The 72089-nt window shown below is 37.7% G+C and overlaps 1 non-coding gene and 1 pseudogene across 1 annotated transcript; one reads left to right on the top strand and one right to left on the bottom strand.

The window, feature by feature from the left end:
- Positions 1-47002: 47002 nt before the first annotated feature.
- Positions 47003-48585, bottom strand: LOC143567583 (cytochrome P450 86A1 pseudogene; annotated as a pseudogene).
- A 900-nt stretch (positions 48586-49485) lies between these two features.
- Positions 49486-49585, top strand: LOC143567590 (U6 spliceosomal RNA). The gene has a single exon (XR_013141440.1). It is a non-coding gene; the product is annotated as a U6 spliceosomal RNA (small nuclear RNA).
- Positions 49586-72089: the final 22504 nt, after the last annotated feature.

Genomic DNA, 72089 nt, shown 5'->3' with positions numbered 1-72089 from the left:
TTTAATCATTCATACATATTCATATGTTGTGTATATATATATACACACACACATATACCATACACATGCGTCTTTCATATACATACCTCCCTTGTCAATGCATGCAATATCCGAAGATCGTTCACGTACTGACGAGCTTTCATTCACATACATAACATGATATCTATCACATAAATCATACATGGCATACACTTACCAATAAAGGTAAGTGTATCAACTATCACATCGAGTATGCACACAGCCCTGAAAACATAACAATGAAATGAGGCTAGAAACTCACCTGAACTCGGTTACGTTCACCGTTAATGGTAATCCCTTTCTTTAGTTGTGCACGGCTAACTGCATAACAATTACGCGTATTAATTACTATCACCATCCATATCGTATTTCTAGTTTAATTATAACCCTCAACGAACGGGGTCCGGGGGCAGCGCCCCTGGCAGCGGGGTTCTAGGGGCGGCAGCCCCTAGCGGGGTCCAAGGGGCAGAGCCCCTGTTGGGGTTAAGCTGAAGTATTTTCTATTAACTATCTAAACACATTTTCCATTAGGATTTTAAATTATTTTCTAATTCGTTATAGTGATTTTCCTCTAATTCGTTATGTAATCTTCCTTGATTCGTTATCCTGATTCGCCCCTTATCATCATCTGATTCGTCATTCCAATTCGTAATTCGAACATGATTTAATTCGTTATCTTAATCGTAATGAATTGGCGAGTAACAAATCACCTGATTCGTTATCTGGTTCACTATCCTAGTTTGTTAGCCTAATTCATTATCTTGACATAACGAACTGGATGAGCTAATTCGTTATCTTGTCTTAACGAATGGTTGAACTAATTCGTTATCCGGGCATAACGAATTGATGAACTAATTCATAACATAATGAATTGCATCAGTCTTATCCAGACTTTGACCCAGGGTTAAAGTCAAAATTGTCAAGAACATGAAATAGTCAACATTCACCAGATCTGCAATTAAACCTTCAATCCTTAATGAAACAACACAATTTAGGTATCAATGAACTCAGAATCACCTCGCCTACAAACCCCAACCATCCATTCATTCAAATATCCGTGTTTATATGGTGCGATTTATGCATCTATATCACGGGTTCTTTTAGATTAACAATTAACCTATCAAATGTTAAGCAATTTCAGTAGGATTTGTTGTTTTGGATTCGTTTTTAAAATACTGAAATAGAACTATGCTTTCTAGATGTAATCTGGATCTAAACGAACAAGTTCTCGATATAAACGTACCTTAAACGAGTCGATCTACAGACACGATCTAGTATTGATGTAGGTTTGGCTCGTGACGACATTCCAGCACCAACAAGCTTGGGTTTTCACCTTCGGATCTAGTCTCGGGGTATATGATAGTGTTTGTGTGGTTTTTATGGTGTAGGCTATGGTGTAAAGATGGATAAAATTGGAAAGGTTTAGGGTTTAAGGGGTATTTATACTCCCTTAAGCCCATGGACCTAAGGGTCATTCCATCCCTTATTCCATCTTTTAAATATCCAAGTCCACCTTCTATAGCCTATTTATCTAAACCGATAAATGAAACACTATTAAATAAACGAAACTAGTTTTATTAATCTTATTAGAATCAGGATGTACAATTTTGAGAAAAACCCTTACAAATGGAGTTATGATGAGGGGTATAAAAGCAAATTTGGAAAGAAATACTCTAGAAAAAGGAGTAGATTTGATGGCCGGGATTACAGTGAAGATGAGATTGAGAAGAAATGGGAAAAAAGGTCTGATGAACCTGAATACACTGTTGAAAGCCCAAAGGAACATGAAAGCCCTGTGATGGCTATACCTTTACAGGTTATTATGCTAGAAATTGAACCTGATTTAAATGAACCAAGATTTGAGGCATTGGATGAATCAACGGAAGAAGATGATGATATTGAAGATGATGACAATGTTGATGATGAAAATGCTAATAATAATGCTGCTAATGATGAAACTGTTGACTCTCCATATATTGAAATGACTGATGAACAAAGGGTGAATATACAGAAAATGCTGGACAATGCAAGGAGAAACCATCCTTTAGTTGAGATCTTGATAAATCATGGGTACAAATTTCAGACTTTGGCTCCTATGATTGATGAGGAGTTGCAAAGTATGGTTGATAGAGAGGCTACTGAAATCAAAAGAAGAATTAAAAGAAGAACCGTGAGTCTATCAAATACAGGACTTACTTAAGAATTCACAGTTTATCTAATAAATATTTGAGTAGAATGAAATTGATGAGTTGGAACATCATTATAAGACAAATGTCGAAAGAGTTGAAAGAGAAGAAAAGGAGAGAATGAGAAGGGAAGCAAACCAGAAGGAAAAGATTGATGAATTAATGAAGAGGTTTGGAGGAAAATGCAAATATTTGACTGATAGAGGCATGGTAATGGAGAGGTCAGATGGACTTTCAAAAGCTCAAGTTGAGTCCTATTTCAGAAAATTGTCAATGAAAGATGATTCTAACAAAACTGCAAAGAGGCCAAGAGTTGTTACTTTGGCTGAAAAGGAGAAAGCTCAGAAGAAAAGGAAGTGGGAGGATGAACAACTCAAATTACTTGAAAGATTAATGAAGGCAAGAGAGAGCTTGAATGTGATTCAAGGAATAAATAGAAGTGAAAGGTTAGCCCAATGTCAGTCTGAACATAATAAGATTAATCAAGAAAAGGCTAAATCTTCAAAGGCTGCCAAAGTCCCTAGTTTTGTGGAAGTAAAGCCTGAGCCAGTTGAATATAGGGATCCATGGGATGATGAGAACAGAATCAGAACCCTAAAAGGGTTAATGATGAGCAAGGGAATGGAAGAGAATGTGTTTGATCTCCTGGGGAAAGCTCAATTGAAACAATTATTCTATGAACAGAATGATGAATGGGAGAAACTAGAAACAGAACGAAAATCCTAGGAATTTTGAGGTTGGACCAGGAGGAGTTTGATTTGTTCCTGCCGGTCAACTTGGAGATGAAAGAGTGTTGTGAATGATTGATAGATTGGCAAGAGAATGAGGTGAGAACTTCTGGATTTGATGGTTATGCCAGTAGAAATGATAATTTCTATGTTTATGAAGAAATTTGGGGAATTGGGTGCCACTAAACCCAAAAAGGCAATTCCTTCTAGGCCCCTAGCCTCAAGGGCACAAATTGCTACAACAAGAGCCACACATCAACGACAAAATAGGCCACCATTTGATGTGGACCTACCTCAAAGGCTCTTTTATGACTCCGTGTCTGAAACTCTGAAGGTGATAATGAAGAGTGGAGATTTGAAAGAAATCATCTTCAAGGATGATTTTGCTGAATTTAAGAGGGAACAGTTGGAAGAGATAGAAAGTCTAGATCTGTATGACTATCATGACAGGAATAGACTTGCAGGAAGACAAAAGAATGAACTATCTAAACATCTCAATGAGGAGGCAAGGACAGGGTTCCCTATTTTGAACAAGAAGAGGAAGTGGAATCTGTCTCAACATGAGAAAGCCAGAAAAGAAAAAAAGCTGAAGAACATCAGATATGTTGAGATTGATTACATTTCAAAAGTGAGGAATAAAGATCCTCTCGCTAATATGATGGTCTGTATAAGTATGAGAAGGAGGATGACAAGGCCTAATCTGGAAGTCCAGAGAAATGGTAGGATTGCTCGCATTGATTATAAAGAACAATATGATTCCCACATTCTCAGAAATTTGGATGGACTTGCCTTGGGGATTATCAGAACAGATGAGGACTTAACATTCCTGCATGATGATGATTTAAGAGACATTATGGAGTGGACTTTGCCTGAAAACCACCCTCATCATCAGTTATTGTTTATGTTTAAAGAAAGAGAAGGAAGTGCAAAGTTGGCAAGAATACAAGCAGCCTCAAGCTCGAGAAGATAAGATTATTATTCTAGCTTAGGTTTGATTTGTAATGTCCACTGGATAAAATTTCAACTTTGTAATATTTTGATTATGTAATTTAATTTGACTTTGAGATTTGATGTGTATATTTTACTAAGTGTATGTAACCATAAGAGTGTTTTGGTACAACTGAGGTTGTTCCAATCTAGGTGGATATTGTTGGGATGCGAAAAGTGCTAGGTGAAGATTGGAAACTTCTCAACCTCTCAAGAAACTTCTAAGTATGGAAACCGAGCAATATCAGACCTCCCATAAAGGTTTTACTTTGCCTAGTAAGGTATTTTGCCTTCCAGGCAAGGTTATATTCTTGAAGTTTTCTTAAGTGTCAATCCGAGCAGGGTTCACTTTGTCTAGAAAGGTTGTTCTTCTAGTCAATCAAGGTTTGTTTTCCTAGCAAGCTCTTGGCTAAACCAAGCTAATGAAACAAAGTATTTTGGAAGATCTAGCAAGGTTATTCATTAATAAACATTGGTCCCAGCAAGCTTGAAGAGAGTTGATAAGGAAATATCTTAAGGGCTTTTTCTAGCAAGGTTCAACTCCGAGCAAGCTATAGTGCTACCAGCACAAGTCTACAGTGTTACCAGCACGCTTGGGTTGTTCAGTAAGTTAGTTTTTAACAAAGAGTTGAAGGGATCTCTGAAGGAAAAGTTTGCTCGTAGGACCATATCGAGCAAAGTTTGCTATGGTCAAGAAGATTGAAGTCTGCTAGGTGAATATTTTCTAAGGAAAATATTCTAAGTAAAGTCTACCCGGATAACTGTTCCCCAGCACACTTTGGTTACCAGGTCTGCTCGAAGAAAACAAAAGCTGCAAAGCTTACCCGAAGACCTTTTTTACACTTAGAATCTTTTGTAATATGTTTTTCTGATTATGTATCATTAATAAGGGTTTCCAGAAGGAATGACAACTGTCAGGGTAGGCCTATAAATAGAATAATTTAGGGCACGCCTAAAAAGGAGTGACGGGAGATACGATTAAGATGGCCTGATAATATTCCTGATTTTGAGTGTGACAACTGTTCTTAATTACGTACTGACAAAAATATTCCCGTTCTGGAACCCTGATTGATTCCCGTTTGTATTAAATCTTTATATAAATGGAAATCTTTTGAGTTACAGTCTGTGTTTGTTACATTAGTATTTATCAAGCAACATATATTGTGTTAGTTATTCCGCCATTAATTCAATATTGTTCTTACCCGAAATAGAAAGTCGTTAACCTTCTTGTCAACACTTAACGGTGTGGGTTGCGATAGTGGTATAGTGATCGAGGTACAACGGGACCGACACCAACTGATGGAACCGAGCCCTGATGCGGAAGCGTATGTCATGAACGAACATGTATAAACGAGCTCGGTTTCGGGTTCGAATCACAACTATTATTCACTCTTGAATGATAATAATGGACGGATGTGGAGAGTTCAATTTGATTAACAATCAATAATAGGATGAACAATTGTAATCAAAGCACAAAAGATAGATGTAGTAGCATGATTTCATTAACCGAATGATTCTCATTAAGAACCCTCATACATACATACATACATACATACATACATACATAGATACATACATACATACATACATACATACATACATACATACATACATACATACTCATAAAGGAACGGCCACCGGGGGAGAGCTCTTCCCCGGGGGTAAACTCTCAATACAATGAAAATCTCACAATGCACACATGCCATAAATAAATGACCTAAATCATCTATTTATACTAGTCTTGTGTCTTGGTCTTTACTCCACCACCACTTGGATAAGACCAAAGGAATAAAATATAATATAATATTCCACCCGAAAAATTCTTCAATTACTCGTTATTATATCTTGTTGTCTTTCTTTAATATCTTATTATAAACGAGTAACTATTCGATGCGTCAGTCTAAAATATAATACCCAACAATAATTAAGGGGAATGATAACTGGTATGAAGTGGTAGAAGAACCGATAAACTAGAGACATGGTGAATTTTTAAACCGGAACAGGGGCAGAAACGGTATTGGGAGAAACATAGTTAACAGAATTGATAGGTATCAGGGAATTCAGTTAAAGAGAGGAGGTTTGGTTAATCCAGTGGGGCGAAGGAGAAATAATGTAGCCCCGTAGCAGGGTGTTAATAGTCGGTTCAGACCAGTTATATCAGATGGAGCATCCCCGATTGTCCCACAGGTACGAGTGCCTAGACACCAGACATTTAACTCCCAGCCGTCTTATATTAACATCGTGCCACATTTTCATGGGATGGCTTCTGAGAACCCGTATTAACACTTGTCCAATTTTTCAGCTATTTGCAGGTCAATTGTCGATGGATGAGGTTCGGTTACGGTTATTCCCGATCTCATTTAAAGACAAAGCAAAATACTGGTTTAACTCGTTACCGATGTATAGTATCAGAAGCAGCTGCAGAAAGAATAAGAAAACACTCAACTACCCAATCAGTAAAATCAGCATTGAGTGAATCTGAACGGATAGCAAAGTTAGAACGAGAATTGTCATTGTTGAAGAAACATAAGGGTAAAAAGGAGGTTGGTAAAGTCGGGGTAGAGTTTCCAGTTTGTGAAGATTGTGGGGAACTTGGGCACACAACAGATGATTGCCCTGAGTATGAAGACGAGGAGGATCCAGAAGGGGTTAATTATGCTTATGGGGATTCCAAAAGTCAGGGGTTCAATTCAAACACATACCACCCTGGCTTGAAAAATCACCCAAATTTTAGATACGGAAATGCATCGGGTCAGTCAAACCCAAACTTTCAAGTTTCCAGCCAATCCCGATAACAAAGTAATTACCGCCAGGGCAGTTATTAGCAGGGTTCGTATAATCTGAACAACAAACGGGGTTATAACAGAGATGGTTACCGGGGTAACAGTTCATAAGGTGGCCAGAATCAGGACCAACAGAAAGTGTAATCGGGTATTTCAGACGAGTAGGTACACTCGAAGTTGGATTCTTTTCTGAAGATAGTGATAGATAATCAGAAAGACACTCAAAAACAGTATGAGATAAATCTTAAGAAGCGATGGAAAATCAAATCTGTCAGTTAGCCTCCGGCATGGTTAAGTTGCAGAAAAGTGCCGATCAGTTACCAAGCGATACCATAGTCAACCCACAACACTTCAGTTCGAGCTCGAAGATGCACATCCATGCGGTAAGTATTTTACCTACTTTTGAAATTCCTTGTCTTAAAGTTAATTCACCACCAAAATTTGTTGAGGGAGTGGTGGAAGATGTTAGTTATGAGAGTGATTGTGTTGGTCAAAATGAAACAATTTTCTAAAACAATTCAAAATTAAAAACAAATGAAACAACTTTTTGAGAAAATTGTTCATGTGATAAATGTCTAATGAGTAAACCACCCCAAGTAAACTCCAAGACCCAGGAGTGCCACTTAAATCAGTGAATTAAACACTGATTTGGCACTTCTAGATATTGGAGCATGTGTTAGTATCATGCCCGGTAGTTAATATAATCAGTATGACTTTGGCCCGTTAGAAAGGGTAAACACCATCGTGGTGTTGGCGGATCAAACTCATACACTCCCTCGGGGCATGCTGACTAATGTAATGGTTCAGGTGGGGAAATTTTGCTACCCAATTGAATTTCTTGTACTTGATTATGCGAAATGTGTGAATAATACTAAACCAGAAGTCATATTGGATAGGCCATTCCTTTCCACAACACAACCGATAACTGATTGTACTAAGGGGGTTTTGGGAATGAAGTGTGGAGACTGTGATAAACAGTTTTTCATTGTTTAAGAATGCTGCTAACCCTCTTTTTGACTAGTGTGTATCCTTGGACAAGGATTGTTAGTGCACGGTTTGGTGACTGGTGATTTGCGGTTAAAGTATTCGATAGCTACGGAAAAGGGGGTGTCTGTTAGTGCACGAAATTTTTGTCCGTAGCATTCGAATAAGTTATACATAGTGTAGATTGTTTATTTATTGTAATGGCCCATTCGCTATGGTTTGTATAGCGAATGAGATCCATTCGTTAGTGATCTAGGCTAGTTCGTTAATGTATCAGTTCACTCGTTATGGAAGCATAACGAATGAGAGCTAGTTCGTTAAGTTAACACCATTTGTCATGGAATGTTGACGAATGGAGTCTAATTCGTTATGGAGGCATAACGAATTATGCTTAACTTAACGAATGGAGCATGTGGCCTATAAATAGGTGGTTCCATGCTCATAATTAAGTGAGTTCACACACATGAGAGATGTGAGGTTCTCCACAAGTTATTATGTAATTTATTCATTATTTATCAATAAACCATATTTAACGTATTCATGTTCGTATCATATAATCGATGTATCATAGCGGCTAGATCCATGGCGGGTTCCTACAATTGGTATCAGAGCAGGTGCTGTTCTCGATACTTCGATTAATGTATGAATCTGAGTTTTTTCGTGTTCTTCGGGTTTTGGTCAGATCTGGAGTAATTTAGTGTGTTATTGGTGGATATGTTGGTGAAATCGTGTTTATTGATGAAGAGGGAACTTCCTGTGTAATTTGGTGTTAAGTTATGGTGTATTGAGTTATTCACCATGGAAGAGCATGTTAACTTTTGATTCGGTTTATGATGATTTAGTGAGTGTTAAGTTAATTGGATGATGGATTTGTGTTTATTATTGAAATCCGCATGTTTCTGTGGATTTTGGTGGTTAATTATGGTGTATTGAAGATTTTGCCATGAAAGAGCATGGTTTCGGTTTGATTATTTGGTGATGAATAAGTAATTGTTAAATTAATTGGGTGTTATATTCGTGATCAGTGTGAAAAAACGAGTGTTCGGTAGATTTTCATTTATTTATAGACATAAGTTAACTGGGGCGATTAAATTTATCTTTATTTTGTTTTATGCTCCTCAAAATTTTGAGTTTTTGAAGCAAAAAGAGAAAATGATAGTACATTGATTATCTTGACTCCAAGTCCAGCAAGAAGTAAGCTTAAAAGACTGTGTGCTTAATTGCATTGGTGCATTGGTAGGTCTTAAAACAACCAAGTAGAGTAAGGTATGTGATATAAACATAAAGAAACGCCAAATTGAAAGGGGTGTTAGTCTCTAGCAAAAGTCTCGGTAAGGATGGCAGAAATGTAATAACCAGTCATACTCAAGCCTTATAGTTGTTGATCTCCAAAAATATAATAAAGCAAATAACAAGCGTTAGGATTCTGGATACTGTGAGTCTTTATATGGCATAATCATCTGGGTATTCATAAGCATGAATATTTCACTCGCTTTCTAGAGCAAACCTATAGTCATTAAACTTGATCACTGTTGTACTTTGTACAAACTTCCAAATTACTGACTTGATCAAAAACCGTTGTTAGTCATACATTTGTTCCTCCCTTGCGCGCGTCTTAATACCATTAAGAAACGGACCCCAGGGGATACAATGTATGTAAGCCGACAGATGGACTCGTGCATACTCATTCACAGTAAAAGAAACTTAATGCATTGCTCAAAATTTTTCAATTGGTATCAAAAATTTTGATCAACACTATAATGGTTTAAGTCAAGTTGGGGTGATCTGGAAAAAATCAAATTAAGCTTGAACCGAGGTTAGAGGCTGATAGTTTCTGATATTCTGTGCTATAATTGAACCAATTAATCATATCACAAAAACACTTGAAAATTTGTTATTTGATTTAAGTGGACAACAATACCAATGACCGACTTAACACCAGACATAATATCGCTGAAATATAAAACTGAGATGGAAGGGCAATTTGGTCAATATGATTCTCTACTCAAACTCAACAAAAACACAAAAATATGTATTGCTTTTGTTAAAATAATAGAAAAACACAAAAAAAAATTGTTCAATTTTTAAACTGTTCGGACATTTCTTTGTACATACATTCTTTAAAATTGTTTACAAAAATAACAAAAATATTTTACTCTTTCTTTACATATTATTTAAAATAATTTAATTTAAGTTTCATAAACGTGAAACGTTTTTTAAGGTATTCATTTATCGGGATAAAGAGTTCTCGGTAATTCTTTTAAGTTAAACCTATTCATTATATAATTCATTTATTTATTTAATTTAAAATTAAATAAAGTGTTTAATTTGTTAAAAGTATACTTCGTTAATTATGGATAACGAACTAGGTGATTCTTTAGCGAACTGGTTTCTAGTTCGCTCACCTAATTCGCTTCCGCGCTCTGTAACGTATCATCCCTTCTTCGTTATACATATTTAACGAATCAAGACACAAGTCATGTCTTGTTCGCTATTCTAAGGTAACGAACTGAACTAGCGAATTGTCTAATTCGTTATTCATAATTCAAACGAATTGCATAATTCGTTCATTGTGTACCTCGGGTAGCGTGTCAGCCTATATAAGACAGAAAAAGACGAACAGTCCTTCACTGTTCATCTTTTTCTTCACTGTAAAGACACCCTATTCAAAATTTTATCTGAAATTCAATCTTCAATTTTCGACATTTCAAGATTACTATTGTGTGTCTAAGGTATAGATAATCACAACGATGTGATTTTCGTCAAAAATGATTGTGTATTATTAGAGTAATAATGGATTTTTTAGATTTAAGGGTTTTCCGAGTTTATAAACCCGATTTATTTATGGTATCTTATGTTAAACTTGCTTATTTATGATTCATTGTGATCGGAATGCGATTCCGATACCCTGGGTAGACTTTAATCAACGATTGATTATTGTTTGCCGGGTCGTTTGAATGATTATTGTTTAAGGGTTTTAGTCTCTGTTAATGTATTGATTGTTCTGGTCTTAGGATACGGTGTTAAGTCTCAATCTTAATACCGTGAGCTTCGTATAGCTTCGTTCGACAATAAGCATGAGCTAATTGTAGCTGGATTTGTGTTGTTGACCTTCCGTTTTCTTGTTAATTTTGACCTTGACTTTGAGAGTCAAAGATCAAGTCTAATTTACTGACCATTCGTGATCTTTAGCGAATTGGGACTGTTTCGTGTCCAATTCGTTAAGGAATGACACGAACTAGATCAGCGAATAACTTCATTAACGAATCTGATGTGGGTTCATCAATTTATAACTAACTAGAACCTAGTTCGTTCTTTTGAATGGTAATTCGTTTGGTCTACTTCGTTAATTTATTTACCTGATAGCGAATTGTTTGATTCGTTACTGGATGGTAACGAATCAGAATAATTTTCACACGAATGACATTGATGTCTATTTAATTATATTTTAAAAAAATAAATAAAGTATATCGACCGTCTAAACGCGTAAAATACACTAATTACTCTTATCATATGAAATTAATTACACCATCTATAAATAAATAGATATATAGTTATGCTAAATACATATTACATCTTCACATTTCTTATAATCATTCATATTAATACAGTTCAAATGGCTGATCAAGTAAATCCAGATCCACCGATTGCTGATCAAGGGCAACAAGAGCAACAAGAGGAAATCATTTTATTATCATCTGACAAAAAGCACAACATCTGTGCTTATGTTGACTCAGACGTTGCTGATATAGCTACATTTGGAGATATGTTGGCCTTTCTAAGACGATCAGTGATACATTACGCCATCACTGCTCGACCTACGGTGTATCTGAGTATTTTCAGGCAGTTTTGGGATACTGCTGCATATGTGGAGGAAGAGAAGCATATTCGAGCCACAGATAATGAAAATCCTATTACAATTGATGTTGAAGTAATTCGTCGTGTGCTTCGATTTGCTGATACTGATGAAAACCCAAGAGAATTTGATAGGCAATTGGTCAGGGGTTTGTTTACCCATGTACATTATGGTGGAGACGTTAATAAATCTATTTTGAACAAGAATGGATTATGCCCACCATACAAATATCTTCTTCATGTTCTTATTCACTGTATGAGTGGTCGTCGTGGTGGCTTTGATGAATGTCGACTCAGTTTGCAATCATCCTTTGTGTCTTTAATCCTCAACAAGCCATTCAACTACTCTGAACTTGTATTCGATAATTTGGCAGAACAAGTTCAGCAGATGGACCAGAAGAAGAAATTTCTAATGTATCCTCGGTTTTTGCAGCTGATTATTCAAGACTTGATACCTAATTTAGCAATTGATCAAACCTTGGTGAATGATAAGCTTTATATGGAACACATGACGGCCGACACAGTACATAGAATGTCTATCTATCGAAAGGCAAGGCCAGCGGATAAACGAATGATTGGTCATATCGTTGATCCTAATTATGTATGTCCTTTTGAGGATCACTGGATTCATGATGATTCAGATTCCGAGCGTGAGGAAGGAGAAGGTGGGAACGATGGTGATGATGGAAATGATGGTGGTGATGGGAATGTTGGTGAAGGGGGTAATGAAGGTGGAAATAGTGGTACTGGTGATGCCACTCTTAAAGAACAACAAGATGCAGTTGATGCTGCATTAGCTGCCACCATTGCTGCTCAATTAGAAAGAAAGAGAAAAGGGAAGGCAGTGGCAACTGGTGAAGCATCAAAGAAGAGACGTGTTTCTGCTGGAACTGGTGTCATCATTGGTGTGCCATCACCTCGTCAACCAACGCCTCCACGCCCGGTAGTGCCAATTACAACTAGCACTCCGGCAATGACCTTGACGACAACGATGGTATCACATGAGCAGTTGGGTATGATACCTCAGTCAGCATTAACTGAAATACCTTTGCCAACTGATATTGTGGCTACAACTCCTCCAACAATACCTCTGAGGCCTCCTCCTCCTAGTGATCTCTCATTCATGAGAATTACAAGGCCTCAAGGTCCAATCAAACCAATTCATCCATCCTTATATGCTTTTCCACCACATCGTCAAACATAAATGCTTTTAAATCTTCTCTATTTGTATGAGAACCAGATGAATGCTGATCGGTTAAATCAAGAATGTCTAATGGAGAATCAGAAGAAACTTGTCAGCTATGTTTCTTTCTGTCAAAAAGAAACAAAGGCCCTACGTGAGATTGTTGAGTCTCAGGGGTGAAGATTAAAGAGTAAGAGGATCTGATTCTTCAATTGACTTGCAAAGATGATGCTTTGAAGAAGATCAAGAATAATGAGGAAGATCCTGATGATGATGAGTTTGGTGCTGGTGGTGAGACTAAACAAGCTCAAGACCCTGCGTCTGGTGCGGGTACGAGTTCTGTTGACGATTCGGAGAAACAGATTGTTGTGTATCGTGATTATTCGGCTGCTAAACCAGTTGAGATGATTGAAGCCGACACGGTAATATTTATGGGTGGAACGGGGGTGATTAGAAGCATGGTGAACAAGGATGAGATAAAGGTGGGTGAGTTTGTCGACAGGACTCTGACACGAGAGCAGATTTCCATACTGCTTGGGTTGAATGACGAACAGTTGACCGTGTTAGAAACAGAACCTGATGTCGAAGTGGTGAATGAGGAAGGTATTGAGGTTGATCTGTCTAGTCAAATGAATACAAATTTTATTTACCAAGATGAGGATGTTGAGATGGAAGACGTCACTGCTGAGGAGTATCCTGACTTGTATCAACACATGAACGTTGATCAAGGTGCTCTGGTATTTAATGAACAGATTTTTAAAGCAGCTGAGGATGATTTGGAGAAGATGTCTAAAGGAAAGAAAGTTGTAGATACTCGTTTTGACTCAATTGTGAACCCAACTGATGTTGATATAGCTAAATGGTTCAGTCATAAAGCTGCGGGTAAGATTATCAAGGCATATCGATTTGTTGATCAAAAACGGAAAGACACAGCAGCTGCATGGGTCAAAGAGAATCAAGTAACTACCTTCAAGACTGTACCCGAGGTTCATGGTGACATCGTCTCATGGCTATAAGATTCCGAGCTTAAGGTATGTATAGTTAAATGGGAGAAGGGAGTTCAGTACTACGAGAGGATAATGTATGTTCTTACACTACCGCGTTGGGATGTTCGTACCCTCGCGAGGCGTCCATTTATCAATCGTGGTGGCATCTGGACAGCTGAGTGGTTTCATCAACACTTGCTGTTTGAAGTTAATCATGGGTTCAAGTTCTTCAAGCCCCAGGTCCCGAGACGTAAACGCATTGATGAGATTGATCCAAAGACTGGGTGGAAGAAACTTGTGCTTAAAGGTAAACCGCCGAAGACGATGAAGAGAGTGCCGGTGAAGATGATGCCCCAACAAATGCATCTCTCTTTCAACCGATGGTACTATAACAATCGTACGGGCGAGGCCGTCATTGTTCTTTGTCGAGGACTGGAGACTGAACTGATCAAGATAATCGACCCGATGTGGTTGGTTAATTTATCTGAAACAGACAATGATGTGCTACATAGGAAGCAGATTCTGATCGAGCGTCGTGAAGATTACAGCCTGGCTATGCAATTCCAACACGTAGTGCATGTCTGTCATGAAAATGGAATTCATAGTTGCAGAGACTGGCGGTCCAAGCGCTTCAAGTAACTTAAAGACAAAGAGCTCAAGACGAGGGGGTGTTTGTTTGTGCACGGTTTTGCATCTTGAGTCTTTGTAATTATCGTTAACATATTTGTGGTTTAATTAATGTAATAATTTATTTTTATTTCTGGTAATTTGTTAATGTATAAGGATAGTTCGCTAAGGATGTTTAGCGAACTAGACTTTAAGTTAAATCGCCTCTGATTCGTTAGGGGATGTTAACGAATCATAGGGTGTGTCGCCTATTTAATGTATGTAACGAAGTAGGTTCTGGTTCGCTAGGGGATGTTAGCGAACCAGACCTGTTTTCTATATATAGAGAACACTTTTCATTTGTTATTTAAGTTTTGAGAGTTTAATTAACGAATTGCTGTCCAAATCCTCTCTCGATCTTCAATCTTAATATTATACAACTACTATTATAAACATACTGATTATATATATACATATATAACACTGAATCGAAGTTAATTATGAGCTAGATCTATTTGTTAAGGTATTAATCGATTACGCACAGATCTGAGATCTGTTATTGTTATTAGATTGATACGATTTCGGGATCCAATAAGGATCACATAAAAGAGAAATGTTTTGTGATTGATATTCTATTTCAGAAGAAGGGATTTGAGAAATAACAGAGTGTGAAAGTGGCAGGGAAATGTAGCCAACTAAAGAGGAAGAAGGTGAGACATCCACCCAACCAAAACGACCGAGAGTGGAGATTGAGGATGTTCGAGCCAAATCCTGGTCAATCGGAAAACATGCATCAATCGATTGAAGAAAAGTGTGCTTATAATGAGAAGGTTGCATGGGAGTGAGCTAGCCGCCAACCTTGAATTTCATAAAATTTTCAAAACGGTGGTAATTGTACATTTTGTATATTTTTAGTTTGCGTTTTGTTTTAATTTGTATATTACTAATTGTATTTCAAGCGTACCATCATAGCAAAACCTAAGTGTGGGGATATCGCATGGGAAAAGTTGAGATTTTGATGTGTTCGGTAAAGTTTATGTCAGAAAACTAGCTTTTAGTTAAGCTACCCAGAGTGCTTTGGTGTTCTTTTTGATGTGGTTAATCTAGGTATGTGCATATTTTGTTGTATTTTGATCTTTGTGGGTGTAATTCACTATAAACCCTCACGAGAACTCACTTGCCCACCCGTGTTACCGGGGGTTTAAAGGGCTTGTTGCATAGGCTAAATGCAATCGTGATTTCTACGAAAGTGAGTTAGGTCTTTTTTTTACGTTTTTAACTTGTTTATCAAAATCTATTATGAAACTAAATAATCTATTATGAAACGAAAGTGAGTTAACTCTTAAAATACTTATGTCTTAAACTTGTGAGAAGCTTGCTTCTACATGTCACGAGATTTTAAATATTTGGTTAGTCGGTTGTAGTATTTGGAGGAGTCGGTTGTAGTCAAGTTATTTCAGTATCATAATTTATTTTGTTATTTCTAGTTTGAGTGTTAAAAGTGTAAGTGTAGATTTTTAGTGTCAGAACCATCACATTTGAGCCCCGTTTTTTTATTTTAAACAGTAAATTTCAAGCCTATCCTCCAAATGTTCTTTAAACAGTTTATTTTTTTAACATTGAGGACAATGTCAACCTCAAGTGTGGGGATGAAGGGACAAATTGAAAATTTTTAGCCCGATAGTACATCGAAGAGTGTTCAGAAACCAAATTTGTCAGCTGTTAATTATTGTCATTAAAGCCAAGTTATAGGTTTTTGGTCATGGTTGGTTTTCAGCTTCTCGGTAGTTTTTCTAACATTTTTTTTTCAAAAAGAGAAGATAAAAATGGGCCGTTTAGGCGGGGATAACAAGTCAAGGGGATGAATATACATGTTTCATATCGGCAGCCCATATTTCCATACATAGTGTGAGCTAGCCCCTATACTTAATACACATATTATATAATAGATATAAAACATATCTTATCATTTATCGAGGGTAACCGGTATGTTTCACAGAATTAGAACTTGCTTGTCATATGCTTAGCGAGATCTTAATATCACTACCTGTATGGAGATTGGGACTTTACAAAGCCCGTACATATTTTTTTCCTACTAAATAAAATTCCTTACCCGACATTATCCCCGTAGGAGCCCACTTAGACCTTCTTCTTTTTTTTTTATTTCCTAAACCCACATTACACACCATTTCAGCCTTAGCCTTTACTTTATTTTATTTTTAACATGTGTGATGAAATCCAGTTCGATATCGAGTTGTATATAGTCAGAAGAGTTGTAAATATTTGATTGTCAGAGTTGTATCTATTTGTTTCACTGTATTGGGTATTGATGTTTTAAAAAAATCAGCAATAAAAAAAAGAAATTATCAGTTGAAGTTTGGACATTGTAAATAGCAATTCGTTTATTTTTAATTGTTTATCTGTGTATTTGTAAAACTGGGTTTTCATCCACCTTAGTCACTAAATATGCCTGATCCGCACCCAAACCTAAGCCTCAGCAAAGCCCTAGTTCGAGTTTTTTTACAATCGTTGGTTAATGGGTGGAGATAAAACTGACATGCAAGCATATTAAGTTGTGACTCATATTTGGTATTTGAGGGCATAGAGATACTAGCACATCTTTTGCTAGTACATATATGTAAACTGAGAGGAGTATTGATAGTGTGAGGGGTATGAACATGTATGCCTTAACCGGAAACAATGTACACTCGTCTGGGAGGCTCTGTTGTTTTTATAGCATCATTATTTATATTTGTGGGTTGTCAATATGGGAAACTGGGTATGGCTTTAAACATTACTAGTATTAATAAAAATAATTGGCATACCTATTATAGAGGTTGATGTTTACTTTAGAGTTTTGCTTGAGGGCAAGCAAAAGATAACTGTGGGGATGTGATGGTCTGTCGGTTTGTATATATTTTAGTACGTTTATTTACTAGTTTTAGTCGTTTATTGTGTGACCTTCGATACTTCATACGTGTCACACCCCGACTTAGGACCTAGGCGTGTGACCACAAGTTGGTACCTGTTTTATAAATATATCAGAGTTGCGGGTTTGTTTTAGCGGAAGTCTTTAGTAAAATATTATTATATTGAAAACTTATTAAAAACTTGGGTTTAATTACCCGTTTGATATTTCAAATACATTTCTTGGAAAACATAACTCTTTTATAATATTTCCAAATAAAATATCTGAGCCACCAGATAGCATCTAATGACTATAACTCCAATTTTCTATTCATTCTTGCTTGTATGTTCAAACCTTTCTTGTTTCTCTGTAACATGGGTGGGAAAATACGTCAGCACAAAGCTGGTGAATAACGTTGACTCTAAAATATCTTTTCAATACCTTTGTGAAACCAACAATAATACATTTGTGACTACTCATTAGGCACCCAACTATATTGGGATTAAATTACCCTAAGTACCATGTACAATTAATTGTATACACAATATCATTTCTCTGAACAGTCCCGTAGACCTTCAGAGGCATGTTGATGATATGCATGGCCTCGGGGAAATGCCGAGTCACCATGTATGTTTGGATCCAGACACATGTATACTCTTAATTAGAGTGTCCGTTTCTTATTATTGTACACAAAGTTGTAAGGATTCGTAAATCCTATGTAAACATTCTGACTCAATATAAAAGGTTTAGGGCGTATTCACCTTGTCTGTTTATAATCAATTTCTGATATTGATTCCTGTTTTCTGATTTCTGCTTCTTGTTTTGTTACCTCGGACCTATAGTACGAGAATAACATTTTGTATAAATAACTAGATCAACGATCTAGCTTTAGATCTTTAGTCTATTTCGTATAGCTTTTAACCTTGATAAAATCATTTGTTTATATAAAACATTAGGACCTTTAGTCCCTTTCTTTATTTACCATTTATATGCTACGTTTCTTCTTTAGAAAGAAACGTCTATTCTGAGTTTCTTGTTCAAGAAGAAACATTAATTTCATAATTATAATCTCTTGTATTATATTTCTTAGTCATAAAGAAATACCATTTTTGACTATAACCTTCGCTTAAGAAACGTTATATAATACTTAGGTTGTGTTTGTTTTTTCTTATAAGGTCTGTAAGGAGCCCATGTCTGCGGGCGCGCAGACATAAGCACTTGAAGACTGTTTGTTTAAAAAAAAATCTGAAAACTGCTTTTATGGTCTTAAAAAATAAGCTTTTTTCACCATCTTCATACTTCTTCACACTTCTTAACATCATATCAAGTACCAACACTCAATGTCCAACACCACCACCACCCGATGTCCAACACCACCACCACTGTAGGTTCCCTGGACGGATCACACGAGATATCTCGATATACACAGGTGCGGAATCCCTGTGTAGATCGTTACGGACGTAGAACATAAGCTCACGAACACACGAACACGATACTAACAAACACACGTTATATTAATAACTCGAACCGTGATACTTACAGACTCTCGACCTCACGTCACTCGACTCACTGAATTACACGTAAAATAACCAACCAATCAACTGTAACCGTAACCTATATAAATACACGACAACTTCGCCTCAGGCGAAGTTGTCCATAACTTCGCTCGTTCAACAAGTTCGCCTAGGCGAACTTGTCAACAACTTCGCTTGATTAACAAGTTCGCCTAAGCGAACTTGTCAACAACTTCACTTTAACAAACAAATACACAAACAATATTACAGACTCGATTACAGACATTAGACATATGAACTACTGACATCTATGCACCAACAGACTCCCCCTTGGCAGTAGCTTCATATCTTGATCATTCAGCTCTTGTCTCGTAATCCTGTATCTTCAAGCGTGCACTCCTTATCTAACACATACCGTGACTACTCGCTGATATTTCCTTGCTTCATCCTTCCAAGCAGGAATATAGAATATCTTCTTTCCATTCAACACTGGCAAATCAGCTTTCGATAAGTTAACAAGATGCATCGGGTCATACACCCTCAGCACTTCTTGTTCATCTTCGTCTTCCATCACGGCTTCAGCAGTCTGGCAATCAACGTACCACCATTTTAGATTCTTCAACACATCTTGAGGCATATTCTTCATTGGAACCTCCTTGATGCATCGGATCGGTTTGTACTTCATCACCATCCATGGCTTGCCATCTGCTCTTATTCCCCTTTCTGTATCCTCCACGAGCTTTCCCTTCTGTGGCTTTAATAATTCAAACTTCTTCTCTTTTACGCTTTCCTTCTACACGATCTTCTCAATCATTCTTGCCATGTTGTCGTCACTTCTATTTATCAGGCCCAACCTGGCCAAATCCTTCACCTCACATTCCGGCAACGTATTGAGAGATCTCAACATTCTTTTGAAGTATTGAATACCATCATAACGCTTCACCACAAACAACTTCATCTGTTCATCATAAATCCAACAGATAATTCCCTTCTTCGACTCAGCATAGCCTTTGATGTTATAACTCTTTTTGAACATGGCCGGAACAGCAGGCTTCTTGGTCTTAATAAACCAATGAGCACAGCCTTCCTTCCACCTAGGCTGCTCCTCCCACTCAGTCGCATCCATCTCAGCACCCATGTCGGCTTTCTCAACATCAGGGATCTCGTGTTCAACGTCTTCTTCTACTATCTCCCCCTCTTCTATACCATCTTCAATCACAATCTGCTCACCGATCTTCTCAATCATATCACTCGGCAGCACATCTTCATCAAACAACACATCATAGGTGAACATGTCATCGTCAAGTTCCTTCAGCGCATCAATCACGTCATCCTCCACCAACACCACATCATCACCACCAGCTGCGTCGGTAGACTCCCCCTCAGCTGTGGAAGTACCAAGAGCTTCAGAAGTTCTTGGCAGCTCACCACCTGCATCTTTCGATGCATTGGGATCATCGTCTCGGTCATTTCTTCTTTTAGTCCTGAGCTCGTCGCCCTTACAGCTCATCTCCCCCTGAGATGCCAAGAACTCCTTCAAGGCATCTATGATTTTCCCATGCTCAACCAGGAGGGATGCCTGTAGTTGATTTGCTTCCACTAGGCTTTGAATAGTCTTCGATTGCTCTGCCACGATCCGCTCTAGTGAAGCTATTCTCTCTGAGTCTGACATAGACGAAGGCGAGACACCAGAAGCAGGCGTAACCGCAGGTGGTACCATACCTGATAACCCTGCAGCAGTAACGACCGTTGACTCTACAAATCGTGCAGCTACCACCGACTGAGTAAGCGTTGGAGGTGGTAGAGACACGATTTCCGGAGTCGACGTTTGGATGGCAGTGATGGATGGAATGCCAGCAGCTGATGTAGCCACCACGGGAACATCCGCAGCGCTTGTACTTGTAACCTGTACAGAAGAAGGAACAATAGACATACCAGACAGTGCGGCCGGAGCAAAACGTACAGTCCTTGAAGTCTCTCCGGCTCCCATGCCAGCACCTGTCCTTTCCCGTCTTGATCTTCTAATCAGCTTATGTATATCTTCTTCCTCTTCTGACTCTTCATCATCCTCCGTTCTCTTTCTTTTCCCAAACGTTCTCTCTCGAGACACCATCAACCGTCTCCCCTCATTCATAATCTCCTCCAAATCGGAGTCAGCCATCGATGTAGCTGCTCTAATAGCACTCACACTCGAACCCTGTGCAGCCGAGACCTGCACCACTTCAACTTGATCCATATCAAAATAACCTTGACCTCCAAAAACAGCGTCAAGATCTATATCCTCAGCAGCCGACACAACAGGCACAGCAGGAGCAGGAACAGCTTGAGTTGCTCTTGCCTGTCGCGGTTGAGGATCTCTGAACTCGTCCCCACCAGCAGGAACATACTCTGGGTTGATTAAAAACCCAAACAATGGAGTGTGCCAGGGACGACGTTCAGGGTTGCTCCTCGCACTTGAAGTGCGGCATTGAGCAAAGATACGTTTGCTCACAGATTCCACGTATCTTATCGGGCGTCTCTGAGGTAGACTCGGAGCCACATGGTTCCATATCATCTGGATAAAACGTGGGTACATAATGAACCGCTCCCGAGACATCGCCCTTCTTTGCCTGTCAATCTCGTAGAAGACCATTTGACTGAAACTATAACGTTTGTTATAGGTCAGTGCAGTCATTGCAGACTGCATGGTCGCACCCATACCATCAGTGCCCGCCTTCCTCCCAGACATGCATACTATCATAACGTGCATGAGGAAGCGCCACTGATCAAGAAGGAAACCCTTCCTCCTCTGGGTATCACCTAATGGACCAGAGTAGCCCATTCGGAGAAACGCTCCATCACGGAACGGAGCTACGAACTCTGTAGGGTCGTCCCTCGTCTCTTCTCCAAATCGTAATGCCACCCGAATCTGTTCAGAATTGAACTGAACTTGTTGATTGTTCACAGTCGCTCTCATGACCGGGGGCTCAACACGACAGTCGTATTCGACCGTCTGCCGGAAGTCTTCGATATTTGGTAGAGATATCGGCAGAGTGTTTGTTATGGCATGAAAAATCCTCGAGCGTATGAGGAAAGTAATGATCTCGCGGTAATCCTCAACGCCGCTCGCTTCCGGGTCAAGTGTAATGTACATGTTGTGACCCGGGAAGAATTGACGTTGGTTATCACCATCGTCTCCTCCTGCACCTCCAGCACCAGCTACCGCAGCCATATCTGCAACAAACAAACCAAGTTAGTTAAACATTAAGACTTAGCACAAGTTCGCTTAGTTACCATGAGCGAAGTTGTGATAAACTCATTATAGGCGAAGTTAAAGGTGAGGCGAAGTTGGGAACAACTTCGCTTCAGCTTTAAGTTCGTCTAATTAATATTAAGTAAAAATGATCCAGGCGAAGTTAATGTTAACTTCGCCTCATCTCAACATCGCCTCAGGCGAATTTTAGTTTCAGGCGAAGTTACGGATAACTTCGCCTCAGGCGAACTTAAGCTTCAGGCGAAGTTACGGATAACTTCGCCTAAACCCTAACTTCGCCTGAATCTGAATCGGCGACAGTAAGTTTAATGGAACAACGTGCAGTTGATGATTCGGCTAGTTTAGACGATTAAGTACTCTTAAACACAAGTTTTAAGGACATGTTGACGATCAGTATGTTTATTAACACGTAACAACAAGTTTTGAAAATTGGTTGAATGTCCGACGATCCGAGGTTAATAACCGGGTCGAAACGACCCTTGATTAGCATGAAAGAACTTGTAATATATGATTAAACGACATCTCGAACCTTTGAATCCGAGTGGAATCTGGGAAAAAAAGGAACAAGGATACGGAATAAGTAAGTTCGCCGGATAACTAGGAATAAGTAAGTTCGCCGGATAACTAGGAATAAACGATAAGTTCGCTAATTGAAAATAAGGACCAGATTCGACGTTAAGTATCCCTTATATAGGGGATCTGTTGTACAGGAGAAGTTACAGATAACTTCGCCTAGGCGAAGTTATCCACAACTTCGCCTGTTCAATAACATCGCCTAAAATTTCAAAATTTAACCCTTAAATTTAACAATTTTCCAATTAAGTTATAAAACTTTCCTAGAAGAACTAAACGACACGATCAAGTCTAAGTAACCAGTTAAAAAATCATAAAACTATCTAAGTACAAAAACTTAAAAAATTTAAAGTATAAGGGATCAAATTTCAGTCTCGATAGGGACTGCTACGTTTTAGAAAAGATCCGAACAGGAATCATACTAACTACGTGACTGTCACATAGATCCGTGTTTAGCTATATTATGACATATAGACAGGTTGTAAGCAGGTATAACTTAAGATGGTTTTCATCGTTTCTGTGATACGAGTTATATTCAATTAAGCCTCAAAATTTAAGTGGGCAACAACTCAGAAATATTGATGCCTCCTATCTATCCTCAAAGCGTATTTGGCTTTCCCCAAGTCACCTCGAATTGACTTCGACCCATAGTGTCTAATTAAACATGTAAGTACTCTTCTTCTGGTTCCCGTTCTTCTTCTTGCTCTAAGATTGAGAAGTCTTGATATTTTGTCATCTCTAAAATGTTTCAATAACTCCAAATTATTATTTTATTTTTATTTTTATTTTTTTTTTAACATAGACTTCAAAGTAGAAATTAACTGCAAGTCCCGAATCTGGATCACTGCAGTATCTTGAGATGCTATCTTCACGGGAATCAGAACACACATGGGCTCGTGTATGACTGGGTAATCGCTTTTCTGCCTATCATTCAGAAAGATATATATGAAGACACGCAAAACTCTTAAGGAGTTTCCACGTAAAATCAAGTAAATTTAGTTTGTATCACATCTACTTTTACGCACCATAAAAAGTTACCATGACATACAATGACTGTTCTACAGCCTTTTAAGCCTAATAACTTCACTAGTTAAGCACACAGAATCAGTATATCTATCTTTTTCCAAGGTTGGATCAATTTTCCGTTTAACATAGCTAATGAACTTCTTACGAAGTAACAGACTTGAAAAATAATTTCATTTCCTTTTTCTTTCAAAATTTTAACATTAATCTCCCCGACCAAAACAAAGTCTTCAGGTAAACGGCTATCCCGAAGATCCAATGGATCAGCTGGACCGACCACATACTAGTATGTGTCCTTCTAACTAAGTATGATCGACTAATTTTAAGCGGAAGAATGAAAAACTTATCATAAACCGCCCCGGTCACTATCAGTAATCTGGTTAATGGCTATCCTCAAAATCTACAAGTAGAAAATGAGGACCAAAACATATCCGAAGACGTGTCCTTCAAACTGATGTAACCGACATATTTTTAAGCGATTAGTGACTTTTTTTTTTTTTTTTTTTTTTTTAAATATCAAAAGAAAAACATGGTTACTCGGGATTGATCATCCCATTCAATTCAATAAGGTTTTGAAATCTAGATTTGTCAAACGCTTTAGTGTATAAATCAGCGAAATTATCAAGCGTATTCACCTTTTCAAGCATTATCAGTTTCTTCTCAGCACAATCCCGTATGAAATGATGACGTATGTCAATGTGTTTAGTTTTACTATGTTTCACGGGATTGTTAGTTACTGAGATAGCAGCTGTGTTATCAATGCAAATAGGAGTAAGTAGGAAATTCAGACCATAGTCGCGCAACTGTTGTTGAATCCAAAGAACTTGAGAGCAACAGTTGGATGCTGCCATGTATTCTGCCTCACAGGTTGAAATTGCGACTGAAGTCTGCTTCTTGCATTGCCACGACACCAATCTGCCACCAAGAAACTGACATCCTCCAATTGTTGACTTCCGACTCTGATTGCACCCTCCATAATCAGAATCTGTGTAAGCGACCAGCTCCAAGTCTCCTCCTCTCGGGTACCACAACCCTAGCTTCGGCTTGCCCTTGAGATACCGCAGTATCCTCTTTGCACCTTTCAAATGAGATTCTTTTGGATTTGCCTGAAAACGTGCCCAAAGACAAACAGCAAACATTATATCAGGCCTAGATGCAGTTAAGTACATTAAAGAACCTATTATTGCCCGATATTGAGTTGGGTCCACATCTGCATCACCGTCTACTTCAGCACCCAATTTGTGATTGACGCAGATTGGAGTATCATATGGAGAACTATCCTCCATCTTGAAGCGCTTGAGCACATCATGAACATACTTCGTCTGATGAATGAACATCCCGTCCTTCTTCTGATCTACCTGCAATCCTAGAAAGAAAGTTAGTTCACCCATAGCACTCATTTCAAACCTTTTCTTCATGACGGCTTCAAACTCCTGACACATGGAGACATTTGATGCAGCAAAAATGTCATCCACGTAGACTTGTACCAGCAGGAAGTCGCTTCCATCTATTTTGAAGAACAACGTGCTATCAATTTTCCCTCTTTCAAAACCATTCTCGAGCAAGTAATCCGATAAAGTTGAATACCAGGCACGAGGTGCCTGATGTAATCCATACAACGCCTTGCTCAACCTGTACACATGATCTGGAATGTCTGGGTCAGGAAAACCCGGAGGTTGCTCAACATACACAACCTCATCAACTTTCCCATTCAAAAACGCACTCTTCACATCTAGCTGAAACACCTTCATCTTTTCATAAGCAGCAAACGCTAAAAACAATCTTATGGCTTCTAACATGGCGACAGGAGCGAACACTTCGTTATAATCAATCCCCTCTTGTTGATTAAAACCTTTAACGACTAGCCTTGCCTTGTTTCTGATAATAATCCCCTTATCATCTCTCTTGCACTTAAACACCCATTTTGTGCCTATCGCATGCACATTCTTTGGTTTTTCAACCAAAGTCCAAACTTCCATCTTCTCGAATTGAGCCAACTCTTCTTGCATGGCTTCGACCCACGAGCTGTCCTTTAAAGCCATTTGATAATTCTTCGATTCAATCTGGCTTATAAAGCAGGTATATAGGCATTCATTGATTATTCCTGTCTCCTTAATGCTTGTATAAACACAGGTGTGTTCATTCAAGCTACTTCTCATTTGTACACCTGAGGATACATCACCAATCACATTATCCAAAGGGTGATCTTTATGAATTCTCGTGGTCGAAACAGAACCGACATGCAAATTATATTCCAAATTAGAAGAGATCTCATCAATGGTTGTTTCATGCTGAGAGTGAAAAGGATTGATAAATTCTTCTTCAGCAGAGGCAGCAGGGGTACCGATAGTGTTTGATGAGGAAGGTTGACATTTATCAATCAGCTGTCTTTGCAATAGATTTTCTTCCTCGTCAAGTATCATCTTCGTCGCAGCTCTTTCTTCTTCTTCAGAAATTTCCAAATTCGGTACGTTAAATGACTTAAAAAGCTTAACATAGTCGAAAAGCTCAGCAGGTCCATTGCTAGGTTTTGGCGGTTGGTAACTTGTGATGTCGGTGTTACACACCACCTCCACCTTGCAGGTCGAAGTATTGAAGACACGTCTGTTGGGAGTACCAACAACATAACCGACTAAGATTCCTTCATCGGCTACTTCGCCAAATTTAGAATTTGTCTTCAAGATCGAACAAGGGGACCCGAATGGTTCAAGACCACTCAAGGTGGTGTCCTTCCATGCATAAGCTCGTAACACGTTTTACCAAGTCTCTTAACGTTTAACACTCTATTCAGAACATAGCAGGCTGTAGCAACTGCTTCAGCCCAGAACATCACAGGAAGCTTCGAATCTGCCAGCATAGTTCTGGCTCCTTCAATTAAAGTTCGGTTCTTCCTTTCAGCCACTCCATTCTGTTGCGGAGTATACGGAGCGCTGTATTGGTGTTCGATTCCTTTCTGAAGATAGAAGATTTCCATCTCAAAATTCTTGAACTCCGTTCCATTGTCACTCCTGATGAACTTAACTGTTTTACCCATGACGTTCTCAACTTTGGTAATCAAATTCTTCACTATTTGAGCCGTCTCATCTTTCGATTTCAGAAAATATACCCACGAATATCGCGAGTAGTCATCAGTGATCACCAAGCAGTAAGAAGTACCTCCTAGACTTTTTACATTCACGGGACCGAAGAGATCCATGTGAAGTAGTTCTAGAGTACTGGTAATAGAGTTGACCTTCTTGGTGAGATGGGATTTCTTGTGTTGCTTTCCCTTCTTGCATTCTATACATTTGTCTTCAAAGTTAAAACTTTTCAAGGGAACGCCCATCACAAGTCCATTCCTGACAATGTGGTTCATCTTCCGAAGATGAATGTGCCCCATCCTCCTGTGCCATAATTCTGATTCCGATTCGCTTGCTTTCGTCATTAAACATGATTCTCCCGTGGCCATTTCAGTAGACCTCATATCCATCACATAAGTATTTGTATCACGTGGAGCTTTCATTACTATCCACTCGTCTGGTATCTGAAAACCAGGCTTCAACACGATCGCCTCATTCTTCGTGAAGTGAACAGTGTAATCCTTATCACAAATCTGCGACACACTCAGCAGATTGTGCTTCAACTCTTCTACAAAGTTCACATTCTCAAGAGTTATTTTCCCATTGGACACCGTTCCTTTTCCAGTAATTCTTCCTCCACTTTCACCAGCAAAGCTAACTCTCGCTCCTTGAACAGGTTTTAAGTCGTGCAACAAGTATTTGTTACCCGTCATGTGCCGGGAACAGCCGCTATCTACAATCCAAAGACTGTGGGCAGCCCTGTTCAACTGTTCCTGCACAATAAAGCAAAGGATTAGAATCTAGGGACCCAAGACCAATTGGTCTTGTATCTATACATCCCGTACTTCTGCTTTCCAAAGTTAGCATCTGGATAATTCCTGTCAGTCCTATTAGGAAATCTCCTTGGAAATTGAGTGTGAGGCCTTCCAAACCTATGTGTATTGAAAGCATTATATCTAGCAGTTTGGTTATTAGCATTGTTAAACTGAGGTCTGTTTCTGTGAAAACCTGAAGTAGTTACATTTCGAAACTTTGAAGGGTTTTCATTTTTAGCAGTATTAAAATTACCATTAGACTTATGCTCAGTTTTAATAGGTCTCACACCTCTGAATTTCGGCGTCAGAGGGCAATCTGCAACAAGATGTCCTAACTTATTACACCTAAAACAACACCTATACTCCATTTTCTTTTCAAAGGTTGTTTTGGATGTAGAGGCTGTGTTACCGGCCGTTCGTCTCACATAAGGTGGGACGTACGGGTTGAGTGGAGTACTCTTTTTAAAAGTTTTATCTTTTTCTCCACCAGTGGGTAACACTACCTTCTCTTTTGTCTTACCCGATTCGACAACTTATCCGAATCTGATGAGATTGGACTCGTAACAGAAATTTTCTCACTTGAAACAGGCGAACTCGTTTCGCCACTACTAACACTTGGTTCTTTACTCGTAACCTTGATTGGAACTGTCTGAGGAACTTCAAAATCAACAGATTTCTGAACACTAGGGTTAAAGTGTAATTGTGGTTATAAGGTGGTGGAACCTCGTGATAACCAATTCCTCCTCTCTTTGTAGAGGTACCTTGAACACTAACAAGGTGATCAAGAATAGCTGAGGAATTTCTGAACTGTTCAAGTTTTCGGTTCAGTTCCACCACTTTCACCTGGTGGTTAGCAATCTGCTTTTCTCGTTCAGCAATCAGTTTAGTATTTTCTTCTAAAACTTCATAACTTAGATCAATTACTTCAATTTTTTCAGCAAGTTTTGTTTTTAAGCTTTTAACATCTTTTTCACACGCTTTTATTTTAACTTTGTAACTGTTTTCTCTTGCTTTCATAAAGTGATGATCTTCTTTAAGAGTTTTAAATTCAGCATCTAAACGAACATACTGATCAGTTATGGTAGCAAGTTGCTCAAACAAATTCTCACATTTAGTACAAATAGATTTAGAACTTACCTCGGAGAGTTGATCCTTGTTATCTGTCATGAAAGCTTTTTCCTTACCAGTAGCTTTCTCTTCTCCGGTAATCTTCTCACGTTCTTCATTCTCAACCTTAGCCATATTTGCCTGTTCACTAGTTTCATTCGAATGCAGGTTCCAGTTGTATTCACCTGCTTCTCTGGACAGCATGGCAATGATTTCCTTATTATTCCCAGTGTGCTGTGCAGGCCGGCCCTGACCACGTTTAACTCGCTCGTTTCTGCACTCTTTGGCAAAGTGCCCGTTTTGTTGACAGTTATAGCACCTCACCTTAGACTTGTCGAACCCTGGCCTGCCACCAACAAACTTTCTCCCCGTCTTTCTCATAAACTTCTTCACTCTCCTCACTATCATGGCCATCTGCCATTGTAAATCCATTTCCTCCAGATCATCAGCATCGATCTGGTCATAGTCTTCATCTAGCATCGCTGGATCAACCACCTTTCCTTGAATATAGTTTTCATATGAAGCAATAAATGAAGCATAGAGGCCAAACTGCTCTTCAGCAGATTTGACGCTCATTGGCATCTTAGAGTAATTATTGCTTGAGGAACTTGAAGATCCACTACTCTTGCTTGCTGTCTGTTGAGTACCACTTGATCCACCCGCAACAAAGCAAACATCCCCATTTGAGTTTACTGACACTTGCCCCTCCTGTGAAGAATTAGCACCCGACTCACCCTTCGAGTAGTAGGCGGCAGAATCAGTCTTTGAACTTGAATTGGAGTTTACTTTAGCACCGTACATGCCTGGATCTTGAACCTGATCCATAGATGTTTCTTTTCTTACCATATTAAGCTCAAAAGTTCTGAGCTTGTTGACAGTGGTTTCAAGATCATAAGTAGGGAAGTCCTTGTCTTCCCTTATCAGCACAGTATACATCTCCCATTTTGGTGGGAGGGCATCGAGAAGCTTTTCCACAATCTCTTCTTCTCAGTAGGAAATGGAGTAGTTACTCAATTCAGTCATTAGATGATAATATCGAGTGATAATGTCATCCAGAGATTCGTTCTTTAAGTACTTAAAGACTGAAAATTGAGTCTTGAGCAACTTTATCTTTGAAGCCCGAATACCTACATTCCCTTCAAATCTGCTCTCAAGAGCTTCCCAAAGCTCTCTAGCTGATGTATACTTTCTGAACGTATGGAGGATCTCCTGTGGAAGAGCCATTGTGATTGCAGCATGAGCCTTGCTCTCGGCTTCATACATCTTTTTCTCCTCCTCTTACATTTTACTGTATTTCTTGATTTGGTCTCGACCCTCATACTCCATGATTGGTGGAATATATCCATCTTGGATGCATACCCACATCTTCGCATCCTGGTACTTAACGTATTGTATGAACCGATCCTTCCACGCGACAAAATCGGTTCCCTTCAGCAACCTTGGGGCCTTTGTAGCTGACCCCGCTTCAACTTCCATCTTTACAAGCTCCGAAATGTTGATCGACGACATCCTTCTTGAAAACTAAGAAACCCGAAAAAAATTCTGAAAAGGCTAAGTTAAAAAAATTTCTTCTGAACAGTACTGTAGGCGAAGTTAAGGATAACTTCGCTTAAGTAATAACTTCGCTGGATCTTTCTTAAATTCGCGTGACTGGGCGAAGTTGAGAATAACTTCGCTTAGTGTAAGCGAACTTAGAAAGTAGGCGAACTTGATGAGAACTTCGCTGAGCTAGGCGAACTTGATAAGAACTTCGCTGAGTTAGGCGAAGTTGAGGAGGTAGGCGAAGTTGTGAATAACTTCGCTTCTCCTTATATCTTCGCTGAAACCCTACGTATCCTGACGGCAACTTCGCCTGATGAACAGTAACTTCGCCTGACGAACTTAAACTTTCTGCAGATCTGAAAATCGGATTTTAACGACGTTTTTGACGGTTTAAAGGCTTAAACACACTGGTAGGAAGCTAGAATGAGCAAAAACACCAAAAACTCGTCCCGTGAATACCCGAAATGAGACGAATTCTACACCCGCGTGAATATCCCGAACCACACAATCGAGCAAATGCTCTGATACCAATTGTAGGTTCCCTGGACGGATCACACGAGATATCCCGATATACACAGGTGCGGAATCCCTGTGTAGATCGTTACGGACGTAGAACACAAGCTCACGAACACACGAACACGATACTAACAAACACACGTTATATTAATAACTCGAACCGTGATACTTACAGACTCTCGACCTCACGTCACTCGACTCACTGAATTACACGTAAAATAACCAACCAATCAACTGTAACCGTAACCTATATAAATACACGACAACTTCGCCTCAGGCGAAGTTGTCCATAACTTCGCTCGTTCAACAAGTTCGCCTAGGCGAACTTGTCAACAACTTCGCTTGATTAACAAGTTCTCCTAAGCGAACTTGTCAACAACTTCGCTTTAACAAACAAATACACAAACAATATTACAGACTCGATTACAGACATTAGACATATGAACTACTAACATCTATGCACCAACAACCACCACCCACACTCCGCCACCACCACCACCATCCACCATCCGCCGCCGCCACCACCCACCACCACCGTCCGCCGCCACCACCACCCATCACCACCTTCCACCACCCACCGTCTGCCACCACCACCACCACCGTCCACCACCATCACCACCACCACCACCGTCAACCACTAACCACCACCACCACCCACCGTCCGCCATCACCACCGTCAACCACTCAGCACCGCCACCACCACCACCCATCGTCCGCCATCACCACCGTCAACCACTCACCACCACCACCGTCCGCCGCCACCACTACCTACCACCACCGTCCAGCACCACCACCACCACCCAACACAACCATCCACCACCACCATAGTCCACGACCCACCACCACCGTTCATCACCACCACCACCCATTATCGGCCACAATCACCGTCCATCACCCACCACGACAACCGTCCATAACCACCACCCACTATTCACTGCCTACCACAATCGTCTACCACCATCCATTTCCATAGTTCGTACACCACTACTAATTATTTTAGCAGTCTACAAACGTTAAATGACTTTTATCTACTGTAATATACATGATAGGCACCTAATTTTCAGCTTATGTAGACGATATCCAGCTTTTAAAACAAACAGTATTATATATTTAGATTGCAGACCTTCAGACCACATCTTCAGTTGTAGACATTAAATTAGATGAAATCAGATTGCAGATAATTTTTGTCTTCAAAAACAAACAGCACCTTAATTGTAATCAAGGTTCGGCTATATCTCCGACTATGATCTAAGCCATTTATAATAATATAATAATAACATAGGCAGAACCCCTTACCTTGCACGGGTATTCGGAGTTAAATATTCCTAAGTTTATACGGGCAGCACTTCTACTCTATATGCACGTTTATCGAGGCGTTCTATAGCAACCTTCCTTGGCACGCAAATCGAGGCAATGTGTAGGTGTCACCTGGTCGTCCACGTACTTCGAGACGAAATGTCGGGTTATCTTTGGGTGGCACGCACTTCAAGGAACACGTCGAGTATTTGCACGGATTACGAGGTGATGACTGTCGGGTTGGTGGCACGAAAAATGATGCTTGGCACGCAAACCAATGTAAAGAGAGTGAATGTGAGGTGTGTGGGGAATGAGCTCGTGGCCTCCCCTTTTATAGCTGATTTTGGATCCCATCGCGGTACGCGATGGGCTCCTCTTTCAACTCCGTCGCGTAACGCGACGTCGCCATTTCTGCATGAACATCACGTGGCATGCCATGTGTCCTGCCCTGCTGCCACGTGTCACCTGAGTGTGACACGTGTCCCTGAGTCATCACGGTTCATCGCGGTACGTGATGGCCGTTTTCTTGGACTCATCGCGTAGCGCGATGGATCCCCGGATAATATTTTTCACTGTTAGTCCCTCGTTGTTGATAGCTTGTCATTTCTAGGTCTAAATCTCGTTGTCCAAAAATACTAAGGCGGCTCTTAAGCGGCTCGTGGCGATGCGAGCGTGCACCATCAAAGCGCCACATTGCGCCCAACGCCCTTCGCCGTCGCCGTCGCCATCGTCCTCGTCCTCGCCCGAGCCCGTGCGCGTGCGCGTCGGGTGCTGCGCACCCTCCGCTCGGACCACTTGGTGCATGATATTCATAAAATAATATAACTATTGAAATTCTATCTCTTATAAAGAGCTTCCATTTCTTTACCACTTTCCATGTGGGATGAATTCCATTTCCCTTATTTATACCTTGGTGGAATGCTTCCACTTTCTTACATCTTCCAATGTGGGATGATGTTTTATTTTACTTATTTCCTTTATATGGGAATACTTAACTTAGGAAATATTTTTATTTCCTTATTTTTATTATATTTCCTTATTCCGATGACTTGTTTTTGAGATTATTTTTGATCTCTCAACTTTTCTAAGTTGTCAAATTTGGATCGAAATTTTGGGGATGTTACAATACGTGTCTATTGCATTTCAGGTCACATGTGTTTAAAGTAGTTAATTTGGACCTGTATGGGCATGGGATGAAGACTCAGGATGACCAACACGCGAAACGAGGCATGGAATTATGTCAGCTGGAAAAGAGACCCGTCGCGATATGCAACGGGGTTGATGAATACCATCGCGTATCGTTTTAACGTTAAATAATAAAATATGGTTAACCATGGTGCATCGCGATCACGATGGATAGAAGACACCCCATTGCATACGGCGATGGGTGGGAAAAACATGAAAGTTAGGGTTTGAGTTAAAATACGTTTTCATGACCCTATTCGGGGCTATCACTTTCCAGAGAAGTTTTGAAGGCTAGAGAGACCATTTCCATCCTACCGATTCATCCAGAGATCATTTATATTTTCTGTTCCATTAGAATTGAATATCTTACGATGTCGAGGAGCGGCTAATCACTTCGAATCATACCCGGGGATGTAAATTTTGTAACTTTTAGTATTTTCTCATGTACTTAGAACGAATTATTTGCAACTATCTTTGATTAATCTATGAGTATTGGTGTTTAGTATTGTTGTGCATTTAGTCGGTTTAGGTTTTTGTCGATCAGAACGATTAGTTTTCCAGTTGCTATAATAATTCCTTATAGGATTGTTTGACTAGTTAGATACAATGAAGCATACAATTGCCCTTAGTTGAGTCACATTGGCAGGGACTGATTGATAACTAGTGTCGTGTGTTAGCGATTGTTGATGCCTATGGTTTAGCTAATTAGCTCGTTAGTCAGTCTGTATTGATCAATGATAGTTAATCTGTTAAGTTGCATGAGATTGTTGTTTAGTTTCCTACTTGAAACCCGGGTGTGATTTGTCTTTGTTAATTGTTGAAAGTTGTTATTTGCTTAATCAATATAAAAACCAAAACTTGTTTGCTTGTGTGATCAGCACTATAATCTATTACTTCATAAGTTTAAAAATATACTTCATGTTACATTGACCACATACTCCTCGTGGTTCGACACCCTACTTACCCTAGCTTATTTAAGGTGATTAGGACTTGATAATAATTATTTTGACTAGACAACGACAGTCTAGAATCATGTACTATGAATCTTCTTGTTTAGTAAGTTTATGTTTTTAAGTACTTTGTTTACATACGAATATGAATTGCAGTTATATCAAATAATTCTCCCAGTAATCATATAAAACAAACTTTTGTCATCTTAAATATGTCTTTAGCTGACGATTTCTATATTTTAACATGTGACGTACACGGGTCAATAACCTAGTTTTTATTATAAACTCAATTATACAACTAACATAAACCAATTGTTTAAAGAATAAACTCATTTCAAATAGATTTATCTACCTTTTATTACATATTTAATTATCATTAGACGGCTCAATAAGGGGCTCCGCTGGGTGGGATGGCGGGCGCCGTTGGGCGCCCTTGGTGGTGGGGCGCCATCTTGCGCATCAACCCAACGGCCGGCGACTTTGTTGAAAATCGGTGCCCCCACCCCCTCAACGGCTAGTTAACGGATATATTAAAAAAAATTAATTTAATTATTTTCTATATAATACAAATAATTTTTTCAATTTTTACTCAAACAAATATCAAATTTCACTCAAACAAACTCTCAAATTTTACTCTAAAAGCTCTCAACTCTCTACCATGGATCCTTTCTCAAATTTCTCAAGCTCGAGCTCAAACCTGAACCCAAACTCGAACACAAGCTCGAGCTCAAACCCGAACCCAAACTCGTGGGATCCTTCTCAAAGGTGGTGGGCTAGTATGCTCGCAAATAGGGGTGCAAACGATTCGAGCCCGAGCTATGTACTACTTGAGCTCGGCTCGTTAAGATCTTCAGAAGCTCGAGCTCGGCTCGAGTCGAGCCTATGTTCTCAGGATCGAGCTCGGGCTCATATTGACATCTTAGAGCTCGGGATCGGCTGGATTGGCTCGAAAAACTTTTTAAGTGAGCCCAGGCTCGGATTATGCTCGCCAAAGCTCGACTCGATAAGCTCGATTTACCATTACCTAATGCAATGATAAATAACGAGAAATAAGACTTGAAACTTGAAAGTATCATATAAAAGTTACCATAAAAAGTCCAACCAAAATAATCATACAGACCACCAAACTAAGTCCATAACCATACGAACTTACAAAACTAACAAAAATAAACATATGAAGTAGCGAGAACAAGTTAAAGTTTTTTCAAAAAAAAAAAAAACAAAAACAAAACGACCATCCAAATTTCTCGTCTTCTCCAAAGTCCATAGCTAATATTTAACAAAAGTCCCGAGCCACTTCAATATAAAACCTGAAACAATAAACCAACAACATATTCAATAATTGATTTATAATACTAAATAGATTTCAAGAAAGTTTACTACAAGTCTACAACAAAATGTATGTGCAATTTTAGTTTTCTTTAGTCAATATGTAGGTTTTAGGCAAACAATTTATTCAATATGTGTACCTTTATTTTAGTTTTGTTTCCCACTTGGTGGTAAAAGCTCACACGATGTGTCGTCCTTCTACAAAAACAAAGACACAAAGTCAGCAGTTGAAAATATAAAATAAAAATTCATATATCTTTCAAATTTTTAAATTTACCTTTAGCTTCTTCTTTATTCCATACATTTGTCTAATCGAATCCCCTCCACAAATTAGCATTTCTACAGTAGAAGGCGACAATGTAGATCGATATGGATCAATAACTCTCCCTCCCGTGCTAAATGTGGACTCAGAAGCAACAGTTGAAATTGGAACTGCAAGTATATCCGATGCCATCTTTAACAAAACATGATGTTTCAGCTTGTGAGTGTTCCACCAATCTAACGCATTGAAGTTCATTTGTTCACCTCCTTTAATAACACCCTCTTCTATATACATTTTAAGTTCAGATTTGTTTGGCTCTCCACTTCAACATCTCTAAGAAACTCCCCAAATGCGTCCCATCCTGAACTTGTTACATTTTCATTAGGCGTTGAAGTAGTTCTCCCTCCAAAAGATCCACTTTTACTTGTAGCATCTTTGATTAATTCCTCATACATTTTCAAATATTCTTCATACATGTTAGTTAATGCATTTAACACGTCTTCAATATTCTTCCTGGCTTCAGCTTTTGGGTATATTTGTGGGTTACAAAATTCAACATGCCACTTTTTTAAAATAGGGACTAGCACTGCAGCTATGGCCATCAATAAGTGACACTCTCCCCATTACTTGTCAAACTTTTCGTTCATTTTTTCAGTCATGGTACGAATAAAATTACTCTCGAATAGTACACTTTTGTCTAATGTTTCATTGACTTTGTAGGCCTCCATAAGGTATAAGTTTGCAGTGGGATAATCACTACCAGATATGACATTTGTACATACCTTAAAAACCTTCAAAACTTCACACACATCATTCACATTTTCCCAATCTTGTTCGTTGGGCAAGTGTTTAAAATGTGGTTCGTATTCTTCATATCTAGAAAATAATATAAACCTAAGAAAATAAATACTCAACTATAGAATATAAAATACATTGACATTTATAATGTATACCTTGGGAAAACGTCTTTAAACTTCATAGCAAGGGATAACATATCGTATGTGGAATTCCATCATGTCGGGACTTCAATCAGTAACTTTCTATTACGCACTTGAAGTTGATGTGCAACAGTTGAAAATGTTTGACGCCTTGCCTCCGAATGATTTATATATTTCACACCTTCATGAACCTCTTCAATGTCGAAATAAATCTTTGAAAGACCATCTTTAACTAGCGAATTTAATATGCATGATACGCGCTTTAAAAGCCCTTTCGATATACTACGTTTCATATTTCAACATGAAAAGATAATTCGGATTTTAAATGTGTCAGAACAATAGCTTAAAGTGGCAACTCAATTTCCACAGAAGACTAATTGAGATCATTTTTGAATTTGACCTGTTTTCAAAAATTTATATAAAATCAGTCGTTGACCCGATTAAGACGAATCTTTTTGGGTTGGAACCTTGTTGAGTCTAGTTTCTGCATAATTTTAGATCAATGAAAAATATGATCATTAAGCTGATTAAATTGGTCAGTGAGCACAGCTGCGCAGAAAGTGTTACATATAAGTTAACTTTCTCGAAACAAGTAAATCTTTATATAATAGTACATGGTGAACAAAAATCAAACAATTAAACAATATTAGTTGCAAACTATACCTGGAACAACAGCCAAGTAATCCTCGATTAGTTCTAGGGCATGGGGTTATCGTGGTTCACCGGTTCGTTCCAGAAAAGTGTGGATAATGAAACACAATTATACAAATACACAATCATAGTTCTAGACATTTGGTCTTCTAGAGAGTTTAATTACTTACTAAGTTAATATGTCGATTCAATATTCTTAGGGTGGCAACCGGCAAAGCGTTTTGGAAGTCATTTAGTAATGGGATGAATTATATTAAGTGGGCTGTAATGTTGTGTAAGAAGTAATATTATGACAAGCTCGATAAGGCTCAACGAGCCTAACGAGCTTCAAATGCTGGGCTCGGGCTCGACAAATAAATGAGCCTTTTTTATGGCTCAAGCTCGATAAGGCTCGGCTCGTTCGAGCTTTTTAACGAGCCAATCTCAAGTAGCTCGGCTCGTTTGCACCCCTAATCGCAAACAACAATGACCCTACCAACCCTTTATATGCCAACCAACATCTACCCGTAATGCCTCCAACCATACAACCGTTTCCCAACGATATGTTGTTTCAAATGCCAATTCCGTTTGTGCCTCCGTCAACCTAAACCCAAACACCCCAAACCCCAATACCGGAAACCCAATTTACCGAAGCCCAAGTAGACGAACCGCAAGTTCGTCGCAAACGGAGACATAAAAAGAAGGTTGGTGCCGATAAAACAACTACCGAAAGGGCTGAAAGAAAAAACTGGGAAGACGTTGAGGAAGCGGCGTTGGCGCAAGCGTGAATCAACTCATCCAAAGACTCAATTGAAGGTAAATCATCAAATTATTCATATATATATTTCATGTTTTATGTTTTTTTTGTTTACTAATACTAAAGCTTTTATATGTATCGTAGGTGATGGTAAACGCAATGCGGAATTTTGGGCAGAAATACGTGGTATGTTTTTTGAGATAATGGGTTGAGGTCGCTACCGCGGGGATGATTCCGTCTCCAACAAATGGAAAGCAATGGTTTTAAAAATGAACAACTTCTCCAAAATTCACAATCGCCTTATAAACAACATAGGAAGTGGCACGAACGATGCCGACCTCCTTGAGGCTTGCTTGAAACAATACAATGGCTTTTTTGTATCGTTTTGGTCATTTTTCTATTTCGGTTCAGTTTTTTTGTTTCGTTTTGGTTGGTTCGGTGTCTTTGATTCGTTTTGGTCAGCTTTTCGATTGCATTTAGTTTTTTTTTGTTTCCTTTTGGTCAGTTTTTCAGTTTCATTTCAGTTTTTTTGTTTTGTTTTGGTCGTTTTTCTATTCCGGTTCAGTTTCTTCTCGGTTTTTTTGTTTTGTTTCGGTCGGTTCGGTATTTTTGTTTTGTTTTGGTCAACTTTTCAATTGTATTTCGCTTTTTTTTTGTTCGTTTTGGTCAGCTTTTCAGTTTCATATCGGTTTTTTTGTTTTGGTCATTTTTCTATTCCGGTTCACTTTCGTTTCGTTTTTTTGTTTCGTTTTGGTTGGTTCGATGATTTTTTGTTTTGTTTTGGTCAGCTTTTCAGTTGCATTTCGCCTTTTTTGTTTGTGTCATTTTGGTTAGTTTTTCGGTTTCATGTCGGTTTTTTTGTTTTGTTTTCGTCATTTTTTATTTCGTTTCGGTTTTTTTGTTTCGTTTTGGTTGGTTCGGTGTTTTTGTTTTGTTTTGGTTAGCTTTTCGGTTTCATATCGGTTTTTTGTTTTGTTTTCGTCGTTTTTCTATTCCGGTTCAGTTTCATATCGGTTTTTTTGTGTCGTTTTGGTCGGTTCGGTGCTTTTGTTTTGGTCAGCTTTTAATTTGCATTTTGTTTTTTTTTTTGTTTTGGTCTGGTCAACTTTTCAGTTGCATTTCCCTTTTTTTTGTTTCGTTTTGGTCAGCTTTTCGGTTTCATATCGCTTTTTTTTCCTTTTGGTCGTTTTTTTATTTTGATTCAGTTTCGTTTCGTTTTTTTGTTTCGTTTTGATCGATTCGGTGTTTTTGTTTAGTTTTGGTCACCTTTCGGTTGCATTTCTCTTTTTAGTTTCGTTTTGGTTAGTTTTTCGGTTTCATTTTGATTTTTTTGTTTCGTTTTGCTTGTTTTTCTATTTCGGTTCAGTTTCGTTTTGATTTTTTTGTTTCGTTTTAGTCGGTTTGGGGTTTTTTTCGTTTTGATAAATTTTTTGGGTTTCGGATGAGTTTTGTTTCGCACATGATAGTTTAGGTATTTTGAATTAGATAGATTTGGATAACTTGGGTATTTTGTTTTGACCCATTTTAACCTATAAATGAAACTCACCTGTATATTTCCAACCCATCCTAACCTCCTTGAAGAATTCTTTTGATCCATCCTAACCCATTTACTTTTAAAGTTTATACATCTTGACCCAAAACAGCCCATTTGGGTTGGGTTTGCCACCCTTAACTACAACAAAAGGGGCTTTTTAGGACCTTTTGTGTGGGACGCTTGTAAAATAGGATCCTAAAATATATTTAATATGACAAATGAACATTTGGGGTCCTTTTACAATATACGCTACAGAACCGTTGTCCTAAAAAATTATTTTATAGGATGGATGATTCTTTGGGGTTGTATTATCATATAGCTTAATAAGACACTTATGTAAATCCTAATAAAGTAATCTATAGAGTTAAGTGTCATTTTAGTACCTGTGGTTTGGCCAGCTACGCAACTTTAGTACCTATTTTTTATTTTGTGCAAATGGCTACCTCGGTTTTAAAAAACTTGCAATTTTAGTACTTTTTTTCTAACCCCGTCTATTTTTTCCGTTCAGTTAGGGATAATTTAATAACTTCGTTATTTTCTTTGTTTTTTTCTTTTCTTTTTAACACTTATGTCTTGTAAACCCTAATTCTCCAAATCATAACATCAAAATCCAAATCCTAAATCCCCAAATATCGTAAAAATTCAAACCCTATGATGATATGGAGAAAGGGTTTGGGGATTTAGGATATGGATTTTGATGTTATAATTTGTGGATTTCGTGTTTACAAGATATAAGCGTTTAGGAGGAAAGATAAAAAACAAAGAAAATAACGAAGTTGCCAAATTATCCCTAACTTAACGGAAAAAATAGACGAGGTTAGAAAAAAAGTACTAAAAATGCAAGTTTTGTGAAACTGAGGTAGCCATTTGCACAAAATAAAGAATAGATACTAAAGTCGCGTAGTTGGCCAAACCACATATACTAAAATGACACTTAACTCTAATCTATAATACATGGAATTTTTGGTGTCCCACTATGTGGTAATGTAATAGGACACTTGATCATTGGAGGTCTTATTATAACATAAATTAATAGGACACTTTGTAGTTAAGTCATAAATGTTCGGTGTTATAGGACCCTTTCTAGTCGAAGTCATATAAGAACATAACTTAATAGGACATTTTACACTATGGTCTTATAACTTTAACCTTTATAAAACGCTTAATCATTGTGGTGTTATTATACACCGTAATTGGACATTGATATTCGAGTCATAAAAAATCTGTTTTATAGGACGCTTATTCGCTAGAGTTTTATTATAACATAACTTAACAGGACATTGACACTCGAGTCTTATAACTTTAACCTTTATAGGACGCTTAATCATTATGGTGTTATTATAATACACCGTAATAGGACACTTATTCGCTAAAGTTTTAATATAACATAACTTAATATGACACTTAACACTTGGGTCTTATAATTTAAGCATTTACATAACGTTTAACCATTTTGGTGTTATTATACTACATCGTAATAGGACACTTGTTATACGAGTCATAAAACATCAGTTTTATAGTACGCTAATTCGCTAAAATTTTACTGTAGCATAACTCAAATCCAATATCAAAAAATAATTCACATCCCATCAACCAATCTGGATATATGAAACAGATTTCTTAATAGATCTAACCCATTCAATATCTAAAGAGTACATCTTGTGTAACATATCGATTTCTATGAAAAATAGAATGTTCGTTATTATTTATGCATTTTCCTGTAACATCCCGTTTCCGTTTCAGTTAATAGAATAATAATACTAAATGTTATGAGATGGCCTTGTGTTGGTTAAGTAATATTGGTAATGGACTTGGGTTAATAAGGAAAGAAAGAAAAGACCATGGGGTTAAGCCCATGACCCATGATATATAAACCTTAATTAACCCATAATCCATTCATTCCACTCATTTCATACACCATCAAAAACACACACTTAATCTCTCCCTCTTCTTTCTTTTCTCTCTAGCCGAAATAACCAAGAAAAACCGAGCATCAATCCGAGGTAATAACGTTATGATATCATATGGATCCTAAACCGCTAGATCTAGTTGTGAAACAACGTGCCGACACCCTCAACCGTTAAATCCTCAAGATCCGGGTGGAATCGGGTATAAACCGATCAAAAGACGAGCTTAGGGGTCACCCTAGCTCGGATCTGGATCGAACGGATGAAAAATTGTGAAAACGGTGGAAAATGAGTGAGATCTCGCTTTTCCGGAGAGATCCCGGTTTTCAGGCGATAACGGCGCCGGAAAGGCGGCGCGAGCATTTAAGGATGTCAGAGAATGTTTCTGACATTCTCTGACCTAAACCTAATTCGTTATAGAAAATAACGAATGAGCAACCAATTCGTTATGCCCATTCGTTAAGAAAGAATGACAAATTAACCCCATTCGTTATGCCATTCGTTACGGGGAATTAACGAATGAGCCCTCATTCGTTAGGCTCATTCTCTATGCCAATTAGTTAAGAAATAATAACGAATGAGCTTCATTCGTTAAGCAATTTGTTAACAGAGAACTAACGAATGAACCCTCAATTATTTATGAAGGTCAGTTCGTTACAATGGACAGTTCGTTATAAAGGATAGTTCGTTAAAAAGGTCAGTTCGTTATAAAGGTCAATTCGTTATGGAGGTCCATAAGTGGCCATTCGTTATGAAGTAACGAATGAGCCCTCATTCGTTAAGAAACTGATAACTAATTAGACTTTGAAATAATGACAGAAAGGTTCCTGGACTTAGAGAAAAGATTGATTTAATTACATAGAAGCCCTTGAGCTTTATTAATTGATGAAAGATACCTTAAAGGATTAATGAGTTAACAATAAAACATTATTAAAGAATTCTGATGGAAATTTTGTTAAGAACAGACGAACAGTTAATGAAAATACTTTTTTCCCAAGCTGACCTAGCAGCTTAACCCCAGCCAGGGGCTCTGCCCCTTGGACCCTACTAGAGGCTGCCACCCCTAAAACCCTGATTGTTGAGGGTTATAATTAAACTAGAAACGCGATATGGGTAGTGATAGTTAATTGATACATGTATTTGTTATACAATTAGTCGTGCACAGCTAAAGAAATGAATAACCATTAATGGTGAGCGTAACAGGACTTATGTGAGTTTCTAGCCCCATTTCTTTGTTATGTTTTCGGGGTTGTGTGCATACTCAATGTGAACGTTAATACACTTACCTTAAATGGTAAGTGTATTCTATAATGATTGATGTGATAGTATGTATGACTGTTATGAATGAATGCTTGTCGGTGCATGAACGATCTTCGGATATTGCACACATCGCCAGGGGAGGTGAGTTATGACCAATATATGGGTGATAAATGAATGATTATGAGTATGTATGAATTATATAGCTAAATGTATGTGTAAAGATGTGTATGAATGGTTGAAAGGAAAGAAGGGACCAGAGCCTACTAATATTTGAGATAGAAGAGACCAGACCCTAATAATATCTGAGATAGAGAAGGAAGAGACCAGACCCTAATAATATCTGAGAAAGAGAAGGAATGGACCAGACCCTAATAATATCTGAGATAGAGAAAAAAGGTATCAGGCCCTAATAATATCTGAGATAGAGAAGAAAGGGACCAGACCCTACTAATATCTGCGATGGTAAAGATAGTTATGTATGTATTATGAAAGTATGAAAGTGTGATGATATAAAAGAATGTATGAATGAATGTATGAAAGAAAGAAAGTACATATATATATATATACGAAGGAAAGAAAGGTAACAGGCTAAGTATGTAATATGTATCTTCGGATACGTATGTATGTAAGTATGTGAATGTATTGTATGTTGCCTGATTAACTGGAACTCACTCAGCATAGCTGACTTTTAATATGCAAGCATGTAAATAGGCTGACGCAGCTGGCTTGAGGGGGGACACATGGCGGGATTTGAAGACGCTGACATCTGAAGACTTGCCATGATGTTTTGATATTATATGTTATCTTATGTTTTAAAATGACGAGTTATGAACATTTGTAATGAATGGTTGACTATTATTTTTTATTCCGCAAAAGTTTTAATTCACTCTGATATTTAGAACTGTGTTTATGAGTATATCCAACGCCAAAGTAAAGAACCGGGAACGGGGCCTTACATTGCCCTAAATGAGTTTATATATGGTGAAATATTTATAAATCGATGAGTTCCAATGTGAGCGCACGTTTTGACAACTTGGAGCTTGCACTTAAAGAGTTTCGCGAGGAGAAAAATCGCTCGAAAAATTAACTCAAGATAATACATGAAGAACGAAAAGCGACGCATGCGGAATACAAAGTCATGCATGAAGAAAAAATGAAGGCTAACTCGGAGCGGCAACGAGAGAAGGATTTCAAGCTCCTCGCAAAGGATCTCTCGCATCTAGATGGGCCCAAACGGGCGTTTTTTTTTTGGGGGGGGGGGGGGAAGCAAGGATAATGGCAAAATACGCAAACGAGGAAGAGGACGACAAAAATTAGTTCTATTTTTTTGTACTTTTTTATTTTTTATGTTTTTTTTTGTTTATATGTTTTTTAGTTTAATTTAGTTAGATTTTTATTATTATTGTATTTTATGTTTAATAAATTTGCTGGTTTTACAAAAAAATTAAAGGGGCTTCGAACCCCTTCACCATAGAGGGACATCTTTGGTGTGAGGCTTTGAAGACCCCGGTGCTCACGTGGCGCTGACGTAGCACTGGGGAGGGGCTTCGAAGCCCCTCACCATATATGATGGTCTTATTTCTCTAATTATTAATAACTAATACTTTAAACGTTTGAGGAAACCATATTTTGAGAGGTAAATTTAATGTATTAGTTATTAATAATTTAGAGAAATAAAACCATCCTCTATGGTGAGGGGCTTCAAAGCCCCTCCCCTCACCATATATGATGGTCTTATTTCTCTAATTATTAATAACTAATACTTTAAACGTTTGAGGAAACCATATTTTGAGAGGTAAATTTAATGTATTAGTTTTTAATAATTTAGAGAAATAAGACCATCCTCTATGGTGAGGGGCTTCGAAGCCCCTCCCCAGTGCCACGTCAGCGCCACGTGAGAACTGGGGATTCAAAGCCTCACCCCAATGATGTCCCTCTATGATGAGGGGGCTTCGAAGCCCCTTTAATTATTTTTTTTATAAAACCAGCAAATTTATTAAACTTAAAATACACTAATAATAAAAATCAAACTAAATTAAACTAAAAACATATAAATAAAAAAATCTTACAAAAAAGAACTAATTTTCGTCGTCTTTGTCCTCGTTTGTGTATTTTGCCATTATCCTTGTTTTTCCCCCCAAAAACGCCCGTGAGGGCCCATCTAGATGCGAGAGATCCTTTTGCGAGGAGCTTGAGATCCTTTTCTCATTGCCGCTCTGAGATAGCCTTCATTTTTTCTTCATGCATGGCTTTGTATTCCGCATGCATCGCTTTTCTTTCTTCATGTATTATCTTGAGTTAATATTTCGAGTGATTTTTTCCTTCGCAAAACTCTTTAAGTGCAAGCTTCAAGTTGTCAAACCGCGCGCTCACATCGGAACTCATCGAGTTATAAATATTTCACCATATATAAACTCATTTAGGCAAATGTAAGGCCATGTTCCCGGTACCCTACTTTGACGTTCGATATACTCATAAACACAGTTCTAAATATCAGAGTGAATTAAAACTTTTGCGGAATAATAATAATAATAATAGTCAACCATTCATTACAAACCTTCATAACTCGTCTTTTTAAAACGTAACATAACATATAATATCAAAACATCATGACAAGTCTTCAGATGCCAGTGTCTTCAAATCCTGTCATGTGTCCCCCCTCAAGCCAGGTGCCTCAGACTATTTAAATGCGTGCATATAAAAAGTCAGCTACGCTGAGTGAGTTCTAGTTAATCAGGCAACATACAATACATTCACATACTTACATACATACGTATCCGAAGATACATATTACATACTTAGCATGGTACCTTTCTTTCGTTCATATTCATCCTCGTCCTCATCTTCATATTCGTCCTCTACTTCAACGGGACAATTATCCCACACGTGTTGAACCAAATCCGCTTTAAGTTGGTTATGTATCTCAATTGATGTGAGCTCGTGAAGGTTTTGCTTTCGTTGCTCTGCGGTTGGTTGAGGGAACTGTTCTGGAATGCTTCCTGGTATATTGTGTTGACATATTGTTTTGCCAGTGTCTTCTAAAAATCATATTATGCAATATGATACACGTATATATGGCATCACTCATTTTTTCCATCGTCCATACATGACATGGATTTTCACATAATGCCAACGTTTTTTAGAACCCCGAAACACGTGTGGGATAGTTCTCATATCCCAAATAGTATCCGTGACGATAGAAGGTGTCGTTGGCTTAAAACGGTAAGACCAGTATGCTTCGGATGATGTAATACTCTAGCAGGACGGACGCGTTGAGAACGTTTATGTCGTTGTTGGAACCGACGGAGCCGAAGTAGGCCGACCAAATCCAGAGGTCGAGTGAATAAATGGCTTGAAGACTAACCGTTGGCACTCCATGGTCACCATGAGTGTATTGACCTCGCCATGCGGTTGGACAGTTGCCCCACTCCTAATGCATGCAATCTATACTCCCGATCATGTCTGGAAAAGAATGTTTGTTTTCGTGTACATCGTATATGCGAGTCAGGTCGTTTAAAGTTGGAATCCTCATATAACGACTAGCGTATAATTTTATTATTCCTATACAAATAAATTATTATAAAATATTTATATTAAAAACAGCAATTAATGTAAACAATTTAAATTTTACCGATGAAAAAATTCTCCAACGCGTCTCGCGTCGTTTTCTCAGCCGTCTTTAAATACTCTTCGTTGATGTTGGTCGTGTTGCCATATGCGAGGATGCGTAACGCCGAAGTACACTTTTGGATGGAAGTGAATCCTTAAAATCCTTTTGCCTCGGGATTTTGTTGAAAATACGTATACTCTCGCTCCAAATCTCCCGTTGAAACATAGTGTCGTTAAATGTAGGTGTGTCGTTGAAGTAGTCCTTCATCAAACGATTATAGTGTAAAACGTACTCATTGGAGTGAGACTAACGATTCTTGTATTCCATGATCATAAACTCAATCCACAAAGATGAATAATTTTTTTATGCGGATTTGACACCAACAATTACAATTAAAACTTAAAAGAACCGATAGATGAAATATCGTATTATATAAATTAAAGGGTATCATCACAAATCATATTTACGTTACAGAAACATATATATAAGAAGTCAACAATGACTCATATTTGTTTAATCATTAATTTTTATAATTTGGAAAGTTCGGTAAGATTTTCACCAAGCCAAACGAAGCACTACAATATTACCAAAAATAAACCAGAAAATGAAGAAAAGAAATATCAGTAAATACCAATCAATGACCAAGACTAAACATTTGAACACACACACATGCATGTATGTGATATACCTTCTTCATACGATCGACCAACCCAAAATCAATGATTTAATTTCCACTTTTGCCCTCCAATGCTTCTATGCTGAGGTGAGGTCGCGTGGGTGCAAGTATACCATAAGACCATGCTTCATGAACAACGTCAAAGACATCTTTTGTTCCACCCGGTGCCCGGGAGCCAACGACAGCCGGTAACGTAAGAGCACGGCGGACACCACTGATTTCATCTGCAAGTAAGCCAAATCCTTCCCCAAACATGTCCTTGGTCCAGCATTAAACGCCACGAACTTGTACCCGTCCTTGGGTGGTTCGAACCTATCTCCGGTCTCCGACAGCCACCTCTCGGGTTTAAACTCCAAGCAATTTTCACCCCACACGCTCTTCATTCGCCCAACCGAGTATATCGAGTATGTCACGGTTGAACCCGCTGGAACTCTAGTACCGTCTGGTAATATGTCGTCGTTGATAACGTATTTGAAATCCTCTGGCACGGACGGGTACAAACGGAGAGTCTCGGCCAAGGCCGCTTTTAGGTACACCAGCCTATCGGCCTCATCGAATATTAGAGGATCCGAAATCCAAGTGTTCGGATCGTTCCCACGCCTATCTTTTAAAACCGTCTTTAATTCGTCGATGATTTTAGATTCAACTGACGGGTTATTCATAACCAGCCAGAAAAACCAGCTGAGCGCGACAGATGATGTGTCGCGCCCAGCCAGCACAAAGTTCAACGCAATGCGTTTCAAGACGTCGTTGGGGAAAATATTCCCGTCGACGTCACGTTTCTTAATGAACCTCGACAAAAGATCATCGGACGGGTTTAACTTACGAGCGGTTAACGCCTCGGTCATGTAGTTTTCGACAACTTGAAGGCTTTTCCGGAGTCTTATTTCCGCCCCAATCCCTAGAAGCTTCTTCAACCGCCAGAGGAACCCAGGGTACAACAGCCGTTGCAGTGTCGCCTCCGTGGCAGAGTCAAAAGCCGTTGCAAACGGGTTTTCGGACAGCTCGGTCGATAGCGTTTCCGGGTCTTTACCGAACGTCAACCCGCATATGTTATCGAACGTTAACCGGAGCAAAAGATCTTGCAAATCGACCGGAAAACGTTCTTCAGAAGCCTTTTCCAAAATTCGCCATAACCGGGTTTTAATAGTCCGACTAAGCCACCTAGCCATGGCTTGCCTGAGCGTCCGAGTAGTAAACTCCAAGGCCGCCGTCTTCCGCTGTATCAGCCAAGTTTCTCCGTCGCTATTGAATATCCCTTGGCCTAACAGATCATGAAACGCCGTTTGCCACGTGGGTCCTTTAGGATAATTGTCAAACCTTGTCCGGAGAATATGTTCAATGTTTTTAGGGTTGCAAGTGACGGTATAGAAGCCTTGTTTACGTGCAAAGTACGGTATGGCGATCGTAGTAGTCTGATAAGTCCCACTACCGCCCAATGACGAGCGTAAGTTTCCCGCGATCCAATCGTGGATTCGGGAGCGGTTTAGGAAGAGAACGGGAAGACTACCGAAGAGAGGGAAGACTTTGGGACCGGAAAGACGAGAGGAGAGGTGGTAGAACCATAGGAAATAGGCTGAAGTGGTGGCTACCAGCATGAACATGATAATAAGGTCAGCTTCCATGTTGGTCACCGGTTTGATGATGAAGAAGAAGGTGGTGGAGATGGGTTTATATCTGGAGAGTATAGAGCATGGGTGAGGTGTATTAATGGATATTTATTAAATCATAGGAGAGGGTTGTTAGGAAAATATATTTATTTTGGACTTTTTGGTTGATAAGAACTTGTGTTTAACCTTTCCACTTTTTTTTATTACATTTCATATTTCCTTCTTTTTTGGCTATGATAAGAGTACATTTAATAAAAAGTGAGTGCTTGTATTACCAAAAAGGGATTTTGTTGGGAGATGATCTAAACTAAGTATGCTTTGTACGTAGTAGCTCTTTAATCCTAATCCTTTTTAAGGTTGCCCATGTAGGGAACAGTTCAAGAGAAAATAACTATTAATCAATTATTTTTAGTTAAATAATTTGAAAAGTTTATTATTGTGTTCATGCGGTCTAATGGTAAAAAGACTTGGGTTCTCCAGCAGATCTAAGGATTTAAGTTAGGGCTTGAGAGGTTGTCAGTTCAAATATCGAGCGCACCTAGATTTTCATTTCTCTGTAAGTTACGCTAGAGAGTTATGCTCTTGTGACGGCACAATAACTGTTAAGTGACAACCGATTGTATGGTTTCCCGTGAGAACACCCAACCCAACTCTAAAGGCGACGTGGACCTGTTTAAGACTACATAGTCTGGTCAAAATAGAGCAACAAGGCTCTCCAATTTAGAAAGTTGGTAGCTTAAACATAATAAAGACGTCGTTTTTATATATAAAAAAATCTATATGATAATTTTTCAAAATTCTTGATTTTTGTGAAAGTGTTTTTTGTCCTCAGTTTTAATTAGTATCCATTAATACATCATAGTTTTAAATAAATATGGATTAGAATTTTTTAGTACACCTTTTGTAGTTCTTTGTATAAATTTATGCTTTGTAAATAAAATTGGAATGATGCATAAAAGAGTCATGACCCATTTATAAGGATGACACGCCAAATCAAGAAATGATCCAAATTTACTTGTAATAGGTTTTGAAGAATGATATTCTACAATAGGGTTACATATAGTTATAAAGCAAATGTAAATTTGCCTTGTTAATCGATTCAATTGAAAGGCGTCAATTGGGTAAAGACTAACGATTAATCGAGATTAATAGAGACTATTCCGGATTAATCGGATTAAAATTTATATGTAAACTTTCAAATACACCCACCAAATTTATGTATAAACTTTTCAATTTTTACCAAAAACGGCGCGTTTTTATGATCATGACTCAGTTAAATTCAAACATCAAGCACTGCTATTGTAGTATGTAATTAAATATGCAGCTTTGACCACCAAATGCATCAGTTTTTTCTTTTCCTTTTTTTTAACGACAAAAAAAAAGCTCCCTTAAGATAAGATAGACGGTGCATATATACCGTATTATCAAAACCCTTTATTAATGACTGTAATGTATACCGTTAAATTATTTATATAGCATAAATACACTAATGATGAAGTATATGTATTTAGTACGAATGCAGTATAATATTTTATGATTTTTATGTAAAATCATGAGTCGAATCATTAACTACGGTTTTTGACCATTGTGACCCCGATCGTATCATTGAATATTAAATCTATATCATTACTAATTGTTTGACTTGGGTTTGGTTTTATGGTTATCGGTTTCTTGATCATTTAAATAATAAATAAATGCATAAAATGCAACTACAGTTTTTCATTTTTAACCACAAATTAATACATAATTATATATTGTATATTATGAGATTAACTCTTACTATTTGGAGAGACTCCACCTTAACAAACATCCATTATAAGCCTTTGGTAGAATACATTAAGTAAAGAATCGATGACATTCCAATAATTAAAATTTTTAGAAACTAGCTAGTTGTCTTTATTGTAGTATTAGTGAAAGCTTAAACATGAGTGCAGCACAACTTAATATAACAGAAGGCTCAAGTAAAATATAAGAAGTTACATAGAACAAAAATTATAAAGCCTAGTAACTATATTTTGCTGTCCGGTTTTGACTATAATTCGAAAATCAAATAGTTGGGTATATGGTTTGAAAAATCCTAAATAAACTGACCAAAATAAAAATATAATAATAACATTTAAACGGATATCAAATCAATGATCGATTTAAACGGTTTTAAAGTTTCAAAGAGAACCGTGAAAATTGGTAATTTTCTACGCATATAGTGAATTCATTGGTAAACTAGGGTATAGACCTGTGTTACACATGGGTGAAAAAACATGTCAACCAACATAATATATTTCAACAACAAATTCAAAATACAAAACTTCTTTAAACTTTCAGACCAAAACGTTAACCATTTACAATGTCTAAATATTAAAAATTTTAAGTTACAATAAGTTAATATACACCAAACCACAAAAAAACATCAACAAAAGACCTAAACATGTTATTTCATATTTAACCACCATCAACTTTTTCAAATATTCTAACTAAAGAAACACATTTTGTTTCACCACCAGAAAAATTAAAAAAACAATATCTTCCAAATTAAATATACCATTAAAATAATAACTGTTTAATAATGTAAGCCCGTATTACACACGGATGAAAGTTATAATAAAAGTAAAAAAAAATATTACATGTAATACATAAATTGAGTTATATTATATAATGATTTTTATTTATGACTTTTAAAATAATTTTTTGATATATTTATACACTATTAATTATAAATTATAATTTGCAAACCATACCTTGGTGTTTGATTTATTTTAAAACAAAACATTTATACCGATATTATTATACATTTTATGTGTATAAAAATGATATTTAAAATAAAATGTTGACATATTAAAAAACATTTTTCTATAACGTTGGAAGAATTGGAGACGAATACTCAAACAATAATGTAAAATTTCAATATCTTTTAATGACTAGTAACATGTGTATCATACGCGTGAAAATTGTATATAAATATATAATAATAATAATAATAATAATAATAATAATAATAATAATAATAATAATAATAATAAATTGATAGTGTAATATTTATAAGAACAAATAATTTTACATTCATTAGAAGGTATCATATTGTTGTTTTTATTAAAACAAAATAACGTATAACAACAAAGTAAAATGTCAACTTAAAACATCTTTCTAATTTAAACCATGAAACCAAAGATATATCAATATAAACTACATCATGATATATGAACTCATAAAGTCTTGTTTATTAAACAATCATCAAAATACAAAGAAACATGTTGTAATTTTTTATAATTGCAAAGAAGAAACCTAAAATCACCACAAAATCAAATTCAATGTATTGTTATTAAGAGAAATAAAAGTACAAATACAATTCACAAACTTATAAATAAATCATAAATCTAAATATAAATCCTTGGAAAGAAAGAACGAAATTTATGATAAGAATTATATAGAGATGGTAATCATATTATCATACGGTTAATAATAAAAGTTGTTTGACAAAATTATTACACGGTTTTTATTTATAGATTAGTTAGATAAACTTTGTAGGGATATGATCGAATTAATTATGATGACAGTTTTTGTCTGAATCTGAATAATAAAATTGAATATTAAAGTGTGTCAGTTTCGATTTAATTTGGATATTCATATTTTTTCAAATTTGGTTACGAAATGATTTATATATGAAAAATCAATATGTCGTTTTAGTTAAAAAAATATTATAACTTAAAAATAACTTGTGACGACACGAATTCATACCGAACAAATTTGATACTCTTTTAAAATTAAAACAACCCATTTCAAAATAATTACAAAATATAAAAAAAGTGGTTAATTAGTCAACTTCAAACAATTGGAAATGTTTTTTATTTTTCAAGTATTATAATCGGGGGTTTATTTTAGACATTAATTTTGACATTTAGGCATAATAAAAATCAAATATAAGAAAATTGAAAGTTTGTTGAAATTGAAGACTATAAAAAACTTTAAAAGTTTGTATTTAATTTGCAAGATTTCATATTTAATCGGGTTTAAATATGTTATGACTATTAACCATAAATTAAGCAATTATAGTGACTATTTAAAATTTGAAAATTTAATATAAATTCGAAATGATTTATTTCAAATTCCGTATTAAGAAACACCTTACTATATTTTCAGTAACATTAAATTTAAAATTAAGTTATAATGATGATTCTAATTTGCATTTCGAATAGAAGATTGAAATTATTAATTTGGGGGTTTATTTTAGACATTAATTTTAACATTTAAGCGTAATTAAAAATGGTCAAATATAAACAAATGGAAAGTTGGTTGACATTGAAGAATATGGAATGCTTTAAAAGTTTGTTAGTAATTAGTCAAATTCCGTATTTAATCGGAAATAAATATGATATGAATATTAATTATTTATTAATTAAGAATAAATTAACCAACAAAGATAATACTTATGTGTTGGTCAAGCTAAGTATTTGAAATCATTAATGCTGGAATTCAGTAATAATGTTGGAACATATTTTAGGCATAAAAAAGCTTTAATTTTATACGTATTTAATATTGATTAATTATGTAATGAATATTAAGCAAAATTTAAGTAACAAAGGCTTGTATTTTAAGTAAATTTGAAAGAAAAGTCAAATGACTATCTTCATTTGAAATTCAAATATCAATTGAAATCATTGTTTTGTATTTCAAAAGGTAATTCGGTAATAAAGTTGGAAAAAGTTTTATGTAAAAAGTATATTAAAACAAATAATGACAAACATGTTTAAAATTGATAGAAATTTTCAATAACATCCACACATGTTAACAATCAAAACATGTTTACAATTAATAAAAATTTTCAATAATATCCACACTCCTTTGAGACAATTTGCTGATTTACAATCTTGGACCGCCAGAAGCTGAAATGAATAAAATTAAATTAATGTTACATAATAAATTTATAATTTATATATACTAAATTAAAAAATAAAAACGCATATTTGGGATTAGCAAGAACTAACAATGGATTTAACTGGAATATGTAAGACAAAAATGCTAATGACCACCTAAATCAACCATGTTTATGAGAATAATTGTAATCAGCACCTAAATTAGCCATTCATTGTTAGAAAGATGAAACATTACAGAAACTTCAACATGCTCATTTAACCTTGGATTTTGATTTAAAACCTAAATACAGTAAGTGATAATCATATTAAACAATGGTCATTAAACTAAAATGAAAGAAAATCTAAAAATATTCAATAATACATGGTCATGGAACCTTAGAGTAGAAAAAATATTAAACCGGTGGAAATGAGAACCCGTCGCCGAAGTGTGGATGTAAAACGCAAGAGAGATAGAGAGAGTAAACTAAAAATGTTTATTATGCTTTTTAATGTTAAGGTATATATAATGTAACATCCCGTTTTCTAGTTTCGGTTAATAAACGAAAGTATGAGTTATTATGAGTCGGGATAGTGTCGGGTTAAATGAAATTGGGTTATGGACTTAGGTTAGAGGAAAAGAGGAAAGACCATGGGCTAAGCCCATGATCCATAATTATATAAACCTTAATTACCCATTTATATCTCATTTCACACATATTACATACACGACCAAAACACACACTTAAGCTCTCTCTAGTCTCTCTCTCTAGCCGAAACATAGAAGAATAACCGATCTCGATCCAAGGTAATGATACTATGATATTGTATGAGCTTAAACCGTTATATATAGTCACAAAACGACAAGCCGACACCGTTAAACCGTTTAAGTCACGAGATCCGGGTGGATTCGGGTATAAACCGAACCTAAGATGAGCTTAGGGGTCACCCTAGCTCAGATCTGGGTCGAACGGGACGAAAAACGATGAAAAGCGGTGTAAAACGATGAAAATACGTTTTTCCGGTGAGTTTTGCGGTATTCCGGCGATGGCGGCACCAGAAAAGTTATGTACGAGGAAATGAATGTCAGGGAATGTTCAGACATTCCTGACCTAACCCTAATTCGTTAGCGGAAAAATAGTGAACTAGCATGTAGTTCGTTAAGGAAATAAGGACGAACTAGCTCATTCGTTAAGGCCCTTCGTTAAGGCCATTCGTTAAGAGAGGGACGAATGAACCCCATTCGTTATAGGGTTCATTCGTTGACTAGGTCAGTTCGTTAGAGGTTTATTCGTTATGCAGATCAGTTCGCTAAATGGGGTAATTCGCTACAATAGTCAGTTCGTTATGGGGGCTAATTCGTTAAGAATCCCCATTCGTTGAGAACGGAATAACGAGCTGGATGTTTGGAAGAATGACAGAACAGTCCCTGGCCTATAAAAGAATGATATAATTAACCATTAACCCTTGAACTTTTAAGTTAGTAAATTAATATGTATGAATGACGTATGTATGAATATGTATGATGTATGAACAATGTAAGTATGAAATGCTCATGGTACGTGAACGCTCTTCGGAGATTGCACATATTGTCAAGGAAAGTATGTAAATGACATGTATGTTATAGTAGCACGAATGTAGGGAACCGACCATAATAATATCGGCCGAATGAAGGGAACCAACCCTAATGGTATCGGCGAATGAAAGGAACCGACCCTAATAATATCGGTGAACGTAGGGAACCGACCCTAATAATATAGGCAAAAGTTATAGGGCGGAATGCTCTTTAAAACGTATATGTATGAATGAAAGTATGTAAGTAAGTACGAAAGAAAGAATGAAAGTACGTATGTAAGTAAGTGTGTAAGAAGATATGAAGGTATGTACCTCCGGGTGCATATGCTAGTATGTGAATGTATTGTATGTCGCCTGATTAACTAGAACTCACTCAGCGTAGCTGACTTTTAGCAGGCACGCAGGTGAGTAGAATGGGGCAACTTGCTTGAGGAGAAGCACATGGCATGGATTTGAAGACACTGGCATCTCAATGAAGTTTTATGTTATGATGTTTTTATAAGACAATGTTTTAATATTAAATTATTTGAATGTTCGTTAAAGGCAAGAATGATGGATATGATAATATTGGTTTGAATGTTTTAATATTACGCGAATGTTTTTATTAACTCTGATATTATAAAGTGAGGCACCGGTAAAGAGGCCTTACAAGTTGGTATCAGAGCAAAGTTCGAGAGATTTAAGCATCCTACATGCTTAGACTCGAACAGAGAATGAGATTAAAGTAAGAAAAGAAAGAAGATGCCAGTACGGGAATGCCATGTGTCACTCAAGCAAGTTAAGTAAAGGTAAAGTATGTGATTAAGTTCTCATGTAAATTAGAATGATGAATGGATGTTTGCGTAATTTCTAAAGAAAGAATGTATGAACTATAGCTTAATGGCTAGGGATAGGAGCATGTGATGATATGAACTGATTGATTGTCTAACTGTTAGAGGTAGAACCAGCACAAATAGATTCATAAAAGGAAGTGTATAGGACACGGAAAGTAACGCGATCAGCTAATCACAACTGGCCATTGTTATTACCTGTTAGCCTTACTATCCTTGTACTAAATGGTTCCTTAAGTGATGACGTTTGTGTTTCCTTATAGAATACGAATGGCTGGAGCTAAGAAAGCTGCTGGAAAAGGAGGGCGTACAGGACGTCATGGTAGGCCACGTGTTGCCCGAGAACCGTCAGTAGAGGCAGCCACTAACAATGAAGGCGAAGGAAGTGCAGCCGGTGGAAATCCGAGTAACAACGAAGGGTATCAACTTGACCCTGCCGTTCAAGCTGCCATTGCTCAGGCGGGTAGCAGCTGCTGCGAAGAACTGGAACCCTGAAAAATCTGCTGAGAAGTCGGGGGAAAAGAGTAAGAAGGATGATGAGGAGGAAAAGGAGGAATCAAGTGTGGTTAAGTCGGTAAAGGTTGATGATAGGAAAAGGGGCCGTGGTGGATGCAACTATAAGTCTTTCAAAGGCTGTGATCCACCAAAGCTAACTGGCTTAGGAGACGCAATCGCTACTCTCCAATGGATAACCGCGATGGACACAATTATCTGAATTAGCGAATACCGTCCTGACCAAGCTGTGGGGTATGCTACCCAGTCATTCGGTGAGGAGGCGATGTACTGGTGGGAGACGGTTGAGAAGAGGAAGAGTCGAGAAGAGATCAAGGCCTTGAGATGGGACGATTTGAAGGAGTTAGTGATGAAACGATTCGGTGCTGATGCAGAGGTAGAGAAGGTTGAGATGAAGTTCTTGAGTTTGAAGGCGGGTAAGATGACGCACCGCGAATACCTCACTGAATACAACTGTCTGTCAAGGTTGGTGCCAGACATGGTGAACACCGAGGCCAAACAGATCAAATGCTACCTTAGGGGACTGCCAAAGAATGTTTGTGTCTTGGTCAAGGCTGGTAGACCAGGTACTTTTGATTCTGCTGTAAGGCTCGCGGAAACGGTTTATAAGGACTTGACAGATGAAGTGTCTATGAAAGAGAAGAAGGAGAAGAAGTGGGTCTCGCCTGCCAAATGACCTGGTACTCAAATGTGGAACCCCAAGAACAAGCAACCGAGAGTGTGGGAAAAAAGGTCATGTAGGACGTGTGGAAAGATGCATGCTGGAGAGTGCAAGTGGGGCACTGGGTCTGAGGTGTGCCGCAAGTGTGGAAAGTCCCATGGTGGGGAGTGTAGATTAGGGTCAAATGCCTGCTAAAAATGTGGTAAGATGTGGAACTTTGCTCAAGATTGCTATGCGAAGCCCGCGTATTATAAGTGCGGACAGACAGGTCACTTGGCGAGGACTTGTACGAGTGGTGAAGCTGGAGGGAGTGAGAAGAAGGATGCTGATCAAGCAAGGCCAAGGACTAGAGCCTACATGCTGACCCAGGAACAAGCTAGGCAGATTCCTGATGTTGTGATTGGTACATTCTTAGTAAACGGTATTTCTGCTTCAGTATTATTTGATTCAGGTGCGAATAGAAGTTTTGTAGCTACGAAATTTAGTAAACTAGCTAAAATGAAATGTTTCCGAGTGTCTGAAACCTTCATAGTAGAAACCTCTAGTGACACCTCGGTGAAAGTAACGAAAATGGTTAAGGACTGTAAGATAGAATTAGAGGGACATGAGTTCCCTGTTACCTTGTATGTCATGACCTTAGGAGGGTTCGATGTAGTTTTGGGAATGGATTGGTTGTCCGAGTACGAAGCTCAGATAGTATGTAAGAGTAGGATAATAAAGCTAAAGTCCTTGGATGGCAGTGCGGTGACGGTTTATGGTGATAAAGAAAGTTCAGGGCTTAACGTCATTTCGATGATAAAAGCCGAAGGGTTATTAAGACGAGGGTGTGGTGCCTACCTGGCGTATGTTGTCAACGCTACGGCCGAGACGAAAGAAATGAAAGATGTTCCTATCGTGTGCGACTACCCAGAAGTATTTTCTGAGGATCTTCCGGGGTTGCCACCGGAACGAGAGATAGAATTCCAGATAGATTTAATACCAGGAGCCTAGCCCGTCGCGAAAGCGCCTTACCGTCTAGCGCCGTCCGAGATGAAAGAATTGATGTCCCAACTGCAAGAACTCCTCGACAAAGGTTTAATAAGGCCAAGCGTTTCCCCGTGGGGCGCGCCAGTATTGTTCGTGAGGAAGAAAGATGGAAGTATGAGAATGTGCATAGACTATCGCGAGTTGAACAAACTTACGGTAAAGAATAGATATCCTTTGCCAAGGATTGACGATCTGTTTGACCAACTGCAAGGGTCAAGTTGGTTCTCACGAATAGATCTCAGATCAGGCTATCATCAGTTGAAAGTGAAAGAGGCAGACATCCCTAAAACAGCGTTTCGGACGCGGTATGGACACTACGAGTTCCTTGTAATGTCATTCGGTCAAACGAATGCTCCCGCAGCATTTATGCACATGATGAATAGGGTGTGTTGGCCAATGTTGGATAAATCAGTTATCGTCTTCATCGATGATATATTGATTTATTCTAGAAGCGAGTCTGATCATGCTGAGCATCTGAGAGAGATGTTGGAGACTCTGAAGAAAGAGAAGTTGTATGCTAAGTTTTCGAAATGCGTGTTCTAGTTGCAAGAAGTGCAATTTCTAGGTCATGTGATTAATCCTGAGGGGATTACCGTGGACCCAGCTAAGATTGAAGCGATAACTAATTGGAAAACTCCACAGAATCCGACTGATATACGAAGCTTCCTAGGGTTAGCTGGCTACTATAGGAGATTCATCGAAGGTTTCTCCAAGATAGCTGCACCGTTGACCGGTATGACCCGAAAGTCGATAGTATTCAGTTGGGGTAAGTTTCAGGAAGAGGCTTTTCAGGAGTTAAAGAAGAGACTCACGCAAGCTCCAATCCTTTCTTTACCCGATGGTGACGAGGATTTGGTTGTTTGTAATGATGCTTTTCATCGTGCGTTAGGTTGCGTGTTGATGCAACGAGGAAAAGTGATAGCTTACGCGTCTAGACAGTTGAAAGTTCATGAGAGTACTTATCCGACGCATGATTTGGAGCTAGCAGCAGTAGTGCATGCTTTCAAGATATTGAGGCATTATCTGTATGGTACTAAGTGTACCATTTATACAGATCATAAGAGTTTAAAGTACTTCTTCGAGCAGAAGGAATTGAACATGAGGCAGAGAAGATGGTTAGAATTGAAAAAGGATTATGGCTGTGATATTAAGTACTACCCTGGCAAAGCTAATGTGGTCGCCGATGCGTTAAGCCGTAAGAATGAGGAAGTCATTGCAACAGTGAAGTCATACCAATTGATTATGAATTCAAGTCTTTTTGCAGAAATCGTCAAAGTGCAAGCAGAAGTGCTGGTAGATGAAGGGCTAGTAAAGAAAGAAAGGATTTCCGGTCAGCAAGACGAGTTGATGGAAAACACGCATGGTGTTAAGACTAGGTTTGACCGTATGTAGATTCCACGCCATGGAGATCTCAGAGGTCGAATCTTAGATGAAGCTCATAAGTCAAGATATTCGATTCATCCAGGAGCTACGAAGATGTACCAAGATTTGAAAAGAGACTATTGGTGGCCAGGAATGAAGAATGATGTGGTAGATTATGTCAGTAGGTGCTTAACTTGCTTACAAGTCAAGGCAGAGCATCAGAAGCCTTATGGGAAGATGCAACCTTTAGAGATACCAGAATGGAAATGGGAACATATCACCATGGATTTCATAACTAAGCTACCTCGTACAGCTAAGCATCATGATACCATCTGGGTAGTTGTGGACCGTTTGACCAATAGTGCTCACTTTCTGCCTATACGAGAGGCTATCTCGTCAGAAACGTCGGCAAGCTTGTTCATTAAAGAGGTTGTATCCAAGCATGGAGTACCGTTATCGATCGTGTCTGATAGAGATACTCGTTTTACTTCGAGGTTTTGGAATAAGTTCCATGAAGCCATGGGAACGAGATTGAACATCAGTACGGCGTATCATCCTCAAACAGATGGACAGTCTGAAAGGACGATCCAGACCCTTGAGGATATGCTACGTGCTTGTGTTTTAAACTTTGGTGGAAGTTGGGATGATCATCTGCATCTAGCAGAGTTCTCCTACAACAACAGTTACCATTCAAGTACTGGCATGCCACCATTCGAGATGTTACATGGAAGACGCTGTAGAACTCCGGTATGTTGGGGAGAGATTGGTCAAAAGGAGATGGGAAGTTTGGAAGTTGTTCAAGAAACTTCTTCAAAGTTTGATCGGATTAAGGCAAGAATGAAAGCTGCTCAAAACAACAAAAGTAGTATGCTGATAAGCGGCGACAAACGATTGAGTTTAACGTTGGTGACAATGTGATGCTCAAGGTCTCTCCTTGGAAAGGAATCATCCGTATTAGGAAGAGGGGAAAGTTGAGTCCGAGGTACATTGGACCGTTCAAGATCTTAGAGCGAGTAGGTGAAGTGGCTTATAAGTTAGATTTGCCAGAAGAGTTAGAAGGAATTCACTCAACCTTCCATGTTTCCCATCTGAGAAAATGTCTGGCTGATGACACGTCGCACGTTCCATTAATGGACATTGAGGTTGATGAACGGCTGAACTACATCGAGCAACCAATCGAGATAGTTGATCGCAAGGAGAAGCAGCTTCATCGTAAAGTTATTCCATTAGTAAAAGTGATATGGAAGCATCGTAAAGGATCGGATGCCACTTGGGAAGTTGAAGAAGAGATGCACAAGTTTTATCCAGATTTGTTTATGTAATAGTTAGGTTTCGGGGACGAAACCTCTTTAAGGAGGGAAGACTTGTAACATCCCGTTTTCTAGTTTCGGTTAATAAACGAAAGTATGAGTTATTATGAGTCGGGATAGTGTCGGGTTAAATGGAATTGGGTTATGGACTTTGGTTAGAGGAAAAGATGAAAGACCATGGGCTAAGCCAATGATCCATAAATATATAAACCTTAATTACCCATTTATATCTCATTTCACACATATTACATACACCACCAAAACACACACTTAAGCTCTCTCTCTCTCTAGTCTCTCTCTCTAGCCGAAACATAGAAGAAGAACCGATCCCGGTCCAAGGTAATGATACTATGATATTGTATAAGCTTAAACCGTTATATATAGTCACGAAACGACGAGCCAACACCGTTAAACCGTTTAAGTCACGAGATCCGGGTGGATTCGGGTATATATTGAACATAAGATGAGCTAAGGGGTCACCCTAGCCAGATCTGGGTTGAACGGGACGAAAAACGATGAAAAGCGGTGTAAAACGATGAAAATACGTTTTTCCGGTGAGTTTTGCGGTATTCCGGCAATGGCGGCGCCGGAAAAGTTTTGTACGAGGAAAAGAATGTCAGGGAATGTTCAGACATTCCTGACCTAACCCTAATTCGTTAGCGGAAAAATAGTGAACTAGCATGTAGTTCGTTAAGGAAATAAGGACGAACTAGCTCATTCGTTAAGGCCCATCGTTAAGGCCATTCGTTAAGAGAGGGACGAATGAACCCCATTCGTTATAAGGTTCATTCGTTGACCAGATCAGTTCGTTAGAGGTTTATTCGTTATGCAGATCAGTTCGCTAAATGGGGTAATTCGCTACAATAGTCAGTTCGTTATGGGGGCTAATTCTTTAAGAATCCCCATTCGTTGAGAACGGAATAACGAGCTGGATGTTTGGAAGAATGACAGAACAGTCCCTGGCCTATAAAAGAATGATATAATTACACATTAACCCTTGAACTTTTAAGTTAGTAAATTAATTAATGATTTAAAATGTTAATGGAAAATGTGATAAGACGGTTAATCGACCCCAGCCAGGGGCTCTTCCCCTTGGACCCTGCTAGGGGTTGTCGCCCCTAGACCCCGCTGCCAGGGGCGCTGCCCCCGGACCCCCGTTCGTTGAGGGCTTTAACTAAACTAGAAACGCGATGTGAGTAGTGATAGTTAATTGATACGTGTAATTGTTATTCAGTTAGTCGATCACAGCTAAGGAAAGGAATAACAATTAACGGTGAACGTAATCGAGTTCAGATGAGTTTCTAGCCCCACTTCCTTGTTATGTTTTCGGGGCTGTGTGCATACTCGATGTGATAGTCAATACACTTACCTTAGGTGGTAAGTGTATGCCTTGTATGATTTATGTATGACGATTGCTTGACGGTGCGTGAACTATTTTCGGATATTGCATGTGCCGTCAAGTGTTAGTTATAGGTGTGATTGATATGTATGATGTATGAATGACGTATGTATGAATATGTATGATGTATGAACAATGTAAGTATGAAATGCTCATGGTACGTGAACGCTCTTCGGAGATTGCACATATTGTCAAGGAAAGTATGTAAATGACATGTATGTTATAGTATCACGAATGTAGGGAACCGACCCTATTAATAATATCGGAGAATGAAGGGAACCGACCCTAATGGTATCGGTGAATGTAGGGAACCAACCCTAATAATATAGGCGAACGTAGGGAACCGACCCTAATAATATCAGCAAAAGTTATAGGGCGGAATGCTCTTTAAAACGTATATGTATGAATGAAAGTATGTAAGTACGAAAGAAAGAATGAAAGTACGTATGTAAGTAAGTGTGTAAGAAGATATGAAGGTATGTACCTCCGGGTGCATATGCTAGTATTTGAATGTATTGTATGTCTCCTGATTAACTAGAACTCACTCAGCGTAGCTGACTTTTAGCATGCACGCAGGTGAGTAGAATGGGGCAACTTGCTTGAGGGGAAGCACATAGCATGGATTTGAAGACACTGGCATCTCAATGAAGTGTTATGTTATGATGTTTTTATAAGACAATGTTTTAATATTAAATTATTTGAATGTTCATTAAAGGCAAGAATGATGGATATATAATATATTGATTTGAATGTTTTAATATTCCGCGAATGTTTTTATTAACTATGATATTATGAGTTGTGTTTATGAGTAAATCCAACGTTAAAGTGAGGCACCGGTAAAGGGGCCTTACATATAATATGAAAAGGATGAGTTGGCATACTTAAGGCATGAAACATGTGACATGCCATCTAGTTGGCATCTAGGTGGATACCCTAGAATGATTCTAGGTGAAAATATTATGAAAAATTAACTATCAAATTGTTTAGATGTTAGAATTTAAAGATTTATATTATGTTTAAAAAATCTGTTAGTTAAGATTGGTAAAATTATAATACGTTTTTTATTATACATTATTGTAAAAATAGTGACATTAATATTTTGTGAAACTTGGAAAACAATTTATAATAAATGAAATTTTATATAACTTTGAAAAGACTAAAAAAATTATTTTGACTTTGAAAATAATTAAAGGTTTTAAAAAATATATATTAATGTTCGAATTTACGTAAAACTAAATTAGGTTTAAAGTTAAACGTAATTAATATATATTTTTTATTTTTAATAATTAATATATACTTTTGAATTATGAAATTTTACTAAAAATATATTTTTAATAATTTTTTATTTTGAATTGTTAAATTTTAACTTTAATCCTGTATATTATTATGGTTAGGTTTTTTGAAAATTGTTGAAAATTCAAAAACATGTTAATATTGTAATTGAAACTCTTAAAGTGTGTAAATTTTGTTAAAAAGAAAGGTTGTTTCCATATAATAAAAAGATGACACGAATTTGAATTCAAATCGAACAATATCATTTTCATTAGTTTTAAACTTTAACAACTTTCCAAATAATAGTTTAGTGCATTGATGGTTGGTTAATTTGTATATATTTAAGTTCGTTTATTTATTAGTTTTAACTGTTTATTGCGGGAACTTCGATACTTCATACGTGTTTATTGTATTTCATGTCATAGACGTTAAAGTACCTAATTTGGACATGTACGAGCACGAGATGAAGACCCGGGATAATGTGTGCTAGTGTATGATCAAAACTAAAGAATCTGGGTAAAAGTTGGTTTAGCATATCATTTGCTGAAAACAAAGTATCATATGCTGAGCATAAGAGGGAGCGTACATCAGGAGATTTTAAAGTATTGTATGCTGAATTAGAGTATCATACTCTAAAGTAAGAGTTCCATTTGCTGAGCCAGAGTACCATTAGCTGAAACTAGAGTACCATATGCTAGACCAAAATAAACAACGGGATTCGCATTTTTGAAACACTATATAAGAATAAAACTAGGGTTTGGAGAATAACCACTTCCAGGCAGTTTACAGAGCTAGAAGAGGGCGACTCAACCATTCCAGATTATACTGAGACAATATTCAGGTTCCATATAATCATAACTGAAGATTCCATGATGTCGAGGCTCGGCTAATCTCTCCGATTCATTCCCGAGATGTAAAGTTTGTATTTTATTCAGTTTTTAATGTAACCAAGAACATACAATTTGTAACTATCGTTGATTGATCTATGAGTATTGATATTTAGTATTGATGTGCATTCAATCGGTTTAGGTTTACGTTGATCAGAACGATTAGTTTGTCGGTTGCTATAGTAATTGCTCATAGGGTTGATTTGACTAGATTGGATACAACAAAACACACAATTGCCCTTAGTTGAGTCATACTGGCAGGGACCATTTGATAACCAGTGCCGTGTGTTAGCGATTGTTGGCGCCTAAGGTTTAACTCATTAATCAGTTTGTGATAGTTAATCGGTTAGGTTGCATGAGAAACTGTTAAATTACATTCTTGAACCTCGGGGATGATTCATCTTTGTTAATTGCTTGAATTGGTGAAATTGATTAATCAGTATTAAAACCAACTTATTTGCTTGTGTGATCAGCACTACAATCTGTTACTTCATAATATTAGAAATCTGTTGCACGATTACATTGACCACATACTCCTTGGGTTCGACACCCTACTTACCCTAGCTTGCTTAGGTGATTAGGAACTGATATTAATTGTTTTTTACTAGATAGCGACAGTCTTGCATCATGCATGTTATATTTTGCTTCAATTTTTTAATCATTTTTATTAACAAAATTATATGTTACTAACATCATTTACAATATATAGTTTAATGGATAATTACAAATCGTTGTTGAACATCATCATCTTCACCATCAACTTCAACTTCAACATGAACATCCTTAACACCAAAATGCGGATAAGTACTTGTATGCTAACTAACCAATCACGATATAATAGATAGGTAAGGATGATATTGAAGTTATCATAAAATGATTATTAAGCTATGAGGTTCATTTTATTGATCCATAATAAGTTAATAACAAAGATAACAAAAATGAAACGTAAACATATGAAAAGAGTAGGGAATCAATTGAATTAGGATTTACAACGACTGATTGCGTTTATAATGGACAACAAAGATTTCGATTAAAATTTCAAATGGTAAGGGTTTTGATAACCTACGATTTAAATTAACTTAAAAAAATCATCAATTAGAAGAAAGTCTGAGATAGATAGAAGATTGAAATTATGATTGAAGAAGAACTAGAGAGGCAATTAGGGTTTTGAATAGTGGTAGGAAATGAGAATGATTGTGACTGATAAAGGATATAAAATAATATAGTAGTTAAAGTTCCGGGTTGTTGGGTTAACGGGGAACCCATAACCCGTGAGAATTAACACTTAAATGAGTGGCCGGGTATTTTAAGTAATAGTTAATGATTAATAAGGAAATGATCTACATTGCATATAGGTGGCATCCTATGTAGACAACCTAAAATAAATGTAATATGGACTAATTGTAATACTTTAATATATTAGTAAAATATGAGTATGTATCCTACAATTTTAATGACTCATTAGATAGTATATGTAAATACAACAAAACAACAATCAAACGCAGGTCAAAAATTTCATTAATCGTGACGCCTTTAATGGGGTCTAAACAATATAAGAGAAACATAGATTCCTACATAAATACTCTAAACAAAGACAAAAACAAAAAGGCTAATTACTATATATAACCGATTGAGCCATGTCTCATGCACGTTTTTGAATGAGAGAAAAAAGTGCCGAATCCTCTTTTCGACTCTAACTCTCTCACTCTAGTCGTTGCTTTTCTTTCTGTTACTTTGAAAGTAGCTGCTTCAGCTTTAGCCACTCGAATTATTGATATTCCTTTTTATTTCTCATCAAACGAATGGCATCTTATTCTGGAAATCCTAGCTATTCTTAGCATGATATTGGGAAATCTCATTGCTATTACTCAAACAAGCATGAAAGTATGCTTGCATAATCGTCCATAGGGCAAATCGGATATGTAATTATTGGAATAATTGTTGGAGACTCAAATGATGGATATGCAAGCATGATAACTTATATGCTATTCTATATCTCCATGAATCTAGGAACTTTTGCTTGCATTGTCTTATTTAGTCTACGTACCGGAACTGAAAACATTCGAGATTATGCAGGATTATACAGGAAAGATCCTTTTTTGCTCTCTATTTAGCCCTATGTCTCTTATCCCTAGGAGGTCTTCCTCCACTAGAAGATTTTTTCGTAAAACTCTATTTATTCTAGTGTGGATGGCAGGCAGGCCTATATTTCTTGGCCAACCATTAGCCACATTAATTTTTTTTTTACGTTTTTGTTTTGAGACCGTAGTGAATATAACCGAAACCGACTATTATGTTTTAGTTTCACTACAGTATTGAACATAATCGAAACCGATTGAATTTGTGTCAAATCAACGCCACAACGCACGGAACCGAAAAGTTTGGCTTTTACCGATTAAATAAACGTCGTTTTATTATATATAACAATTGATAACTTAAGTGCTGCTAAACTCTGATTGAGCCACTTGGCGGCACCATAATTATCAGCTGCATGTTGAATTTTGTTTTGTTTTGTTTCTTTATTGTTTTTTTATTGTTTTTTTTTGTTTTAGTTCTAGTATCGTAAAGAAATAAAGGAAGTCGACCAAACATTAAGTTTGTGGTTTTTTGTTTGATTAACTTCTGGTAACGTAACAAATGTGATGGAAACCGATTGACTCTGCCTAAACTCATCTCCTCAACAAAAATCGTTTTATATTATTCGTGTTTTACCAACACCCTAATTTATCGATAGACACCACCCCATTCGTGTACCTCAATTTTTATATTATTCGTTTTTTTTGCTTTGGTAACGTAGCGAAAACTAACCGAATGTCAGTTTTATTTCTTTAGTTCCGGTGTCCTAACGAAGGTGACAGAAACCAACCTAATTCATGTGGACTCGCCGCATTTTGTTTTAAATTCGGTACCGTAATGCACATATCGAAAACCAACCAAATGTCAATGTTTTTTTTTGTTTTATTGTGTACATCATTTTCTCGACGCCCGAGATCAACAACACTGGGGTCTTAGGTGGTGTTAGTCGGTACAACCTGACATTAGGTTACACCACCCATTGGTCCACCTCAATTTTTATAACTTTTTTTTGTTTTGGTACGATAACGCGCGTTACCAAAAACGATCGAAGTCGTGTCCACTTACTGTCTCAACGCATGGGACCGATAACGTTTGGATTTACTATCCTACCACAGCGCTACGCGCCAGGTAAAACACTAGTTAGCTATATATATATATATATATATATATATATATATATATGCCATGATTAAACCGGCATCAGGGCCGGCTCCGAGAAGGCGAAAATTTTTTGGGCCAAATGCGAAATTTTTTTCGGGCCTTAAGTAAAAGAAACATTTTGTTGGGTTTAAACAATTTAATTTTAATTGGGCTTACTTGATTATGATTTGAGTTGTGTAAAAACATTTTGTATTAAAATAAGCTTAAAATTGTCTCAAATAAGAATCCAAGGATGTGGATCATACTTGTTCTCCAATACATTTCCATCAATTCCTTAGGATATGTATCGCCTCTGTGGTGGACTGTCCCAACATGAATCCAAATTGATTTATCGTAACCTAAGGCTCTCGTCTAATTCTAACCCCAATAACTCTTTCCCATAGCTTCATAGTATAATTAGTAGCTTAATTACTTAATAATTCCCAAAATATTAGGTGTCTTGTTTGTTTTTATAAATAGAGACTACGACACCGCTCTTCCAATTATACACATCTTACCAGTTTTGAATAAAATATTGACTTCGGTAGCTAACCACATAACTCATTCCATTCCATGCCATTTCCACATGTAGATAGGCATGTTGTCTACGCCAACTATTTTAGTCCATCTCACATTCTTAAGTGCAATCTTCTCCTCTTCCAATGTGATACTTTATAGTAACACTTATTCCGTTGTCATTGTATAGGTGTCTTGGTCATTTTTATCTTTGACCAATACCCAGCCATCCTCACCCTTTATAAACTTCATAGCCCCAAGATCCTACCTTCTATGCTCCATAGCTTTGGAAATGCTAAACATATCATGTTCCTCCTCCTTTGTTTCTAGATATTCATAAACCTACTTGTAGGTCATGTACTTTGCTTCTGACACTACCTTCCTCACCTCTCTATTGGCCTTTTTTATAAGTCTCTCTCAATCCCACTCACTCCTCATTCATGCACCTCAAAAACTCTCTAAAACTTTCATATTTTATCCTCTATTTTGTCTTGCACAACCTCATTCCACCATCGGTAGATACATGTAGTGAATAAAATAGTTCCCAAATATTTGGTGGTTTTCATTTTATCCATTCTATGACATACACATAAAGGGGTGGTGCCATTATCAATCATATTAAACGAGTGAACATAAAGTGAAGAAGTGGGGTCCTGCACCCACCTAAAAGGCAACTGAAGCTTCCGCAGGTAGACCTGCACACTCTACGGAGCAGTCATAAGCACCAAGTACGTAAGTACATAGCGTTGATAGACATTCAACCTTGCGCCAAACATTCCCTGACATTCCGAGAAGGTTGACTCCAAAGATCTTCCTAAGTATGGTGCAAAAAGGAAGTATCTCACCGAAAAGGAATTCCAGCCAATAGGAAGCTGACAATGCGTCGTTAATATTACTACATAGTACAAATTTCGTCATTAGTCAGCTACTTTGTTCACCAACTCTCCTTGAGCACGTGCAAGCTCGTTGATTTGTGGATTTCCTGACATAGCAGCCTACCCATACCTTCTCTCATCCTATACGGCTATAAATACCACTTGATCCCCAACAGTAAAAGGATCTCAACTCTTCCACGAGAACACTCACTAGTGCTATGCGATATCTTGTGTTTTACTTATATCAAACCTCCCATACTGTTTCTCACGACGGAGGGTGGTTACGAGAAGATACACACATCATATTCTCGTAGCGAGCTCACGATGTTATGTTTTGTAGGTGGTTATACTCTCATCAGCCAGATTATATTCTAACCCCCGCAGAAAAGACTAACCTTAACCTAATGACTAAGTGATTAGGTTGAGGGTTAAAATATTGTTTCTGCATTGGCGACATCCGTGGATTTTGCTAGAACTAGCTTCTATCAAAATTTTCAAACCTTCGGTTGAAATGAGTGGTAAAGAACCTAAACCATAGACGGTCCAAACATCGTTTGGCCAACAAGGGTAAAATCCGGTGCAAGACATCATTACAAACAACGCGGAAGGCATTGCTAATGCTTCCAAACTTCTGCCTAACCATACCATCACGGATAGTACGAGATTCCGCCCACGCCAGCAACCTCCCTCACTTTCACCAAGAATCATGACAAGATGGAAAGTTAAGCAGGAAAAACTAATGGTGAAACAGCAGGAAAGATTCGCCTCTGGAGGAATCCAACCTCGAACCTTGTTCGGCGTAGCATCGAGTATCAACAAGGGTGATGACCAAGACGAGGAGGATGAGGAAAACGAGTCAGCTCCTTGGCTACACAGGGTGACAGAATCTCATTCCACCCGTGTCCAGCAGCGAGGCGGCCGTGGCGATGCCCAACCAGGCAATTAAAATAGAGTTCAACGCTCACGCCACACCGCCTCCTCAATAAGGGATGATCCTAACTATGAAGAGAGTCATGAAATGGCAAGAGCTCATGACATGCCTAACAAACGTGTTATCGAGTATCACCCCGATTAGAACGTTAACTTATCCAAACCATATATGCCGGTATGCTCGGCAGGAAAGTGAAAATTCGTCAGAAATACCGTGGAGGCTGGACTCCCTGCGAATTCAAATATCCTGCCAATTGTAGGGAAATACGATGGCTTGTCTGACCCATATGACCATCTACAAACCTACATTGCCGCATGCATGGTCTCAGGATGGGCCATGTTGTTATGGTGTCACATGTTTACATTGCCTCTGGAGCCGCGAGCGTGTGGTTTGAACGCATGCCCGAAGAACGAAACAACGATTGGGATGATCTGGCACATAAGTTCACCCAACACTTCAGCCAGCAAAGGCGTCATATCAGCACCCCGGCAAACATTTTGAATGTCACCCCCCGATACAATGAAAGTATTGAAGATTTCATCACCCACTTTAACGGGGAGGGACTCAATATTGGTTGAATCAGCGAAGAACTCATGCGCGCTGCCTTTTGGCCGAACGTACGATGTGATGACCTCATCCACACCCTCACTGGTCACGATGGTATGTCACAGAGTTGAAGTGTTACGCCCGCACGGAAAAAAGCTTGGGAAGAGATCTTCCACGCAGCGATGTGCGAAAGAATCTCAACCAAGCAAAGAAGGACAAGAGGAATACTGGATTTGTCTGGTTAAAAATAAACCATGACTCGGTGACTCCTGCCCACTCATCGGGCAAAAAGGTAAGCAAACAGCGCAACAAAGATAAAGATGAATGTCGCTTACCAAAATTCTTTCCGAGATCATGCTCTCCGAAGGCATCGAGTTCAAAAAACCACAACCGTTGAAACAACGGGGCAAATGTGGATATGGCCAGGTATTGTAAGTATCATGAAGCCCATGTCCATAACACTATTTGTTTTACCTGAAATGAACCAACTAACCGGTTTACTATCAAGTTAATTACTTTATCAATAATCATAACCCGATCTATCATCCTACCAATTTTCATGTAAATCCGTTCATGAAAAGTAAGCATTTTTAACAAAAACGTACCTTTGAGGTTTTTGTCTGAAATCACTCGAGAGGCCCAAAACCATATCAAACGAACTCCGATTTGAGTGATTCAAGCGGAGACGGAACCCTCTTGTCCCAATCTACAGATACATCAGCTTTCCTTCACCGTAAACTGCTGCTACAGTCGCCATAACAGGTGAACTGTCGCCAGAATCTTCACTTTTGAGCAGCTATGGTTTTGCTGATAAAAACCGGACTTCAGAACCCCTGATCGAAGATCTAATAGGTGGAAATTTTCATTTATATACCATGAACACTCAGTTAAAATTTGAGACCGATCCGACGGTTAGATCTCTGGGAATCTTTGTGTCTTTATGGGTGGTTTTTCTCAAAAACGGGAATTAGAGAAGTATGTGTTTTTTATGGTGTAGGCTATGATGTAGAGGTGTATGAAAATGGAAAGGATTAATGTTTTTAAGGGGTATTTAAAATCCTTTAAGCCCATGGACCTTAGGTCCATCTTTCCTTTTTGGTCCATAATTAATTACATTTAATTAGCCTACTTATCATTCCATCTTTATTATTTTATTATTTCTCAAGTAACTTTTCCACTATAATTAAATAATATATTAAATATGAGAAAAGATCAAATAAGAAGTTTGATTATCCTAAGAAGGCTAGGAAGGAGGGTATTTTTGTCTAATACCTTAATATTGAAAACTCACTTAATTTAACTTCAAAAACCCACTTAATTAAAACTCACTTAATTAAAACCCACTTAAATTTTCACTTATCTCCTACAACCACCACCGCCCACCGCCACCACCTTGCCGGAAAAGTTTTCGGAAATTTCGTCGGAATATAACACACTATGAAAAACACAATGAAAAAGACACAATGTAAAAAACACAATGGAATAAACACTATGAAAATAAAAACACAATGACAAAAACACAATGAAAAACACAATTAAATTACACAATGTAAAAAACACAATGCAAAAAACACTACGAAAAAATAAAACACACTTGTATAACACAATTTTATAAAACACAATTTTGATAAAACACAATATGTAAAAAAAACCCAAGAATTTTTTTTTATTTTTATATAGCAATATGGTACTCATATAAAAGATAAAAAAAAACACTCGTTATTATGGTGAAATTGTTTTGAAAAAAAATGTCGTA

This window comes from Bidens hawaiensis, unplaced genomic scaffold, assembly GCF_021521415.1.
Source record: "Bidens hawaiensis isolate Kalapana, Puna unplaced genomic scaffold, B.hawaiensis_p1.1 tig00023446_1, whole genome shotgun sequence".
Classification (NCBI taxonomy): domain Eukaryota; kingdom Viridiplantae; phylum Streptophyta; class Magnoliopsida; order Asterales; family Asteraceae; genus Bidens; species Bidens hawaiensis.
Note: the sequence above shows the minus strand (reverse complement) of the source record. Positions and strands in the feature narration are given on the sequence as shown.